This window comes from Rosa chinensis, chromosome 2 (assembly GCF_002994745.2).
Source record: "Rosa chinensis cultivar Old Blush chromosome 2, RchiOBHm-V2, whole genome shotgun sequence".
Classification (NCBI taxonomy): domain Eukaryota; kingdom Viridiplantae; phylum Streptophyta; class Magnoliopsida; order Rosales; family Rosaceae; genus Rosa; species Rosa chinensis.
Window position 1 is genome coordinate 36,942,058 of NC_037089.1, and position 56,123 is coordinate 36,998,180.

The 56,123-nt window shown below is 38.2% G+C and overlaps 3 protein-coding genes across 20 annotated transcripts; all 3 read left to right on the plus strand.

Annotated features, from left to right (window-relative positions):
- The first annotated feature begins 15,494 nt into the window (after positions 1–15,494).
- LOC112184240 lies at positions 15,495–22,218 on the plus strand. 18 transcript variants are annotated; one of them, XR_005805683.1, is made up of 12 exons: positions 15,495–16,667; positions 16,824–18,251; positions 18,403–18,493; positions 18,579–18,663; positions 18,766–18,925; positions 19,003–19,079; positions 19,158–19,211; positions 19,308–19,522; positions 19,667–19,979; positions 20,085–20,179; positions 20,421–20,542; positions 20,874–22,218. XR_005805683.1 is itself a non-coding variant. In XM_040513798.1 (4 exons), exons 1-4 carry the CDS (start codon positions 19,797–19,799, stop codon positions 20,998–21,000), a joined length of 555 nt encoding a protein of 184 aa, XP_040369732.1. In that variant the 5' UTR covers positions 19,538–19,796; the 3' UTR covers positions 21,001–22,218. The 18 variants fall into 18 exon arrangements, 1 of the variants encoding a protein (XP_040369732.1); XR_005805685.1 differs by having other exon boundaries at positions 20,085–20,164; XR_005805676.1 differs by having other exon boundaries at positions 20,085–20,207; positions 20,421–22,218.
- A 7,738-nt stretch (positions 22,219–29,956) lies between these two features.
- LOC112188018 (pentatricopeptide repeat-containing protein At3g12770) lies at positions 29,957–34,894 on the plus strand. Its single transcript, XM_024327030.2, has 7 exons — positions 29,957–31,864; positions 31,965–32,319; positions 32,537–32,686; positions 33,511–33,674; positions 33,878–33,984; positions 34,098–34,260; positions 34,762–34,894. Exon 1 carries the CDS (start codon positions 30,013–30,015, stop codon positions 31,846–31,848), a length of 1,836 nt encoding a protein of 611 aa, XP_024182798.1. The 5' UTR covers positions 29,957–30,012; the 3' UTR covers positions 31,849–31,864; positions 31,965–32,319; positions 32,537–32,686; positions 33,511–33,674; positions 33,878–33,984; positions 34,098–34,260; positions 34,762–34,894.
- Positions 34,895–35,018: 124 nt separating this feature from the next.
- LOC112188019 (protein PLASTID MOVEMENT IMPAIRED 2) lies at positions 35,019–37,543 on the plus strand. The gene is made up of 3 exons (XM_024327035.2): positions 35,019–35,238; positions 35,331–35,459; positions 35,596–37,543. Exons 2-3 carry the CDS (start codon positions 35,337–35,339, stop codon positions 37,363–37,365), a joined length of 1,893 nt encoding a protein of 630 aa, XP_024182803.1. The 5' UTR covers positions 35,019–35,238; positions 35,331–35,336; the 3' UTR covers positions 37,366–37,543.
- The last annotated feature ends 18,580 nt before the right edge of the window (positions 37,544–56,123 follow it).

Sequence of the window (56,123 nt, forward strand, 5' to 3'; positions counted from 1 at the left end):
CTTCATGTTGGGCCCAATCTTCATTGTAAACTTCCCTTGAACTATAGTGGAATGGACAAAGGCCAAATTTTTCTGTAGTGGGCCTTCAGTTCAAATCAAACCTCCAAAATCACTAAGTATGGGGGACTAAAACCCATAAACATACATTTTTCTTTCTTTTTAGCCGTACACATTTTTTCTTTTCTTTCATTTTTCACGGCTTTCACATATTTTTCTTTATTTATGGGCAAGTCTACCCCCACACTTGAACTTTCACCTCTTCTCAATTTTCATCCTTAGCACCAAACCCACGTAGTATGTCTCAAAAGATAGCTCCACTAAGTTCTTAGAACAAAGGGTAGGGTTGTAACTATACTAAGCTTCATGGTTAAGGGTTTTCAGGGTGATGAATGAAAAGGCTTAATGTAGGCTCAAAGGGGCTTATCTAGGGGGGTCCCACGACAGGCACAATTAGGGACACAAGTTTATATGGCAATGGTGGTAATTCTTAGGGTGTCTCTATCCCTTCCAGAATCAGGGCCATGTATTGATATAACGTCTCAACAAGCACAAGAGCGAATTCTAGTATTCTCTAGTCCATCAAACTTAATCTATGGCAAGTAGTCAATCAAATGAAGAATAATGAGATCATCAAAATATCGCCAAGAAAATATGAATATATTTTTCATTTATCACTCCAAGAAAAAGGGACATGGCTCAAATATCTCACATGGGCTTTTATGAATCAAAACTCATCCTAACATGCTCATATTCTGTACCAAGGTCACGAGATCCATATCCAATACACATGCACACATTTTTCATATATCTCAATTAACCAAAGAAAACCATTTTGAAAAATCATCTCAATCTTGTGATCCTCTTTTAATCATGATTTCAGAGATATAGAATCATCCTAGACAGTTGAAAGGGCATCCTAAGACTCAAAACAAGAACAAAAGCAACGAAATTTTTTTCTTTCAATTTTTGACATTTTTCAATTTTTTTGTATTTTTTCAATATATGACTCAAAATAAAAGTGTAAATCCCTTCCCCCACACTTAAATATTGCATTGTCCTCAATGTAATCAATTATAAGCATGCAATGAAACACTTAAGCATATTGGGATGAAATTTACGAAAATAACTACTAAAACAAAAAAACGAAAAATAAAAGATAAGGATAAAGAAAGCAAATCTGATTTGCATGGGTTGCCTCCCAAGTAGCGCTTGGTTTTAACGTCTTCTCAGCCTAGACGTGGTTTCCTCTTGTCCTCAGTTGGTTTGACCTTCAAAGCCTCCATTTGGGTTTGGAATTGTGTTGCTCGGAAGCTTACCACTCTCACGAAACTTGGTCATGAAGTCCACCACCTGTCCCATTTGCTTCTTGAGCTCTGCAATGTCCTTGGTGTGGTTCTGTTGTCCTTGAAGCAAAGTATGTGTGGCACTAATCAATGCCTGAGTGGAATTAGTCAATGCCTCTATCGTCTTATCATAGTGAGAGTAGGGATTCCCTACGTTTTGTTGAGGAGGCATGTAAGGTCTTTGATAAGGAGGTCCTTGAGGACGTTGGAAACTGCCACCAAGAGGGTTCTGACCATTTTCATTGTTGGTCCACTTGAAGTTGGGGTGGTCCCTCCATCCAGGGTTGTAGGTATTCGAATAAGGATCATACCTTGGACGTTGGGGACCCCCTTGGTTCCCTTGATAGCCTCCTATGGCATTCACAGACTCCCAACCACCATTCTCACTTAGTTGAGAACATTGATCCGTAGGATGTCCTTGTATAGAGCATACCCCACAAGCAGATGGTCCTCCATGGCCTTGAGTAGTCGCCACCTTGTTCACAAGAAGGGTGAGTTTGCTCAATTGATCCGCAATGGCAGGACTAGTGCTCACCTCATTTACCCTACGAGTGGGTTGTCTCACACCCTCATATTGTTGGGTGTTTAGGGCACGATTTGCTATAAGTTCCTTCCCAACCGCAGGTGACTTATCCACAAAAGCTCCTCCAGCTGCAGCATCAAGCATTTGCCTTTCCAAGGGTAAGAGTCCTTCGTAGAAACATGTGAGTAGGGTCTCATCCTTCATCTGATGTTGAGGACATTGTGCAAGTAAGGAATTGAACCTCTCATAGTAGGCAGCATAGGACTCATCATGAGCTTGCTCTATTCCACTGAGCTTCTTCCTGAGTGGGATGACCTTAGAAGCTAGAAAGTATTTCTCCAAAAAGGCCTTTCTCATTGTTTCCCATGATGTGATACGTCCAGCAGGGAGTTCATATAGCCAATCCTTGGCTCTATCAGCTAGAGAGAATGGAAATGCTCTCATCTTAAGAAGGTTCTCATCTGCCCCTTGTGGTTGCATGTTTGCACAAACAGATTGAAATTCTCGAATATGCTTGTTAGCATCCTCCATATTAAGGCCATGAAAAATAGGAAGTTTGTGCAACAGTCCACTCTTTAGCTCGAATTCTGCTTGTCTTCCGGCTGCAGGGGCAGGGTAAATGATGCCTGAAGGAGGTCCTCCTTCAACAGTTGCGGTGGAGAGTTCCCTAATAGATGCCATTCTCTCTTCCTTGACTTCTTCAGGTGGTGGTGAAGATGGTGGTGTAGAGTTGGACGAAACCACAGGTGAAGGTGATCGTGAAGGAGGAGATGGAGATGGTGTAGGTGATGTAGATTCCTCAGAACAGTAAGTCCTCTTCCCTTGCTCGTTAAATGTGTATTCTCTGTATGTTGAAGAAGAAGGACTTGTGAACTCAAGGAGTGAAGGACCCTTCAAACGAGCGAGCCTTGCTTCAATTTCCTTTATTTTGGATGGTCCAAAGGGCTCGGTCATTCATAGGAATCCTGAACATCATTAAAATTTAAAGAAATTAGTAAAGTATAAGGTAAACTAATTACAATTAGTGGTTTATACATCAACTTGACTATTCACGAGTCACTATTCACAAGTTACTATTCATGACTTTACTATTTATGATTTATACAAGTATAAAGAGAAGTATAAATTACAAAATATCCACAATCTTCACAAATATATTACATAAGAAGTTTATACAAGTATAAAATGTACAAAACACACAATTTACAAGTGAAGGTTATGTTCAAGTATCTTATTAACTTTACAAAATAAAGTTAATATCTCAATTGATTACAAGTTGTAAGTCGAGCCCAATAGAAACCACTACTATTGGTGAGATACGATCTAGGGATAGTCGCCTAGACATAAGTCACTTTCCTTTGTTTCAGAAGGCTAGATGGCCAGATTAAGAAGTAAGTGAGAGGGAGGACTCATTTTGGTGACACTACGGAGGCTACTCCCTCATTGAGGTTTAGGCCCCTATCGGCTACTCCCACATTGTGGTTTACGCACGGTCTATAGTATCTCTGAGATCCAATTTGGACCCATCACCCAGGGTCTCAACCTAAGACACCACCCATATGCCCCTTACTCAGCTTGAAAAGAACTCATGTGTTAGACAGTTCTCCAAATGCTAATAAAAGCCGCCCTCAACCTCATAAGACCTTAGAAAGGTACTAATGAAGGGTTAAGGCCAATATTAACAAAAGGGCCCTTATCTACTCATACGATTTTACACACTTATAACAATCAAGAATTTAACGATATTTATAATTAATTCTTTACATTCCTTTTGTTTAACAAGATTAGACACATTTTACGAAAACTTTCAAACAAGACAACAACCAAACGTCACAAATTTTTTCTTTTTCTTCTTTTCTCTTTTTTTTTCTTTTTTTTTTCTTTTCTTTTTCTTCTTTTTACGAAATTAATTACAAATAACTCTATTATTTCCTTTTCTTTACAATTATTTTCAACACTTAGGTACGGGAACAGGGAGTCTCGATGTGCAATGGGACTGAAACAGCTACCCTTCTCAAGACTATGTTTAATCCAATATACCTTAGTGAATCACAATATTTTCATTTGTTATATATATCATTGATTTCAAATTCAATTCCAAGCGGTAAATCAAGAGGACGTGCGGCCCAAGTATAGTCGTCTAGACACAAAGTCCCCCCTACATCCTTTGGGCAACCTTACTGAAATGGCCAGGTAGGGGAGGACGACCACAAGAGGTAGAATCCATTTTGGCATGAGCTACTCCCACATAGTGGTTTAGGCCCATTTGCATGCACTTCTGGATTCAAGAACCTGTCATGAGCGTTGTCCCCTTCCTAGACACCATCCCACACAGGCTATACTTACTTGGATGAAAAATGTCCTAAGTGTGAAGACAGTTCAATGAATGTTAATAAAGGCCGCCCTCAACCTTAAGGGACCTGGACTAGGTACCAATAAGGGGTTTAGGCCAATATTAATAAACACGACTTCACCTATTCCTTCTTTAATTTACAACCTACAATTAAAATCCGTATTCAATAATAAAAATAACAACCTAAGTAATTAATTAACTAAATTTCGACAATTACAAATAATTAACAAGTAAATTTTTTTTTTTTTTTTTTCGAACACACATATAAACAAAACAAATATTCACATATTTAACAAGTGATTTTTCAATCCCCGGCAACGGCGCCAAAAATTGATGTCGCTTTTGGGAAGCGACCAATTTAACCCTGAAATGTCATTAGTAGTATAAAGTAAATAGGGATCGTTCTATTCCGGGGATTGAGGGTACACCTGTCATTATCAAACAATTAAACAATTAAAATTAAAACAAAGTATAATATTTACAAAAATATAACAAAATATATACATATTTACGAAAAAGGGGGGTTTTTGGTTTTTGGTTTTCTTTTTCCGAAAATAAATGCTAAGCTAATAAAATAATTAAAATGCAAAAACATAAAAACACAAATGGGATGTGGGAACAAGGATCAAAGTCGAAACTCATGATTAAAATTGATTCAAGTTCATCATTGTTCATCATAGTCATGCAAGAGGAGTTGATCATGTGAAACGTTCAAAGCAAACAATTCCCCATATTTTACTTTCAATGCTAATTAATCTAAGTGAAAGCACATAGACTAATCCTATCAAACATGCATTCAAGCCCTAGAAAGCTAGTCAATCATACATGTTTAACGCAATAAGCACCTAGAAAGGCTATCAACTCAAATGTGCAACTTAGTATAAAAAAGTTCACCTAATTGCAATCTTCTTTGATTAAATTCGGTTCTTGTACAAAACCTTTACTACTTATTGATTCAAGAACACAAAACCAAAAAGTTGATTCATGTTCTCAAATTCGTAGCATCATTCACATAAAAACCCTAAATGTTTCGAACCATTCAAGATTATCATACAAAAGATTTCTATCATGCAAATTTAATCAAACACTCACACAAAAGCAACCATAAATCGCAATATATGAATCTGAAAATTAACAATTAATCATAAAATTTCAGAAAACAATACTTGTTCAAACATATGTGTCAACTAAGGCATAACCAACGAAAATTACAAAGCAAAGGTTACAAGGAGAATCGGATTACACCGTGATGAAGATGAGATGAATGAAGTGATGAATGGTCTCTTGAATTTCGAAAGCAATCTTCAAGGATGGTGATGGATGATGTGCACGGCTTGTCCTCTTCTTCCTTGGCCTTGCTTGCACTTCGTGGTTGCCCTAGAGGATGGAGAAGAACACGGCTAGGCTAGAGAGAGTTTTCTGATTTTTTTCTCAAAGTGTAAACGCCAAAGTGGGAACTAGGAACTCCAAAACGTTGAGAGTGTGTGAGAATATATAGGGGACGGCCCCTAGGTCTCCATGCCGTCCAAAACCCTAGAGAAACTCACGGCAATAGCTTGCTTCCTCCAATGATTTCTTGCCACATAAGCCCTATGAGGTGGTGCAACCAATCATAAAATTCCAGAATTAATTCCCTAAATAATCTTGCCGAAATAAAGAGATAAATTCTGATTTTAAGCTTCCCAATTCGGCCAAAATTCTTTAGGGAATGTAGGAATGTATCTAGACTTCATTTGAGCTTTTCTTGGTCTCCACCTTTTTCTCTTTCCTTAAAACTCTCTAGGGAATATCTTTGCCGTCCAAAACCCTAGGGTTTTCACGTCCTCCCTTGTTTATCTCTTCCTTTTTCACGGCAAAGCTTCTAGGGTTTATCTCCAAGTATTTTCTTTCCATAAAAATAGCCCTAGAAAATCTCCCTAGAAAATCTCCTTTTAATTTCTGATTTTTGGACGCCTCTTCCTTGTTTCTCTCTTGCAAATTCACGGCAAAACATCTTTAGGGCTAGGGTTTGCGTCACAAACCCTAGTTCCATGGGCTCTTGTGGGCTTTCATCCAATTAGCCGAAAATCCAACAAGTCTTGAGAGTTTTTGGGCCTCCATGCGTCACTTCTATGCCATGTCATCTTCCAACGTCACACACTTTATTTTTCCATTTCTTTTTCATAGTAACGTTGGAAACTTCATAGGTGGGCTTTCCTCCTTTCCGCAGGGTTTCCTGGTTGAACCAGGAAAACTTCTTTTCTTCATTTCTGCTCATTTATGTGGCTCATTGTCCTTCATCTTTGCTCCCCTTGGAGTTCGCAAGCTCCTCTCTCCATTTATGAGTTCATTTCCACTTTCTAGCTCGGAGGTCCTGAAAATAGAAACTAGTAAGAAAAATGGAAACTTTCCTAAAATGAAAATGGGAAACTTTCTAAAAATGAAAAATAGAAACTACTGAAAAATGGAAACTTACTAAAAATGATAAATAAAAACTACAAAAATAGAAACTTTCTACAAATAGGAACTTTCCCAATCAAAGAATGGAAACTTTCCTAAACAGGGTTTTATTAAGGAAATAACGCAGAAAATTTAGGGAAAAACAAGTAAAACGTCGCATTAAAATGCTCCTATCAAAAGTTCCATCAACATTTAACTTAATATAACCCACCGTAGGTTTCTTTTCTCAAATAATTCGGGGAACCTTGTACATGCTTAGAGTGATGTACTATCTATACTCCTCCCACCACCCCATTGACAAGGTTACCAAATGGTGTGATGATTTGGAAGTATTTTCCCAAACATTCTCATTCCTATTCTTCCAAACAGACCAAAGTGACATAAGAAGAAGAGAAAAAGAAGTAATGGATAACGTACTTGGCACCTCAGAAAGCCATGCTTGCACATTTAGATATGTAGGAATAATAATAAAGGGCACCAAAAGCGCTAACTGCAACACCTCCTTAGCTACCACGCAACCCTTAAGTGTATGAAATTGAGTCTTAACCTCCTCGCCACACAATAGGCACTGAGTATTTATATCAATTCTCCTTCCACTTAGGCCATCTTCAATAGTTGGGTTCAAATGACCATTTCCTAAATTGTAGTCCTATTTTGATCTCTAACAACAATCAAGAACATACATCGCCCCATCAACACTAAATTGGAGTTGATGTCTGACCTTATTGAACCTTGTCAGCATACTTGGAGTGTAGAGGCTGTGTGGTATCGTTTTAGCCCTAACATTGCTGAAAAGATTCTTGCTATCCCCTTGAGTAGGCTTCTAACATCTGACAAGATTTTTTGGAATCCAGAGTGAAGAGGTGAGTTCTCTATGAGGTCAACTTATTGGATAGCCCATCAATCTATCCTAGGTAATGCTTTGGCTTCTTATTCAAATGGTGATCCCTTTCATCCCATATGGAAGAAAATATGGAACACCAAAGTTCCTGGAAAGGTCTAAATATGTGTTTGGAGGGCTGCCAATGATTTATTACCTATAAGAGATCGTTTACGTACTAAAGGGCACTCTGGTGAAGAAAATTGCCTATTTTGTATGCACACAATGGAGGATACTTTTCATCTTTTTTGTAAATGCCCTATCGCAATTAAGCTACTATTAGACCCTTCTCTACAGGGACAACACATTCTTCTGCCTTCCACAAGTTTTAAAGAGTGGTTAGTTGATTGTGCTATACATCCTAGAAGGGAGGTTTTTGAAAAGTTGATGATGATGCTTTGGGCAATTTGGAAAAATAGAGAAAATATGTTGTGGAAATAATGTCTCTCAGATTGCTTAGTGCCTTGGCTTACATGTGCTAGCATGGCTGGCTGATTTCAAATTGGCTTGTACTAACAACAATGGTACAGTTAAGGAGCCAAGACAACACTGGCAGCCAGACTTGAACAACATACCAAATCTGAATGTGGATGGTGCCTTCGTACTGTAATAGACAAAACGTAGAGCTGGAGGTGTTCTTCGAAACTCATAGGGGCATTTCATGGTGGTTTTTGTGCATACAAAGCAACACATAGCAAAACATGTAGAGTAGTTAGCTATCATAAGAGGATTGGACTTGGTTAAGGACTTGGAATTGCAACATTTCACTATTGAAAGTGACTACCTTGAAGTAATGCAGTTGATACTTAGCAAATACCATAAATTGGAGGAGCTAGGAGCTTTACTAGACGACATTTTGATGGATATGGAGAGCATACCAGGTATGCAAATCCAACATGCATTGAGAACTTATAGCACTGTAGCACATAGGCTTGCTGCAATGGCTTTTGAATCGAACCATTGTACTCATGTATGTTATCAACGACCTCCTGATTATATCTATGATGTACTACAATACGATTTTGCTCATATTGCTATTAATGAAAGATGATGTCTTCTTCTTAAAAAAAAAAATCATTTCAACTGTTAATTCTTTAGATTCCTATGCAAAAATTTTGTCAACAACAAATCAACCAAATTCATAATCATTTGGTCATTGAAATTATGTAAACAAACATTGTCCGTTAGATAAAATTAGAACAAACATAATGCTAATCAAATAGTTAAACATTTTTCGATTTGGCTAATTTCTTTTTAAGATTTAAATATGTGTATGTAACTAGAGAACGAGTCATTTAAATTATTGAACTACATGCTAAAAATATAGATAACTTCAAATTTCAAGCTTAACGAGGTCATCTTTAGAACTACATGTGTGTTTTACATTATTAACTACATGTGTGGATAAGGTGGCATATTATTTTACCAGTGGCTCTCGTATCATTGCATATGTGACAAAACTGAACTTTTGTTTTGGGTCGACGTATAAGAGTATAAGAAGAGTGTCAAAAAAGGTCAAAGTAGGTAAATCACAAGACAAAGGCCTCAAAAAACATATATCTTTCAGCATTGTTCGTTCTTTTCACTTGTGAAGGATGTCTAGCGATACAGGTTGTATGCTAGACAAATCTTCTTTCGAGTCAAATATGTTAGATCATTGAGTATGCAAAAAATAACATACGGACTTTGCACCATAACTTAAGCATTTCGAATGAGCCAGAGCGCATGTGGTTGTAAGGATCTCGGTACAACCTTTATCTTCACCATTACTTATTATGTCAAATTAATGTATTGAGAGAAAATCGAGTAATTATTTTTTTAATTTGAGAATTTTATCCAAAAAATTCATATTTCAATTGTTCATCAGGAAATCACCATCCATAATCCATATCAAATCTAATTAGAACTTGCTGAATTACTATAAATCGATAATAAGTTCTCTTTAATAATAAGAAATATAGGTACAAAATCTTAATCCTTTCAACTAGAACTTAGGCTCTTCAAAACAAGTCTCCTCTCACTTAGCATCACCAATGTACTATCGCATCAAAACCTGCAAAAAAAGGATGAATTAGACACTATGTCGCAGAAAGTCTACTACCCGGATCTAGCTGGAGCATCCTTCTGAGAAGAGCCAATCCATATGGAGAGTCTACCAAAGGTGGTACAGTGATCGCCATATCTACGATTGGCAACTCTGGAATCTTCTCCATCCCGGCTGGCAACACTGTGTCACGTGTACCCGGCTAGTCATCTGTGGTTGGAGTCCCAAGTACACGAAAGATGGACAAAACCTATCCATGTACTGTGTCATCATCAGTGGCAAAAAGAGGAGCTCTAGTGATCATCTCAACAAATAGACAGGCGCAAGCCCAAATGTCTGCTCCATAGGAATAGGTCACCAAATTGCCATCCACTTGTTCTGTAATACCCCAGAAATTCGTTATTATTCTCCGAGGATTTTCTGGAATTAATTTACTTGTTGTTGGTACGAGTATGTGGTTCGTAGATGGAGCGGAAGTGTTTCAAACGAATTTTTATTCGAAAAGTATGGTTTTAGGGGGGGTGTAAATGTTGACTTTTTATACGTTGGGTTTCACCAAAAACTTTCTTTATGAAAGTCGTAGAGTGCGTCGGTACAAGTTTGTGGACATATGGAACGTGGAAATCGGAGTTCGTATGAGGAAGTTATGGCCGTCGGAAGAAGTTTTCATTTTAGTATATATTGGACTTTTCTGAAAATTATTTCATAATTTCTAATTTTCCTTTTTTGGAAATTTCCTTCTCTTTTTTCTCTCTTGGCTGATACCTTCAGTATCAGAGAAAACTGACTGACCCGACCAGTACCCGTCTGACCCGACCCGAGTTTTCCGGCAAACTTCGACCACCTCCGGCGACGACCAATCCTTGGTCCTCATCTTGCCTCCACCACCTTTGAAGCTTTCTTGCGTCCTTGAGATCTTCAGAAGTGTAACCATGTCATTTTCTAGTTTAATTTTGGTTTTCTTTTCTTGTAAATCAAAACAGATTTTTGTTTTGTTATTTTGGATTTTTGAATTCTTGTTAGATTAAAGTTTGGATGTTAAAGATTGATTTCCAATCACCATGAAGCATGTTTTGTTTTAGGTTTTTCAGATTATAATTTTCGATTTCAAATATGTCTTGATTGTTTGTTGATTTTGTGCTTCAACCCCACATTTTATGTGTTCATGTTCTTTGGTGCGCAACTTAGAATTATAAGCATGTAATTGCATCCAAATTAAGATATGCTAGCATTCTAGGTCTTAATTTCTTAAGTGGAAGACCTATAATTTCTTAGGTAAATCAACAATGAGCTTTTGCATGATAAGATTAGCATTCTAACTTGCTGTCTTTGCTTAAATCAATCAAACTTCCACACGTTCGTAATGAGTTAATTGTGTTTTGTTAATGAATTGATCACTCACTAGCTTTGCATGATTAATAGGGTTGATTATAGTGCGTTCATCTAGTTAATCTAAATAAGGACTTTGTATGCGTTCATATCCGTTCTTGATTGATTTCTTTCTATGACATGTTTGATTCAAAATTTATGTTTGATAATCTACTTAACGTGTTAATGGTTGTTAATTATATCTCTACTTCCACTTTTATTCAGATTTGTTTCATCACTTGTATCATATTTAGTAGTTAGATTTAACTACAAACTCTTATAAGTTCCCTTATCTTGTAATTTTTGTAATTATATATTTTGTGAATAATACTTTTTTTTTTTAATGTTTTTGACAAGAAGTATACCCCAATCCTCGGCTTAAAACGATACCTTACTTACTCTTGACTACAATCTGATGCAGGGTTTTAAATTGGCACTCACTTTTAGCATATCATGCACCTCTTATTTATATAGATTGTTGCAGAAAGGGTCAAATCAAAGTTGAGAAACCAAAACCAACACCAGCTTTTCTTGAGAAATTATTAGATCCAAAAAATGGTTCAGAAAGCAAACTTTTTCGAGAGAATTTTAGAGTTTATAATTCGATGCTTTCTTTTACATCAATGAGAGCAACAATTGATCGTAAAATAAAATTGGATCAGGTCGTTATGTTTTTAAAATTAGTGGTCAAGTACATCATTTAATAGGGTTTGTATTACCTTCTGATGGACAATGTCGTAAATATGCTCAGTTGTATATATATGATACAAAAAATAAGATTTCAAATTGTATTAATGCTATTGATCCAGCTTATGTTAATCAAAATATTAAATCAGACATTGCTGCAGGACTTATTAAAATGTTTGATGAGATTAATGGATTAGTAAAAAATTTCAAATGATGAGAGATTAATTTCAAAATCATTTAACATTCCCAAGAAGCTGAAAGAAACCTTTAACATCCTCAAGAAGAAGAAGGACCAGGATAACGATGATCAGAATGAGGAGGAGGCTGCATCTAAAGAGATCATTTTCATTAATAGCTGCTAGAAAAGGCGTATTACATAAACTCCAGGAATTGGATCATGCATGTCTCTAGACCAAGCAAAACAAAATACCTGATTAACTTCGTTCATTAGTTTCATTATGCTCGTTTATTCAAAACGAGCCTACAAAGTAAGAAAAACAACCTACATCTATGTAGGCTACCCAAAAAAAAAAAACCCTAAATTGGGCCAAGGGTTAGGCCCAAAGAGACCCAAACCCTAGCCCAATTCAATACAGCAAATTGAGAAGGCCCTAGCCCACTGAAAAACCCTGGCACTCTAGCAAACTAATCGCTGCCACCATCTTTAAGACATGCATCATCTTCCCATCCGTTGTTGGCAACCACATGTAGAACTTTGCACCACTCTTCCAAGCCTTAAAGTTTGATCCAGTGAGCATCTGGATGTTATTCAGATTCAAATAGGTGATTCCTAGATAGCAAAACAAAAGAAAAGGTAAGTTTTATTTTTTAACAGTTATCAAAACAAGTTTTGTTCAAGGTGTCCTGCATGCATGTGTAAATTCTAAAGCAGTTCAAACAAGCACACCAGCAGAAAATAAAACATCTTGTAAAACAAAACAATACCAAAAGCAAATAATGCAATTTTAACCCCAAAATCTGTAGTCAATATCAAGTATCACTTTTATAGCAGAAAACATGATATTTTGAAATTTTTCTCAATCATTATGCCACAAGCAGTGAATTCAATTTATTCTAAAAGCCATCAACATCTTTATGACAGAAAAAAAAGTCCCTAGAATCCCAAGCTGAATCCAAAATCATGCATAATACTGCTTAACATATTCAACTATACAATTCACACTTCTTTGGAAGACAATATATGCACAGTTTAAAAAGCAAGCACAAGTTCTAGGTTTTTATTAAATCAATGAATTTTAACTAACAGTTAGACAATTGCTTTGTGCAACATGTCTTCTTAATTTTTTTAAATTCTTAGACCATGATGAAGTTTCTTTCAAAATTTCTTTCTTGAAAACAATTTATTGTCAGTCGAAATTTCTATTCCATCTGCAATTTTCACATAGCAACCATGTACAAGGAGATCAACTTAATCACATGACATATCAAACAATCACAGATTATCAAGCATAGAAACTTCACAGTGTGTAAAATAAACATATCAAAACATTAAGATTTTCACACACATATCCCAAAACCATCAGAACACAAAAACAATTTCTGGAAAAATAAGTTTCATCCGGTCACCATCTACTCTAGCCTAGGTGCACGCGGGGAATGCCTCTATTGTTCTTGTACATTACGATGATTAAAACATTCCAAATTTTAAAACCAAAATTTCCAGAAATCCTAACCTTGTTCATTCTTAATTTGTTGCAAAAATTTATTGCGGAAGCTTGAATTTTTATCTAAAAATAGCAATCGATTAGTTCGGCTTCTTAATCCGCGGTGATTAGAGTCTTGAATTCCATGGAGGACATAAAACATCCTCTGCACTTTCAATCTCGGATAGAAACTCTAATCCCCAAATTCTAATATGATCGTTAGAGTATAACGGTCACCTGTAGAGGAGTTTTGAAGGAGTTTGGATCCAAGTCAGCGCCCTGCGGGTTTGGGTTGAAGGTTTTTTTTTTATATTAATTTTGGCCCATTCGTGGCCTGTTTTCTGTAGTAAGGTTTTGGTTTGAAATCTTGTAGTTTTTGCTAAAATAAAATTTTGGTTCTCCCAAAAATTGATTAATTAAAAACGATTTATGTTTGTGAAAACCTAATGCTCTGATACCATATGTTATACTGAATGAGCGAACAATCCCAAGATCAATTCACAAGATCATAAACACACTGTAAATCAATCAACACCACATGAACCAAAATACACAGTTATGAGACTAACCTTCTTCAGTGTTGGGAGCCATTGCAGTAATACCAACGATCTTGACCACGAATACAAGTTGATCTTCTCCTCAGCTCTGGGATCAAACACATTTCTATGGAGCAGGTCTTAATGCTTTGTTATAGAGAGAGCAGGGACCAAACCACCTATTTATATTGGTTAATGATCCTAAGAATCCTCCCATAAAAGTGTTTCTTAGAAAACAAGTCACCAATAATAAGAAGCCTCATGCAACATTAATTCGGATTACAATTGTAACTGAACTAATGGATTTTTAACCTATGAGATGATATAATTGTCTCAATATATAGGTTTCTAGGTATTGTACTTGACATACATCTCCTATTTATGATCAAGGTTCTAATTCAATTTGAATACTGAATAATAGATGATGATAGGTCCACATTTGTTCTAACATGAAACAATCTTATTTTGTTCCAATTGTCCTCTGTCTCGGAAGAAAAATAAATAAAACATACATAATGAAACCAAACCAGGAAACAAAACGAAAACTAAAATAGAAGAAGAAAACCAAAAAAGTTCACTCCTACACATTTTTTTTGTTTGTTTTGACTTTGGCAAGGGGAACCCAAAGGCTTCCTAGGCCCAAGATAAACCCCTTCGGCGCATGTGAAATGCTCCAACCAAATTATTCTTACCATATATTTTTTTATTAATAATTATTCTTACTATACTAAGAGTAAATTAATACATCAAAACGGCACTTTCTTATTTTGTCTTAAAAAGAACGTAGGAACCTGCACAAAAAGAAAATAAATCTTACCCAAGAATCAATTTCATTATCAACAAAAACAGAAAGAAAAAAACATGCTCAGATAGGTTTTGCAGCCTTTGGACTTGGCCATATGTACATAGATAGTCCTGATCCCCTGGTCAGCTACTGACCAGGGATGATTTGGTCACTGACTGTCCGATTGAGATCGGACGGTTGACAGCTCTCATCTAAGATTTCATCACTTAGCTGTGAACCGTCCGATATCAATCGAACGGTCAGTGAACGGTCATTGACCAAATCATCCCTGGTCAATAGCTGAACAGAGGAATAGCTGACCAGGGGAACGAGATCGTGTACATAGAACATAGTCAAATATAAAGAAGTAGAAAAATGTCTTCAGTTCGGCTTCATTAAAACGTTAAAGAAACTAATACCACAAAGTAGGGCTGGGCATTTAGCCCGAAAACCCGAAAATCGGCCCGGAACCGGCCCGGGATCGGCCCAAACTGTCCGGGCTTTAAAAAAATAATTTTATAGTTTTACAAGGCCCGGCCCGAAAACATTACTAACGGTCCGGGCTCGGTCCTTGAAAATCAAAAAAATAAAAGCCCGAAGGCCCGAACTAATTATATATGACTCTTGTCTTCTTCTCTCTCTTCACTTTCTTCTTTTAGTTTTTTATTCTTTTCTTTCTTCTTTCTGACTCTTGTCTCCTTCTTCTCTCTCTTCACTTTCTTCTTTTAGTTTTTTATTCTTTTCTTTCTTCTTTCTGACTCTTGTCTTTTTCTCTCTCTTCACTTTCTTCTTTCTGGACTCGTCTTCTTCTCTCTCTTCTCTCTTCTCTCTTCACATTCTTCTATCTTCTTTCCTTTTTATTTTCCCGTCTCTTCTTACCTCCCTCCCCTTTTTTGTCCCATATTTTTCTTCTCTCCTTATCTTCTTCTTCTTCTTCTTCTCCTCCCCAGACTCTCCACTGTCTGTTCTTTTCTTTTCTTTTCCTTTCTCTCCCTAGTCCTCCTTCCCCATCAGATCAATCGTAGATAATGAGAGGATTCCTAATTCTTCTTTGTCTGTACTCAACCCCAAAATCGGAGGACGAATCCGAGTTTGAGCTTGATTTCATGAACCCAGACTTTCAATGGTGGTGGAAAGGTGCTTTGGAGCAAGATCTGCTCTCCAGATCTGTTTTTTTTTTTTTCCCCTTTCTTTTCCTTTTTACCTTTTGGGCCCGAAAAAACCCGAGGACCGGCCCGGTTTTTTTCGGTCCGGGCCTTTCCGGTCCTTAAAACTGAAAAACTAAAGTTGAGCCCGACCCGAAATATTCAGGCTCGGTCCCAGGCCTTACAAATTACATACCGGGCAGGGACCGTGCCCAGGCCTACCACAAAGCAGGTGGTGGATTTGGGGTCCAATCAAGGTCAAGAATCAAGTCGAAAAACAAATTATACTATATACGAAAGGCCGGTTAGGTGGGTACTGTTACTACTGTTCATAATGTCTTGAAAAGTCGCTTTTGCCCTTGCTTTTAGATTCATACCCTTTTGTCAGTTTCCAAACCGTGTTTCCAGATTCTTTGAAAAATATCTGGTTTTTGTCTTCTTTATCAAGTTCTAGATCGATCTGAACTTTACCCCAATTTTCAGTTATGCGATTTGCCCTTTCTGGAAGCATCCTTCTACACCGACATCTCTACACCGACATCAACTCTTCCAGACTATAAATTGAAATCAACTCTTCTAGATCGATCTGAACTTTACCCCAATTTTCAGTTCTGCTTCTGCCCTTTCTATTCGGTTTACTTACGGTTTTGTGGTTGGAGTCCTGACCTTGATATATCACCTCCACTTGATTTCTTCTTTCTTCTACAGTCCTGTAAACCATCTTTATCAATTATCAAGAACGATCGAGGAGAGAGAGAGAGAGAGAGAGAAATCGGTTGTGTTTCTTTGCTTTGCACGAAGAGATAGAGAAATAGAGAAATGGTGTGTTTCTTTGGTTTGCACGAAGAGAGAGAGAGAGATCGGAGGCAAATTCTCACGTCATCATCATCTGATATCGGAGGTTAGTTTCTCTTCTTGAAGTTTCAACCTTTATTGCTTTGGATCGTTCGTCATATTTTCATTTATTTTCACCATATAATGAACAAATATGTTGGTGAAACTTTTTCTGATGATCGATGTGATATTTGAGACTTACTGACCAATTCATATAATCCAGGCTGAATGTTGGAGATGGCAAGGAAACAAATCTTGAGCTATGCTCGAGGACAGTTCTACAGAGCCAATGCATCAAGTACCTTGGACCGATTAATTCCAAACCTTCTCCTAACTCCATTTACCTTCATCATATTCGCTGCATAATCAAATTTATACATATATCCGATTGTGTTATCTTTGTGTTTGAATGTTTCAGAAAGAAAGAAAAGCCTATGAAGTAGTAGTCAAAGATGGCAACTTAAGCTCATACTAATTGATTTCTGAAATTCTGCAATCTATAAAAAAAAAAATAAAAAAAATAAATAAAAAATAAAACCTCTTTTCTTTCTTCCTTTTGTTAATTAAACATCATAAGAGTAAAATTCTGGATATTACTCTGGGCTCAGTTTCTCCAGAGTTTGGCAATTAGCACAACTTTTTTGTTTTCTGGAATAGAGGCTGTATCAGTTTTACCTACATTGTTTGTTTTCTTTGTTTTGTGTGTTTTACTGGTTGTTTGTTAAAAATTTGTTGGGCTACTGTCATGTATGCTAGGGACACTTAACCACAGCTTTGTACTGTTATAAGTTCCTCAACCGAATCAAATGAGAGACAGATGGTGGGGCACTTTAAAGCACCCAAAAAATTGATCCGATTAAGGACAGCCTCTATAAGATCTTAAGGCACAGCCTCTATAAAATGAGAGGCAGATTGTAAGGCTGCTATAAGTTCCTTAATTGAATCAATTTTTTTGTACTTTAAACACTCATTCCATGGTTGTGGTTTTTGTTTAGAAGTCATCACTACTAGAATAATGCTAATAGACATCATGTCTTTAAAATCAGTTAAGATTTCAACTGATGTAAATTGTGTTTATAACATCGGTTCTAAAAAATCTGATTTCTATAAAATAATTAACATCGGTTCTTATGCTGAACTGATGTCTATACTTTTCAAACCAAATTTTAAAAAAACGCGGAAATGTACTAAGTTTAAAATTAAGGAAGCGGGAGCAAAATTTTCACTCCCTCCCAACACTTAGTCAGATTTCCACGACTGATTGACTAGGTTTTCCTCTACTTTTCCCCACACCAGCCGCGATACAGAAACACCGAGACTGACTTCCTCTTTCACCCACACCGCGACCGATCGTCCTCTTTCCCCACACCGCGATACAGAGACACCGCAACCGAAGTCATCTGTCGCCCCTGTCCAGTAACCGACGACCTCTTTCGCCTTCTCTGGCTCCGATGGCTTGATTTCCTCCTCCTGGTCCGCCTCCTTCTCTCTCATCTCTCTTTTGAAATCCAGCGAATCTCCCAATTGCTGAGATCGAGAAGCCGAAGCCGGAGCTGCAGTGGCCGTCTGTCCTTTCTCTTTCCACGGGCCTCCCCTTCTCAGCCCCTCTCTTCGACCGTCGAGGCGGCGACGGCCATCGCTCTCATCGACGGTAATTTGCTTGAATCTATAGTTTTCTGGGTTTGTGATTTCGTAAATTTGATTCATGCTTGTGCTCTCTTTAATTCTGATTCAATTTTCGTTACCCATATAACGGTTGGAAATAAGATTAGACTTTTGTATTTTTCTGAATGTGATTTTAGGCACTTCTGATGCAATTACGGCTATTAAGGAGCAAGAGAAGCAAATTAACGATTTTAGACAACATTAGTGGGATTATAAGAGACCTTCAAGGTACTTATCTAAGCTTTGACTAGTACTGAGTTGCTGAATTTTCAGTCCAGTGAACTTTAATAAGATATTTGGTGCTGTGTTTCAGATTGACGTTGTTATTGGGTCCACCGAGCTCCGGCAAGACGACGCTACTATTGGCTCTCGCCGGACGCCTTGGAACTGGTCTTCAGGTAGTGGTTTATCTTGCATACTCATGAAGTTTATGATAGTTGCTGATTTTGAGACTTCAGCTTCAATTAGTACTCATTTGTTTATGTTTGATCACTTTGAAGATGTCAGGTAGCACAACATACAATGGCCATGGCTTAAACGAGTTTGTGCCGCAGAGGACGTCGGCTTATGTCATTCAACAGGACTGGTTTGCGGCGGAGATGACTGTAAGGGAGACTCTTGACTTTGCATGACGGTGTCAAGGTGTTGGATTCAAATATGGTAAGGTTTGGGAAATGTGTACTGATTTGTGCATGGTTTGTGTTTGATGAAGTGTTGACATGAATGTTTGGTGACAGATATGCTAGTAGAACTAGCAAGAAGGGAAAAGATTGCGGGGATAAAACCCGATGGTGATCTTGATATATTCATGAAGGTACTTGTTCTTGCTACAGATGTTGATTCTTTTGAATATGTACTATGTAGTGATTACTGACGCAATGTTGTTTTCCAGTCATTAGCTCTTGGAGAGAAAGAGACAAGCCTTGTGGTAGAGTACATCATGAAGGTATTTTCTCGATTCCAGTTATTGAAATTCCTACTATGTTGTATCAAGATTTCTTGTTTTCATTCTCTTTCTAGTACTAACATATTTCTGACAAAGATTTTAGGGTTGGACATATGCGCTGAGACAGGATATTCTTTTGAGTTTTCTGATGCAAGCTTTCTCTGTCTTAGACACAATGGGATGTTTCTAACTTTCTATACTGACTAATTATTTAGTTAATTAGTTCCTTTTCGTTTTCTGTTTTCAGCAGTTGTTGCAATTCGTTTTCATGACTCTTGCTATGTCAAAATGACTATATAAGTGGACCATATGTAAGTGCTAACTTCGCCATCCGTTTTCCTGTTTGTTCTGTTTATGTCCCCTTTTAAATGCATTCTGGTAGTAAATGTTTGAATTTACTTATATTTATTTCTCTGCATCCTATGTACTTTTTGGTATGGATCATCATATTATAGAAACTCAAAGTCTGTTTAACTAAGCAAACAGATGATAAGTTCTCCAAGAACAGAGAAATTCTATTGAATCAAACCATGCAGCTTAAAAGAAAACAAGACTGATTTTCCAAAAGCTAAAGGCGGTTGGTAGATGCCTAGACTTGAAGTGGCATGGCATTTAATAAATTCAAATTGTAAGTTATTGATCATTGGTCTTGCACTTGTGGTGATTCTGTTGATCATTCTCATCACCAAACACCCAAAGAATTACCTATACCCAACATGCATAACATCTGGAGCAGCAGCTTTGGTGTTTTCAGCCTTCTACATCATGGTATGATATTGTCATGGAAATATTTTGGATCTTTAAGTTTTTTGTTTACTCCTCTTTATAAAAGTTGATATCCTCTCATTCCATGTTGATATCTGGGATATAAAGTACCTGTTTCTCCCTCTGCAATGGATTGGCATGAATGCTATGCTTGTCTACGTTATGGCAGCTGAAGGCATCTTTGCAAGGTTCATCAACGGGTGGTATTACAAGGACCCCCATAATACGCTAGTACATTTACATACCTTCATTCTTTTCCTACAATTACCATGTTAGATAGATTATTATCTCACCGAAACTCATTCGATACGACTGCTCATGCAGTCATGCTTGCTATACATAGCTGACTATGATTACTCGCATTCTCTTTTCCATTGAAGTGGTTTTATAGCTTTACTTTTCAGCTAATACTGATATGAGTAATATTTTTGCTACTTGTGGCAGATATATTGGATCCAGAAGCACATTTTTGTTGGGATTTGGCATTCAAGGAGAGTAGGCATTCTACTCTATGTAATCTTCGCAGAGATCTTGTTTTGGGGCATTGTCGCTGACATTTTGCATTGGTTGGGCATATATTGGAAGCTTTAAATTCTACTTTTAGCACTTTGTATTCATTGTAGTGAATCTTGGACTCTTGAACTACTTGTTTATGCCTTTATTTCTTCTAAACTCTGTGAAGAACTGCAGTAGCTTAAACTTTTAATTTTTAATTTTTCTCTGAGAATAAATAAATATATTTATATTTAATATTTTAAGTTACTAATTAGAACCTAATTAACAGGTTAAAAAGATAGCTTTAAAGATGACACCATTAACTAAAATAATGCCATGTAACGTGGAGCATTGTAGATTTTACCACTAATTGTTATGATATGGTTGTGCTCTGCGTTTTAGGGGTCTTTACCGAGCTTATTCAGCAGATGCAAGTAAAAGGTGCGCAAGTATGGGTTTCTTTGATGCCTCTCTTTATGGTCCTTTTCATGCTAGGGATAATTTGTTGATTGTCCAATGGTACTGCTAGATCTTAGCATATTATCATTTCTAGGAATTATGTTTGCTCTTGTTGTGAGATTGGAGTTTCCAGTGCTCTATCCTGGATATAGAACTTAGGGGACTATAAAACTGGCCTCTTTCTTATATGTTTGAAGTTTTGCACCAAGTTATTGCATGTCCACTTGGTTTTGGTTTTGAAATTTGAAATTGGCCTCTTTGACAGTGCCTTGGTATTGATAACATAGAGTTGAGTTCACCAAATGTTACTTGTACCGAGTCTACTCTCTGTCAAAATTCTGATTTTTTTGAGTGACCATTAAAGTACTCTATGGGTAATATGAGCTTAGACAATGCATTTCTGGTAGTTAATTTCCTCAATGCAGCTTTAGTCCTCATAGCTTAGTTAAATGATGACTAATGTCAAGGTTGAGTCAGTGGAATTTCAAACTTTCTAGTTGATGCTCATGCAATAAGATGAATGTAAATTGTCATGAGGGAATAACTGGTACATGTGGCTTTGATTCACGAATGATTGCAGGACCTTGTTAGTTTCTGGTACCGTGATAATCAACTCAAGTAAACTAGGATAATTTTTGTGCTTAAAATGATTATTTCCATGTTTCAACTTTCAAGGTAAAGAAAGTTGGTTGTTCTGTTCTATTCCAAATGAAGTAAACTATGCAGCTGAATTTGATAATATAAGATGGAAATCCAAATGTTCTGTTCAGGCTAATTCTTGACAATGATCAGGTCTAAACTATCCTTTGGAATGTGATAACATATAAGATGAAGTGCATGTTTATGCAAGCGGCATTTCTCTTTTTGCTGACAGCCATGATTTTATATGTTAGCCAGATAAGAAGGACAAGGATTTGGATCGGGCGAGTGAGAGGCAGGATCTTGAAGGAAAAGAGCTAAAGCAAGAAGCTACTTTGCATGAACTGGAGCTGGTTGCCGTCCATGCTCTTCATGAACTTGTTTCTTTAGTTCACAGTCATGTCAATGCTGCAGGGCAATATGATTTTGAGTAAGGCTAGATTTTGCTGACTATTTTGTAGTAGATGTAGTGATATCAGGATGAATTGTGAACAAATTATACGGCATGTAGTTATTGCAGTAGCGGTATCTTCTAGACTAGCCTTAAAGTAGGTTAGGGTTTAATTTTTGAAGCTACCTCAAGCTCTAATTTTGTATAGAAATTAATGCAATTCCCCAATATTTGAATTTCATGTTATTTGTGGATCAACTTTCTAGTACCAAATACAGCACGAAAGGGTATAAATATGGACATCAAGATATAAACGAAAACTGATGTCTAAAACAATTATGGACATCGATAAAAACACAAAACCGATGTCTACAATTAATATGGACATCGATATATAAACAAAAACCGATGTCTAGAGTAACTATGGACATTGATACAAACATAAAACCGATGTCTAGAATTAATATGGACATCGATGTATAAACAAAAACCGATGTCTAGAGTAACTATGGACATCGATATAAATACAAAACCGATGTCTAGAATTTAATATGGACATCGAGATATAAACAAAAACCGATGTCTAGAGTAACTATGGACATCGATCAAAGTAGAAAACCGATGTCTAGCTTATGAACCAGATGTAAAAATTTATTAGAACTGATGTGTAAAATATTATTAGACATTGTTTCTAAATCAGAAACAATGTTAAAATGGATAATTGTGTTGTTAGACTTATATTTCATTAAGCATCTAATGCCAAAATATGAAGGCTCGACAATAGATAAACACACCAAAATGGTGATCACATAAACGTTTTTACATCGGTTCTGAACCTTAAACCGATGTCTTGTGGCAAACTAGACATCAGTTGTGAACCGATGTCTTAGTTTTGGTGATCTTTAACATCACCCACTAAGACATCGGATTTTTTTTTTTAACATCAGTTGTGAACTGATGTCTATGAACTTTATTCTAGTAGTGCATTGACTGGAAAAGTCAAAGGACAAGCCATTTCTATGGAGAGCTCTAAGAGGAGTTTCCACAGTAATATACCCAAATGTATGCAATATCTACACCTGGAACTTACTGACTTAATTTTTGTCTTCCTATATTATCACGTAAAACATGCTCCATACATTATACATAGATCCCAATTCACCAACTTTATATTGCTCTTACTTTTGATATTCTTATATTATAATTTTGCTGTGAGCATGATATTGTAATCTATATCTACTGTTGCAAAGCCATTTAGTTTCTTAGTTGTCGCACTTTTCTTGACATCATACTTATTTTGAAACTGAAACTTTAAAAATGTCTTTTGAATGTTATTTCTTTTGTCAGGATGGTTTCTCATCTAATGTTGGGACCTTGAAATGGGTAAACCATGTCATTCTCTTATCTCAGGTGCCTCTCTCTCTTCCTCTCAGTGTTAGAAACATCACCACTGTAAGAAAGGAATCGTTTTTTTTTACTGTGATTAATAAGACTAGCAGTTAAATGTTTACAAAGTTGCTGGTGGCATTCAAGCTCTCATGAAAAGCAATGAAAAAAAATTAGCCTAAGAAGATGGGTCAATACTGATGGCCTCTGAAATCCCTTACACCATCAGGGCTGGTTTGTTACAAAACTCTCCACGTGAAATTCAAGGCTTTTAACTTTAAAAAGATTAGTTGATACCAAAGTTTTCTCCTTTTTTTTTTTTTTTCCCTTGCAGCCATTAGAGAACTAACCGAATATATGTGGATCAATTATGCATAGTTTCTTCATGTCCTTTGTGAAATTCAAATCAGTTTGCTCTCTTTACATTGCTGTAATCTAATATACATGGGGAAAAAATATGTACTGTTCACATTTTGTAAAGGAGGCCTGAATTTTTTAGCAATTGTAAGCAATCCTAGACGATGTCTGAATAGATCATTATGTAAAGTTCACTCATATGATACAAAAGTGCATTGGTCGTAGGAGATTCTAGGTCTGTTGCAATGGCTCTTTTTTCAAATGAAAGAGAAACAGTCCACAAACAAGTAGCTGCTGAAACATCCCATGCAGAATGCATACTTGGTCATATTCCCAAATTTTGGATTCTTTATGATATGTTTGATAGATTTGCTTATATTTTCGATGTGATCATTGGTTTCTTATGAATTACTACAGTTTTTTTTTTTCTATTGGTTTAGGTTGATCTTTATTTCAGCAAGAGTTTATATGTAACTAAGTGAATCACTCTCTTCTGATGCTAGGCATGAATTTCAAATATTTAAATCATGGTGGTTTTGTGGCAGGTTGAAACTGAATTTGAACAACAATGGAGATGGTAAGGCGGGAGAATGGAAAAATGTGATTTACAATGGTGAACATGTTTGGGGTTAGCAGACTGTTGTTCATGTTCACTATGTTAGCACAGTAGAAGATAAAAAGCTAAAAGAGGTAATGGTGATATTGGAAACTTAAAGTAAGTTAATAACTACTTTTAAAAGCTTAAAATCAGTAACAGGTCTGAAGGTGATGAGATAATTGATTCCCTTGAACCAGAGATAGCTCATTCTTCACCAATATGTTGGTCCAAATTTGCTTATGGAATTCAAAAGTCTACAGTTTGTTACCAAATCTTTTAATTTTTACAGCTTACTCTTTTTGATGCAAATGTTCCAAACTGATAGCATCCCGCTTATCACAACCTAAAAACTTGCAGCAGTTTTCTTTTCTATTTGATCTTCAGCTTAGAAAAAAAAATTTGTTTACAGGGAACTACAATCAATAAACTTCTAGCAGAAAATGCAACTTCAGAATTCTACAGACGGATGCTTTTATTCATTCTAAACTCCTTATCTGATGTTTATACTTCTTTACTGCTTTAAACTCACAGCAGCATTGTTTTTTCTTTCATGTTCACCTTAAAAAAAAAAAATTGTTGACAGTTCAAAATTTCTTCCATGTGCTAACTTACAATAATTTGATGTGCATTTATGCTTTCTATTTTGTATTTTGTGAATGAGTTAACAGCGTGTTGTAATTGAAATCATGCTCTGTTTTAACGTGATATGTCATCATGTGTGCTCAAGCTGTTCTAACCATAATGACCTTAAGAGATTGATTGTAGTATCTTGATTTCAGGGTTGAGTGAGAAATTGCTTTTAGATAAAGAGAACAGAAGCCAATGCGACAGGAATAACTGGGGGAACCCATTCAAAGTAAGCTTTGTGGTTCGAGTTTTGGTTGCTCTGTATTTTCTTGCTTCTTATATTAAGCTAGCGTTTAATTTGAGTACATGTAGGAAAATCTTTGAATTCTATTGTGATTCATATACCAACCGAGAGCTCAACTTCTATCTTAGCAGTTTTTCTAACCACTTCTTGATGTGCATTGTTATATCAGGCATCTGAAGCATGGATAGAGTGCCTATTGAAAAAATGAAAAGCTTTTCATCAGCAAAGGTGATATGGCAATAACAGCTTGGACTGAGGACCAGCAGCATGAGATGAATATCCATGTAGATCGTGTATCATTATGCAACATCCATCAAACGCTTCTTATTATTGTATTCTGTTTATTCCTTCATTAAACTATGCATACCAAGTTTGATTTCTCCATCAGAATCAGTAATAAGTTCAAACCAAACAAAATCTGTAAATTTCAACAAAGATAATTGGTATTTCTATTATGTAATGTAACAAGATCAATCATAATCTCCACCATGTAACAATAAGTCCCGCAGCAAAGCGCATGCACCTTTTCTAGTCTAGATCTAGGGACGAGAAAGACAATAAAGTACGCCACACAAACGTCATAGGTAAGACGGAATGAAACGACGTAGATTTGCTCATAAATGTCCCAAATATAATCATTTGCTTTTCAAACTCGGGGATATATATACCAAAAAAGCAGGAACTTGTTTCTCTCATCTCAAAAGCCGAACTGGTAGTCTTGGAACTGGTGTTGGCCACCAGGGGAGCGCCAGTGGGTAGAAGCAATAGCGCTCGAGTGAAATCTTTTCAACTATTTTTGACGACTCTCCTGTATGAATGTTGTACGTGAAAATCGGTCCAATTCTTGAATTGTCACGTATATGCAAGTACAAGGTACCATCATCATTAGGGTCAAAAGGAAGAAGAAAAACTAGGTACTCATGAGCATCATCATCTTCTGGAACCATTTCCCAATCTAGTGCATAATAATCCCTCACCCTCTGATCCAAACAAAATTTGCCGGCTCCTGCAGAGATTTCTTCTTCATTCAACTCCAAAACAGACAAAACATGGTTTTCACTGTCATAATCTAACATCTGTAGACACCCTCTATTCACTCCTACACACTCAAGATCATAATTTTCGTCACGCTGATCAAATTCAATGAAACGACATCTGTAGTGATCAATACTATCATCAGGAGTACTACAACTGCTAGTGCTAGGTGAACTAGTACTGTTCCTGTCGGTGATCATGAATGGATCCACCCCAATAAGAAAGGTACAATCATGACTCATCCAATACAACACCCCATTGTACGGAAAGTTCATGTGGCTATTGATGTCACCATACCGAACAAGTGATTGGGTTGATACAATTGATTCAGTCCATTCACCGGTCTCAGAAGAGAAGATCTGTACTTTGAATTTGCAGGATATATTTCTACGATCAGTAATTAATCTCACAACCCTGTACCTAAAATCAGCATTAAGTTGGATGCATTGTCTTTTCTGGTCGTGATTGTCATCGTCTTTCCTATACTGGTAGTAAGGAAGATCGCAGATGAATCCCACTGGTGCGAACTCGCAGAGTTGAGGAGGGGGAGGAAGAGGTACCCATTGGCATGTGTATGGATTGCAGATGTAGTAATCACGTTGATAATAATTGCTGGCACAGCACAAAACCAAGTCATTATACGTACCTACCACAATTGGCTCTTCTTTCAAATGGTGAAAACTCACAAGTCTTTCGAATAACGGGGTTAGCGGCTTGCCCGACGATGATAGTCTAGCAAGGAATTCCACCCCGTCTCTGTTTATCAGAGTACGTATTATTTGTGTCCGTTTATGATCACTTTGGAGACACAGAAAGCGACCAAAAAAACTAGGATCAGACATGAGACTGCACCAACGCTTGGATACACACTTGCACTCAGAAACATATTTATAGCAAGGAAGTCGACTCAGGATTTCAACCAACACATCCTCCGGAAGATCACCAATAGTAGTATTATTCATCAATATTGATGATGGTCTTGTTGCTACTGCTATTGATGATGATCGTTTTATTGTTTTCGAGTGATGAATATGATCAGAGACGGGTACAGCTACAAGTGACGATTGGGAACTACTGCAAACTCTTTTGGTATCAATAGCGATTGTACTCTCTCTCATGGTGGTCGGCAAAACAAAGACTGCAGAAAAGAATTAAAGTTAAATCCTACAATTCAGCTTTACTTGGCTTGACAAGCAAAAAGCAAAAAGCAAAAAGACGAGTCTAGAACCCTAAATTGTCCTCTATCTCGGAAGAAAAATAAATAAAACACACATAATGAACCAAACCAGGAAACAAAACCAAACTACTTCTACGCTTGATACCGTATTGACTTGATAAACAATCAACCTAAATATTCTTTAGAAAATTACATATAAGTAACAGACTAAATTTACAAAAACAGAAACCCCATCTTGTATTAGATTTATACAATTAAGGACACAAAACCCAAGTCCAAGGATAATGGAATAGACTTAACCTCTGAAATTTTATGTGTAATTACGAATTAAGACAATTTTTCATTAAAATTACTGCAATGCCATTATCAGAAACTTCTCTCGTCTCTTTTCTCTCATCTCCCATCAGAAAGGCTTCAAGGACAGATCTCTCAATTCTTGTTCAACATCGCCTAGTCCAACTCTGGACGCTGCCACAACTCGGTTCCCGTGGTCGATCTCAGGTTAGATTTCGACGAGTCCAACTCGAAACTCTGGAAAATGCAAAACCCGCCGGAGCTGCTATTCGCTTTCCAGCTTTCGTACTCCATCCACGGTGCATGATCAGACAAAGCACAACCACAGGCGTGACGGCGACGGAGTGAAGAAACGAACTCTACAGATTTCCAGGCCGGAGCTGGTCGGAGGGAAGAATTCTAGTCGGATCTTGATTCGGGTCACGGGTCGTCAATCGGGTCGAAGAAGATTGAAGTTTCTGGTAAAATCTGGTGTGCTCGGTCCTATTCCAACCACTATATTCTTGATCTCAATGGTTGATATCAAGCTATGGAGAAAATACTTGGACCAGATTGGGCCAGAATTTTTTTTATTTTCTGAAATAATTTCTTTAATCTAAAACTGCTAAAATTCATAAAAATTAGTTCGGGTATCCGAAAAAATCCCCGAAAATTCCCACAAACTTGTTTTGTCGCGTCCTTTATTATCAAACTCTTAAATCAAGATCAGGAAGAATGCAATAGCAGAACTAGATGAGTATGTGTGCAGTAGCAGGATTAGATGATGAAGAGTGTAGTAGCATGATTAGACGATAATCAGTGCAGTAGCAGAACACGAGTACAAGTGTCGTAGAAGAACTATATGAATATGAGTGCAGCGAGTGCAATAGCGGGATTGAACGAGTGCAGTAGCAGGATTAGATGATGACAAGTGCAGTAGCAGAACACGAGTACAAGTGTAGTAGCATAACTAAATGAGTATGAGTGCTGCAGCGAGTGCAGTAGCAGGATTGAACGAGTGCAGTAGCAGAACACGAGTACAAGTGTAGTAGTAGAAATGGACGAGTATGAGTGCAGTAACAGGACTGGACGAGTGCAGTAGCAGGATTAGGCGATGACGAGTGCAATAACATAACAAGAGTAGCAAAACTGGACGAGTATGAGTGCAGTAGCAGGATTTGACGAGTGCAGTAGCAGAAAACGAGTAGCAGAACTAGAAGAGTATGAGTCCAGTAGTAGTAGATGATGAGATGAGAGTAGTACGAGAGTGAGGTTTTGTGAAGTAACATAAATGAATTATTCTCAAGGAAAAAAAAATAGTAACATAAACGGTTAATTTTCAAAAAAAAAAAATAACATAAAAGAATTATTCTATAAAAAAAAGTAACATAAAGAATTATTCTCATGAAAAAAAAAAAGTAACATAAGGGGATTAGAAGTCAAAAGAAGTAATTAAGGGTAAAAAAATAAATTAACTCATGACATGTGGCAAGTAGAGAGCATATTGTCCTTATTTGTAAGATTTGATCCTTATAAAGGGATTAGAAGTCAAAAGAAGTAGTTAAGGGTAAAAAAGTAAATTAACTCATGACATGTGGCAAGTGGAGAGCACATTGTCCTTATTTGTAAAATTTAGTCCTTATATGTTTAATTCAATCTTTAGATGATGTATTTGTTAAGTCATATTTTATCAATAACTTATATGTAATTTGTTAAATATTCTTACCATATATTTTTTTTATTAATAATTATTCTTACTATACTAAAAGTAAATTAATACATCAAAACGGCACTTTCTTAAAAATAACGTAGGAACCTATACACAAAGAAAATAAATCTAACCCAAGAATCAATTTCATTCTCAACAAAAACAGAAAGAAAGAAACATGCCCAGATAGGTTTTGCAGCCTTTGGACTTGGGCATGTAGAACATAGTCAAATATCTGTCTTCAGTTCTTCTCAAAGAAACATACGAGTTGACTAAACAAACAATGTTGTGGCAAAGAATTTCATTAAAGGTGGCCTCGATCATTCAAACCTTAAAGAAACCAATACCACAAGCAGGTGGTGGATTTGGGGTCCGATCAAGGTCAAGAATCAAGTCGAAAGACAATAATTGAGCAACAACTGCAACACACAAGATGTCAATACCAAATTTTCAGATCATATTGAATAAGGTCGCAGTTTTTACTATTCATTAATGAGAATGAAAATTACCTACAAAAGCGTTTAAAAAGTACGCCACACAAACGTCATAGGTGAGACGGAATGAAACGACGTTTGCTCATAAATGTCCCAAATATAATCAATGGCTTTTCAAACTTTGGGGCATCCCCCTCCATATACCAAAATAGCATGAACTTGTTTCTCTCATCTCAAAAGCTCAAGTCATCTCACATCTCTGCCGACTTAGCTGCTCTGCTACAAGGTCGTATCTCACACTCTCATCTCCTTCAAATCCATGCCCGAATCTTTGTTCTTGGTGCTCACCACGACGACTTGATAGCCACTCGTCTCATTGGCCACTACCCATCTCACATTGCTCTCCGTGTCTTTCATGGCCTCCGAAAACCCAATGTGTTCCCTTTCAACGCCATCATCAGGGTCTTCGCCGAACAGGGTCTCTTCTCCAGTGCCTTCTCCCTCTTCAAAACCCTGAAACAGAGCTCCCTTTCGCCCAATGACTTCACCTTCTCTTTCCTCCTCAAGTCGTGTAGCTTTCGCTGCGGGGATTCTGTTTATGTCAAGCAAATTCACACCCATGTTGTGAGGATGGGCTTTCTTCGCAACGAGTTCGTCTGTAATGGCCTGCTTGCTGTGTATGCTAAGGGACTCAAGGATCTGGGTTCTGCACGCCAGGTGTTTGATGAAATGCCTCACAAGGGTGTGGTTTGCTGTTGGACGTCTTTAATTGCTGGCTATGCTCAGTCAGGGAAGGCTGAGGAAGCTTTGCGGTTATTCGTGGTGATGGTTAAGGGAGATTTGCGGCCGGAGGATGATACAATGGTCAGTGTTTTATCCGCTTGTTCGAATCTTGACATGTCAAAGATTGAGAAATGGGTTTTGATTCTGTCCCGAGTTTTCGACAATGTGGATTCTAAGAATGTTGGTTCCGACTCCGTTAACACTGTACTGGTATATCTGTATGGGAAATGGGGGAAAATAGAGAAGAGCAGGGAAGCATTTGATGGAATTTCTGACAGTGGGAAGCCAAGTGTGCTGCCTTGGAATGCTATTATCGGTGCATACGTTCAGAATGGTTTTCCTGTGGAGTCTTTAAGTGTTTTCCGCGTAATGGTGGGAGATCCCACTCGTAAACCTAACCATGTTACTATGGTCAGTGTGCTTTCAGCCTGTGCTCAAGTTGGCGATTTAGAGCTTGGTAGATGGGTTCATGAATACTTGAAATCTAAAGGAAATAGAGGTGTGATTGGATCAAACAGAATTCTAGCCACTGCATTGATTGACATGTATTCCAAATGTGGGAGTTTGGAGAAGGCAAAAGAGGTTTTTCATCAGATGGTGTCGAAAGACATTGTTTCATTCAATGCTATGATCATGGGTCTTGCAGTTAACAGTGAAGGAGAGGAAGCCCTGAGGCTATTCTCAAAAATCCAAGATTTTGGTTTACAACCCAATGCTGGTACCTTCCTTGGTGCTTTATGTGCATGCAACCACTCAGGTTTTTCAGAGGAAGGGCATCAAATATTCAAGGATATGACCTCAGGCTTTTCCATTTCACCTAAATTAGAACATTATGCCTGCTATATTGATCTCCTTGCCCGAGTAGGCCTAGTTGAAGAAGCTCTCGAGGTTGTAACTTCCATGCCTTTTGAGCCTAACAGTATTGTGTGGGGTGCTCTGCTTGGAGGTTGCCTGCTCCACTCTAGATTAGACTATGCTGAATATGTTTCCCGTAAACTTGTTCAATCTGACCCCAACAATACCGGGGGTTATGTCATGCTGGCTAATGCATTTGCGTCTGATCATCGATGGGGTGATGTCTCTTCTCTGAGGCGGTTTATGAGGGAAAAGGGAGTGACCAAGCAGCCTGGCTGTAGTTGGATCAGCATTAATGGTGTTGTGCATGAATTTCTCGTTGGATGCTCGTCACATTCTCAAAGTGAAAGTATAAGTAGCATACTAAATGGATTGGTGAAACAAATGAAGATAGCAATTGACATACTATGAGACATTTATGTTAAAAGTATGCTTCTTCTTCTTCTTTTTCTTTTTTTTTCCGCCACTAATCGATATCACTTTGGTTGTCTATTGATCATAGTATGGTTTTTCTTCTTTTGCCACAGGTATACATCAAGGAACGCTGAATATAGGGCTTTGCCTAGAACACAGTTTTGACATTTGCAAAGAAAAATAATTGAAAAATAAACATCAAAAACATCAGATGTTGACTTACAAGGATGTCGCTTAAAAGTGCAAATATATTCAAAGTCTCCTCAAAAGATGAGTTTCATCCAAAGCTGGAGTAGTTACTGAATGCCCATTGGAGAATCTGGGGACTCAAGGCCTGGGTAAAGTGTGCCCTGAGGTTCAAAATATATTCTCCATTTCCATGCTCATTTTTCTTGTATCAAAAGGTATCCACTAGCATATATGGAATCTTCCACTGTAGGAAAAGTAGGAAGTGATGTCTAAGTGAAGGTGAGAATAAATTTACCAGAATCTTCCCTTTTGGTTGTGAAATTTTCTTCTGCATTGTTTAGAAGCTCAAAATTTCCCAATACAAACCAAACTCCTTTATTATGATTGATAGAACCTTTTGACAGATCTGAATTTCAAGCAAAAGGGTTCAAATCTGTTGTGTCATGTCCTGCTTGCCAATGATGCAATGATGGTTCATGTTTTTATGATAATGCAGGTGAAGTCTCGGAGGGTGCCTACTGAGCTGCCACATTGCTGAATTTCAATGAATGGCGGAGTCGGCTATGGCAAAGGAAGTCATAGGAGAAGAGTCCGGGAAAGACCGAGAGTTTGGGGTCAATCATTCTGAAAAATTTCTAATGATCAGGTATATCTATTGACATTGTTTTGAAACGAATTCAATCTTTTGCCTTCTGATTGATTGGATTCCTGAATTGTGTGAAATTTGAAGATTTTCATGATTGTGCCCTATTTTGTTTATATAAAATGTATAATTAACGAGAAGTCACTGTGTCCATATGTTAGATGGGACCACTGCATTACAAATAAAGTTCTTCCCTATCCGCACAGTTTGTCCCTTATCCTTCAACTTGAATGTTCATAATGTGTTTCAATACGGTTAAAATCCTTTTCAGTCTATAAGGATACATAACTGTCCTTTTTCTCTTCCATTCACGTGCAACATGAATTGTTGTCTTTCCCTAAGATGACTCTTTCCCCTAAAATGACTCTCAGTACATCTTCTTAGCTTTCACTCGCCATAACTAAGCATTCAAAACGTTCACTCTTCATATCTTCTCTGAGTTGAAATTTAAAAGGGTAATTTTAGGAAAACTTGCCACATGGTATCTAGTTTTACTATAAAATGCACTGTAATTATGACACCATTGGGTACAAGGAAGTAGGAAACCAACTGGTTGAGAGACTCTGGTTGTGTGTGACTCATGTTGTGAAACGTAACCCACCCCACTTAGTTTTCAGCAAGGATGTTGGGACTAAGGAGATTGTGATCCAAATTTGCGTATGTCTGGAAATGTGAACTGGGTAGATCTCTTTCTTTTATAATTTTTATTCTTTAGACATTTTCTTATCCCCTGGGTGGATTTTACATAAAATAAATTCTCTGTTTTTTTTTCTTTTACGTCTCTTTCAATCATTACAATCCTTGCACTGAAAGGAAGTGGTTTGCAGTTCTACAAGTTTTTCAGAAAAATGACATAAGGAAAAGTGGAAAGTAAAGGCTCTATGATGCGATAAAAGGTTCCTAAAGACTAAACGTATTACTTGGAGAAGGCAATAGGGCAACCTGCAGTGGATCTTATTCATGTAATTAATACTTTTAGTATTTGAATCAGGTTTGTGTACAATCCAATATACGATTTTTGTTGTTCTATGGTTTCTCTTTCTAGGGGTTAGGGAAAGCTTAAGCTCTTAGTGTTTTTCACTTTCAAGTTCATTTTCACGTGGCATTGACTGAGATTTTCTCCATTCTCTCAACAACAGATGCTTTGTTTGTGTTTCAAGGACGTCTCACATATTCTTTTTCCCTTTCTTGAAGAAATTCCATGATGTCAAAAGGAAAAGTGCTGCATTTCAAATGCAATACTTGTAGGGGAAGAAACGAATGATTTGCTGGACCATTTGAGATCACTACAACGAGAAAAGGTTAGGTTTCTGATGAGATGAAAGGAAAATTTTACCAAAATTGGAGTTGTGTTTTTCACTGTGGTTCACCTTCATATTTATTATTATTATTATTATTATTATTTTGAAAATAGGTATGTGGAGCTCCCGCGTATACATGTGAATTGAAAGCATACACACGAGGGACATGGTGCCTAAACCCCGTTGAAGAGTATTATAGTCCTTGAAAAGTACATCTCCAATGATATCAGGAGATTCTCCCAATCACATATACTCCTCATCAACACCACTAACAAGGTGAGCAAGTCTACGCATAACACCATTTGCTTCTCGGTACACATGACTAACATGAGCACCAGGAACCACTATTCTGATCGAGAAAGCATCTCTTCCGGTCATAATGAGATTAAAAAACGATGCTTCCTAATATCCTTCATAAATGCCTTGATATAATCATTTAGGCACACCTTCATACTTTGATTCATAGTGGTTTGGCCTTTTTTAATTTTCTATTATTTGTTGGCAACTTGGGTGGTTTGGCCGCTGAAAACGTGGCACATATGCCTCCAAATCTTGAAAATGTGTCCTTTCTCTCACTCCCTGCCAAATTTGTCGTCGTCTGTGACTTGTCTTTAGTCTTTGCCCACTTCATTTTCATTGTGTGTAATAATATTATTGTTTCATTTGATCAAAATTGAGGCTCCATTTCATTTCCTTTCTATTTTTACGGTGTTAAAACTCCAATTGAAGATAACGCAGATTCTTTTCTTTGTTTTTTTTTTTTTTTTGGCATCACAGTTAACCTTTATAACAGCTGTTCATTAGCTAAGCTTGTAAATTTGTATCGCCTAACATGTTGGAGATGGTGCGTTCTGATTCCTCTCTTAATGAAATACCAATAGCAATACCAACAAAGAAAGCCAGTAGTCAGTATTTCCAAACGACCTTTTGGATTCACTCACTCACTTCACACCAAAGAAAAAGTCATAATTTAAATGGAAAGGGATAAAATGAAAACGGACTAGATGATGGGGAATTGATATGGGGAGGAGATATGTGGCTGGCGATAGTTCCAATATAAGCCAATCATCAGTTCTTCAGACCCAGTTAATGAATGAGCTGCCCTAATTTGTTCCCTTCTCAAATGGAAACGAATAATATAACGGTCTGTATTAGAAACAAAACCAAGAACAAGAACCAGCATCAAGCCTCAGGCAAGCTCTTCCTTACAGATAACAAGCAGCTAGCTCTTCCTGAACGCATGCACATTTGCAAGTAAGGATTCAGTTTCGTGTCTGTTTCCGTCCACATTCAAATTTGAGCTAAATCTTGTAGTGGAAATTAACAGAATTGTGTTGAACTTACAGGTTAGGATGAGCAGAAGAAGATTTGGGTCAGTTCGATCTGCTAACAATCTAGTATATGGAGATAGAACACTTGAAGGTAGTCCTTGTCCTTTGCTCAAGAGACAACAGCCCCCATTTGATTCCCCAGAGGTATAATCACATTTTCATATCTAGTTTCTTTCGGACTTAATTTGAGTTGCATTCATGTACTAGTCTGTATTGTAAATGTAAGCATGCCGTATTTAATGTATGTAAAACATTTGCATTTTTTTGTCTACAACCAAAGTCCCCTTCAAGAGCAAGAGAACTCCATATGGCACGGAGGGACATAGGTCGATACAGAGAAACCAGAACTGACACAGACTGGGTCAAAGAACAGGCGCAAATTGAGTTATATGATGCAAAGAAGATAGCCAAAGATCTCTCCTCAGTAATCGAGGAATCAAACTTGATGGCCAGAGGACACACGAGAGAGATTGAAGCACTAAGGAGACCGAGAAGGCGTGGAGATAATCGAGTATTATTGCCTGTTGGGAATGATCATGTGGAGAATAACAAAAATTATGAACAAGTCATGAGAGAAGTGCAGCTTTTGAAACAGGAACTGAGCATGCTCAAGATCGATATGGCTAATGTTTTGGAAGAGAAATCGCAGGCAGAGAAGCAAGCAGAAGCCGCAAATGAAAAGATGATGTTTTATACAAGCTCGGCGGAAGCTATCAGGAAGGAGATTGAGGAAGCTGATGAAGAGCAAGTGCTAGTTGAGTTGGCTCAGATTGAAGCCTTGAAAGAATTTGGAGATATTGAAGCTCAGAGACAACAAGAAGCCAATCAACTCTCATCTGCAGTGGAGGAAACCAGGAAAAAAGTGAAAGATATTACTGAAGAGATTGATCACTCAAAACAAGTTGAAACCAAATTGTCTGTCACATTGTCTAATGTCGATGCGTTACGGAATGAACTACAGCTAGTTAAAGGAATGGACAAAAGTAGTAGTCAAATGACTGATAGCTTTCAGCTTTCGGAAACCAGTCTTCAAAGAACAGAGGACTCGGAAGCTTCACCCTTGTTACACTCAATCACAGAAGAACTAGAGGCGGCAAAGAAAGAACTGGCTGCAGTAAAGGAAGAAGGATTCCAGTACATGGCCTCCATGGATGTTATAAGAAACGAGATGAAGCATATCACAGATCAGACAGCTCGGATAAAGAAGGCAGAGGATAAAGCAGATTTAACTGTTCAAACTCTCAATTCAAAGTTTCTCAGAGCCAAAGCCAAGTTGGAAGCTTTATGTGCATCTGAAGAAAAAGCAAAATCAATTCAATCCAGTCTCTCACTCACTCTTGAACAGCTTAAGACAGATGCTGATGCCGCAAACAAAGAGAAGGAGAATGCCAGTGAAGAAGCTGCAACCATTAAGTCGGAAATACTCAAGATTGAATCGGATATAGACATAGCTGAAGAAAAATTTGAGGCTGCAATGCAAGAGCTTGAAGCAGTAAAATCTTCAGAGGCTGTAGCTCTTGAAAACCTCAAAACACTTATTGAGAATACCATGAGAGCTAGAGCTTCTGCAGCTCAGAATAGTTCTTCAATTACCATATCCAAGTTTGAATATGAGTACTTGACTGGACGTGCAGTTGGGGCTGAAGAAATTGCTGATAAAAAGGTAGCAGCTGCTCAGGCTTGGGTTGAAGCTATAAAGGCCAGTGAGAAGGAAATATTGATAAAGATAGACTTAGCTGAGAAAGAGCTGAAAGAAACGAGGGTGGAGGAGGTACAGCAAGAGGCCTCTAGACCTGAAAGACAACCTTCTGGACAGAGGATGCTGGAGGGACAAGAATTACAAATTTGGAGACAAAAGAGGGACAGAAATGCAGCATCTGGAAACCGGCGAACTAATGGAAATTTAACTCCATCAAGGCGAGCCAAGTTCCGAAAATCTGCCTCTCCTGGAGCTCGGCATATGAATAATTTCCCCATTCAGAAAAAGACGAAGGTAATGCCTAATCTGGGCAAGTTTTTTGGCGGTAAGAGAATTGCAAAAGATGTGTGAGCTGTTTCAAGTTTATGCGAAGCCTAGTCCACTTTAGTAAGTGCTCCTCAATAAAGCTTTTGGTTTCCAAAAATATGTACTCTGAATGATCTAGTAGTGTTTGAGAGAGTATCCATGTACAATAATGCCATAGCTGTGAAGGTTTCATGTCTGTAATACGAGAGTAGAGTCGTAAGCATGCGAGTCATAATCATACAGCAAGCACGCGTTCTTCAACCTCTAATTCTCCATTTGTGTAGTTATCTAGGTTTAATTAAGGGTAATTATCATAAATGGTACCTGAACTTATCATCTATCTTATCGATGGTACCTGAACTTCAATTTTGATTACAATCAGTACCTGAACTTTTCTATTTTATTTCAAATGGTACATATTGTTGTAGAGAAACTGAATTTGAGAGGAATTTGCTGTGTATTCTTATTGATAATAGGGGCCTCTTTATATAGAGGATTACAATGCATAGAATCTCAATCATACAAGAAAAGTAATCGTACATTGAATAGGAATCTAGATCCTTCTAATTTAACCCTATTACCACTAGGTCAAGTAATGTAGAGTTTGGGCCAAACACAAATTAGGGTTTACTTGAACACTCCCCCTTGTGTTGCCCAAATGCGGTGCTTCTCTCGTTGCCTCGTTAAAAACCTTGCCGAGTAACAAAAACTCAGTGGGACAAAAATAACCTCAGTCGAAGGGGAAAAAGATCACAACACACCCTGGGTGTTTCGAGGTGAACATGTAGACATCTCCCCATGATGTCTGCGTCTCCCCCTGATGACTACGATCATGGGAGTTCAGAAAATTTTCGCAAGCCAATTCTTGCCACATGTTTCTCGAACGTGTATTTGGGCAATGACTTAGTAAACAAGTTTGCCACATTATCCTAGTTCACTTTGGTATTTGAGGAGAATCTGTTGTTGCTGATTATGCTTGGTGTTGTCGCTTTTGATGTAGCCTTGCTTCATTTGTTCAAAACGAACAGCATTATGCTAAATGCTCGTAGGCTCATCTTGTGGTATACTTCAAACCACAATTATTCGAACATGCGTGATTATGGATCCAATCCATAAACATTCACGAACCACTTCGTGAAGAGTAATAATCTTTGCATGGTTCGAAGATATATCGACTACGGTCTATTCTGTAGACCTCCAAGATATCACGGTCTTTTCCCATGGTGAACACTTAACCAGTTTGGGGCGACCTTCGTGTGGGTCAGAGAGGTACCCAGTATCAGCAAAACCTTCCAAAACACTTATATCATTTTGGGATGGGGATAGAGGAAGCAGGCCAGTGTTGGCGGCGTTCCTAGTGTGTGATGGGTTCGAATCCATCATCTCTATGTAGGGATAGAGCAAGCCCATATCAATCGTACATCTCAAGTACTGAAAGATATCTTTTACACCAATCAAAATGGCGTCGCGTTGGCGCAGAGCTATACCTTAGCTAACAAGTTCACTGCAAACGAGATGTCCGATCCTGTGCATTGAGCTAAGTACAATAATGAGCCTATTGTACTCAAGTAAGGCACTTCTGCCTCTAGCACATCTTCGTCATCATCCTTCAGACGAAGAGGATCATTTTCAGGATCAAGACTACGGACGATCATGGGGGTGCTTGAAGGTTTGACCTTGTGAAAATGCCTAAGCATCTATCGACACGATGCTCAAGTTCCAAACTGAGACATAATCGTGTTCTCCCATAATCCTTCATCTCAAAATCGGATTTCAAGTGTTCAGCGGTTTCCCTTAACTCTTTAAGGGCTTCTAATGAAGTTCATGTCCAACATGAACCGCGATGGAATCTGAAACTTGTTATGGAAATGCAACGCGTGGGCATATCCCTTTCCAATCAAGTAGTCATTTTAGCGAGCGTTTCAACCTCTTTGTAAACTCGCTCCGTGGTCTAGAGCCACTTGACTTGGGTAAATAAAGTTCACCATGAACCTTCATGTATATTCCGTATCTAGATCCCTATAAAGATACGTAGTGACCACATTTGTAAGCTGTGTTCAGTTATTCGGAAACTACCAAACTGACAGGGTAGTGGAATGCAATGACATCCAATACGAGAGAATATGTCTCATCGTAGTCAATTTCAGGGCGTTTTATGAGAAGCCTTGCTCCATAAGGCGAGATTACCATCTCTTTTTCTCACTACGGTTTCTAACAAAGACCCATTAGTCAACAGGTTTTATGTTAGGAGGTGTTCGCATCACTAGCTAGAAAACCTTCATCTTCGTTAGATAATCCATCTTAACCTGGATCACATCTTTCCATTTAGGCCAAATCTCTCTACGTTGGCATTCATTCATCAACGGAGCGTGGTTCGATATCATCGGACTCAACAAACTCATGTGCAACGAAATGCACGACTACATCATCAATTATGATGGAGTTTCTATCCCACGTCTCATGTACACTAGTGTAAGTTTCATAGAGCTCTATATTCTCGGGAATAGGTTCTGACGTTGAAGTGTCCCCCAACAATAACCCTAACCCGAAAGATTCTCATGAGATGGATTTTGAGTCTTGATGATCAAAGGATTGGAATGTGCCAAAGTGTCCTTCGAACCTACGGGCCTCCCACGCATCCTAGCTGGGGCCATGGCCTGTAAAGCCAGAGTGCTACTTTCTTTGCCGTTGGCGCCATGCTTACCTCCGTGTAGGGTGGCGCTACGTCCTCTCGTAGGGACGTCCTTCCTTGTAGGCTTGTTTGCAGCATATTTGTGTGATCTCGTCACTTTAACAGGGATCGAGATGAAACATAGTGGGGTCAGGCCACGACAATTCCTGTCGTTCCTGCTGAACATCCCTGTTCTTATCTCCCCCTAACGACGGGAAGACTGTCTCATCAAAGTGACAACCCGCAAATCGAACGGTAATGAGATCCCCTTGCAAGGGCATTAAGTGGCGGACGGTTGTTGGAGACTCAAATCCAACGTAGTTGCCTATTCATCTATAAGGACCCATTATAGAGCGATGTGGCGGCGCAATTGGCACATAAATGGCTCACTCAAATATGCGTAAGTACGATACTTGTACCCAATCACTAGCTGTAACGCAGAGGTACATTGAGTGGCGGTGGGTCGTAGACGAATTAGCATAGCTGCATGCGATATTGCATCACCCCAAGCGAATATAAGGAGATTGGTGCGCATTACCAATGTCCGGACTATCATCGTAGTCATTTCTGCAAGGCCATTGGGTGTGTACATGGGAATATGATGTCCAACATCAGTCCCATTGCAATATCCATCGAAAGTCTTTCGATGTAAACTCTCTAGCATAGTCAAATCCAATTGACTGAATAGGATGATCTGGGGAGTGAGCCCGTTGTCATATGATATGTGTTAGGAGTGTAGCATAAGCAGCATTTATAGGTGGACAATGGCACAACATGTGACCAATGTGTTTGCGTGTCAACTAACATCATGAAATATTTAAGCGTCCGCAAGTTGGTTGAATCAATCCACAGAATCCCCATGGATTCTGTGTAAGAATAGAATGAGTATGTTCATTTCCTTTGCATAGGACGGTCTTAGTCCTAATTTCCCTAAGGAACAGGCTTTGTAAAATGAGCGAGAGGCTTTAGAAGCAACCAATGAGTATTTTGGTTAGGCCTGAGCGTTTGAAATGCTATTTGAAGCAAGTTGGTGATTGCAACATCACCTGGGGCGCCATCACCATGATGGACACTATCCATGGCGTTATGGATAGGGAATGCGCCAGCCCTAGGCTGGTGGTGGAAGGAGGCGGTGCCCTCGGCAGCTGCGTCAGTCACACTTAGTCTAGAAATCAACTTTTGATTCATGCTTCGTTTCGCTCGAAGGAAATGATGTCCATGTGAAGTCTTTAGTAGATGGATCATCATATCATGACCAGGATGGCCTATCCTGTCGTGACAAAACCAATATGTGTCTAAATCCAAGAGATCTTCTCTCATAACTTTATTGGATTTAATAGCTCAAATAGTGATGTAAAATCAACTAGAGAGACACATAAACTTCTCTAAGATGCGCCTTTATTTGCAATCATTAGAGGTATTGCAAAGGAACTCATTTCCGTTTTCTACATGCGTTTTCGCATGGAATCCGTCGGCTAGTCATAGTGTGATTCTCCCTAGAAGCGTAGAGAGTTTCTGTGACAGTAATTAAAGTGTCATTTGGCAAGTGGAACTTGGGCTATTCCATGTCCTTGAATTAATACTGATGGTCCAGCCATCGTAGTCGCAAAAGTCATATGCTCAGAATCAAAATGGAGTCATAAAGAACTCGAAGTTTTATTCATAAGCCAACAGAGTTACATCATTGTCTCTTTGACTAAACAAAATCTAATCCAAAATGATAGCTAATGCAAAACAGTGGTAGTCATCTAACTTCTTTCGGTAATTCCAAAATAAATGTGACCAGGTGAGTAGAGAGATGTCGGTGGAGCAAGGCTCGCTTAAGTACCACTAATCTCAGAACCTTCCTAGTCATCACATTTACTTTGAGTGAGCCTACTTTGAAGAAAAGCTAAACCATTTCCATTTACTACAAAAATATATGGCAATTGCCTATTACATCTCTTGGAAAAATAAAGACTTAAACAGAATTGGTGATCTATTGATCCCAGCCAGATTTGTAGTCTTCAACCCTTCACTCTAGATCATCTTCTTGATCTTCTGGTTCCATATAGTGAGCTTCCCTTGCTTCACAATATGCTTTGTAGGCGGTGACAATTTCTTCACGAGCTCTACAAATGTGTGCCCAATGATCAGACACTCCACAATTAGAACATACATCTCTTTGCTCAAACTCCATTGATTGAGGCACTTTGAAAGCGTCATTTAGATGGCTCTTAGTGTTGGTGGCGCCACCAACATGGCCAAAGGCGTTGCCTCCCTCTCTCTTTCCACGTTTACCTCTTCGGTTTCGTGTTCACCTATTTTGGCAATTACCTTCCCAAGTAGAGTGATTATATGGACCAGAACGTCCAAATGTATTCCTAAGATTAGGGTTTCGCTCTTGGCGCCCTCTCTTTGGGGCGTGACTATAATTGGATTCCGGAATATGCTATGTTCCCACGGATCTCGAATTATTGTTCTTCAGAAGGATGTTGTCATGCTTTTCAGCGACATTCATAGCTCCAATGAGCTCATGAAACCTTGTGATTCGTCTTGCAGTAACATCGATTCGATAGTTCTTAGCAACCATCAATGCAGAGATGGGGAAAGTAGATAGAGTCTTTTCAATCAACATCGCATTTGTGATCTCTTTACCACAGAATTCCATTAAGGATTTAATGCGAAGTGCTTCCGAGTTGTAGTCAAGAACTGACTTGAAATCACAGAAGCGGAGGCTATGCCATCTCATTTCTAGGTCAGGAAGCAGGAAGTCACAGACGTTGCCAAATCTATCTTCGAGTGAGACCCACATCCTTCTGGGATCTTCTTCATTCATACACTCGTACTAGAGTGAGTCATCCATATGACCAGTCATTAGGATGATGGCTTTCGCCTTATTTGCCTCTAAGGCTGCTCTATTTGCTTCCAAAGCTTGAGCTTGCTCAACAGTTAGCACGTCCTGGCTAGGCTCGAGAAATGTATCCAAGATTCCATCGGCCTTGAGATGTTAGCGAATATCACGAACCCACCTGTGATATTCAGAGCCAGTTGTTCCCAATGGAGCAAAGTCCAATTTGTTCAGGTTACTCATCCTGAAAGAGAACAAGAAATTAGGGTTAGTTTCGGAGCAAAAAAGGCTACCACGAAAACAAATAAAATTTATGAGCGTAGTCGCTTCCAAGAAATTAGGAATTTCCGAGCGTAGTCGCTTCCAAGAGGGGTTGGATTACATCGAAACAATGATGTTTGCGATCGTTCATTTTATCTCAACAAACTCTAAGTTTGGAGAACTCTACAAGCTCTAAGCTTAGAGTGAGAACGAACCCCCACAGTTCGGCTTAATTTAGTCTCCCCTATGATAAAGAGGGGGGGGGGGTAAGAAGAAGGGAGGCTGCGAGTCCCCGAGAAAAAGAAGCGAAAAAGAATAAAAAACTTCAAAAACGGGAACTTTTAGTAAATCATACCTCTTAGGATTGCAGAGCGTATTCGATCCTCATTGTAGGATTGCAGATGAGCTTCAGTCCTAGGCGAATCAAACTTGTTGAAATTCGGAGCAAATTCACTTCTGAACAACTCTCACTCCGATTGGTGTACAGGTCTTAAAATGACTCCAATAGGGATTAAATTTGGAGGTTATATAGAAGAGACAGACGTGAACAACTTTGATGAAGGAAGAATTTTTATCTGAAGTTTTGAACTAGGCGTTTCGGGGCTTGCAAACTGACTGATATGTACAGGAACGAGCATGCTGAACAGCTCCTACCTCGAATGGTGTACATGTCTCAAAACGACTCCAATAGGGATGAAATTTTGAGGTCAGATAGAAGAGACAGATATGAACAACTTTGATGAATAAAGTATTTTGATCAGGGGTTCCGAACAAGACGTTTCGGTGCGTGAAAGCAGCTGATCTGCACATAAACGAGCGTGCTGCTGTGTTGCAGGGGGCAGTAGGCGTGCGGCAATGCCGCAAGGGCAGTAGGCGGCACACGGGTGCGCAAGGGCTGTAGGGGCAGCATAGGGCATGGCTAACAAGGGCTAGGAGTTTGCGGCAGTTTTGGTGAGAAGAGTTTTCGGGTTTTTTGTTTTTAGGGCTAGGGTTAGGGCTCGAGCTGATACCGTGTTGTAGAGAAACTGAATTTGAGAGGAATTTGTTGTGTATTCTCAATGATAATAGGGGCCTCTTTATATAGAGGATTACAATGCATAGAATCTCAATCATACAAGGAAAGTAATCGTACATTGAATAGGAATCTAGATCCTTCTAATTAGGCCTCATCATATGGCCCTTGGGCCCTAAGCCCGCCCTGCCCGACCCTTTTTTATTTAGGGTAGGGTATGGGTCACACAAATAAAGCCCGGCCCTACCCTACGGCCCGGCCCGGCCCTAACCCGGCCCTAAAATTTATATTTTATTTTTGTTATTTTCTATTACATGTGTTATATGTATAAAAGTAATAAAACTATGGAAGTGTAGAAAATTATTTCAATCTACCATATTAGGAAATGAGCCTTTTAAATTGAGCCATATTTTGAGAAGAAAAAAATAATTTTTTTTAAAGAATTAACCGTTAATTCGGCAAAAACGCCGCCGTTTTAATATAATCTTATGGGTATTTTAATATTTACCAATAATTACTGTTAACTAATTAACTGTAATAATTACAAACCTATTATTTCAAATTGGACAATATATTCATGTAATACCAATTTTGAAATAAATCAAGTAATCAACATAACTAAAAATAATCAATTGGTCGAGTTGAAACCTTTTTACCAATGTAATGTTAACTTCTTAATGAGCAAAATGGGGGACGAAATTGAATTTTTTAAAATGAACCGCTAGATGTTGTTTGCATATGAATATATGTTAGTGGTAGAAATTTCAACAATTTCCGCATTCGGTTGGACCTCGATCTACCCGGTCAACTCAATAACCTAAATAGAACATAAAACAAATATGTTCTTAACCAGTCCTTGGCAATTCACTTTTTTCGATCTTTCAGCTCCCACACTCTCATGGGTAGGGGGTCTACTTATGGATGTCAAAATTCCGCAACGTTTGTCCGCCCATGGTGCCGCTCCCCTTAGCTAGGGAAGTTTGCTTGTGCAAAGCGTTGACCGCTCCATTAGGTGCCTTATTCACGGTGGATCGGCCTAATTTCTTTACACAATACCTATCACTATTGTATAAACATATAATAATTTTCAGATTGGTCGATTTTCATTTCAAAATTTTTGGATCGCACATAATCCTTATATGTCTTGTAATGTAGTATAACTAGTTTATTAGGCTTGTTACCCTCCATGAGCAAAATGGGGGACGAAATGGAATTTTTTAAAATGAACCGCTGGATGTTGTTTTCATATGAATATATGTTAGTGGTAGAAATTTCAACAATTTCCGCATTCGGTTGGATCTCGATCTACCCGGTCAACTCAATACCCTTAATAGAACATAAAACAAATATGCTCTTAACCGGTCCTTGGAAATTCACTTTTTTCGATCTTTTCAGCTCCCACACTCTCATGGGTAGGGGGTCTACTTATGGATGTCAAAATTCCGCAACGTTTGTCCGCGCATGGGGCCACTCCCCTTAGGGAAGTTTGCTTGTGCAAAGCGTTGACCGCTCCATTAGGTGCCTTATTCACGGCGGATCGGCCTAATTTCTTTACACAATACCTATCACTATTGTATAAACATATAATAATTTTCAGATTGGTCGATTTTCATTTCAAAATTTTTGGATCACACATAATCCTTATATGCCTTGTAATGTAGTATAACTAGTTTATTAGGCTTGTTACCCTCCATGAGCAAAATGGGGGACGAAATGGAATTTTTTAAAATGAACCGCTGGATGTTGTTTTCATATGAATATATGTTAGTGGTAGAAATTTCAGCAATTTCCGCATTCGGTTGGACCTCGATCTACCCGATCAACTCAATACCCTAAATAGAACATAAAACAAATATGCTCTTAATCGGTCCTTGGAAATTCATTTTTTTCGATCTTTCAGCTCCCACACTCTCATGGGTAGGGGGTCTACTTACAGATGTCAAAATTCCGCAACGTTTGTCCGCGCATGGTGCCTCTCTCCTTAGGGAAGTTTGCTTGTGCAAAGCGTTGACCGCTACTTTGGACGCCTTATTCACGGCGGATCGGCCTAATTTCTTTACACAATACCTATCACTATTGTATAAACATATAAGAATTTTCAGATTGGTCGATTTTCATTTCAAAATTTTTGGATCGCACATAATCCTTATATGCCTTGTAATGTAGTATAACTAGTTTATTAGGCTTGTTACCCTCCATGAGCATTGTCAGATTGATCAATTTCCATTTCGAAATTTTTGGCCCGCCCGAATAAGCCATATTTTTTTTCTATTTTTTAATTACGTTTCTCTTTTTTCTATAATATGCAATTTATCTCTTTCTTTGTAATTGATTTCATAAGTTTTGTTTTCTTTAATTTCTGTTTTCTTTGTTAGACAACAATTAATATTGGGAGATTTATATAGATAGTTAATTGAAATATTGAATATAACCACCTTAAGTAATATTAATAAATGTTATAAGTTACAAGTATTATATTAATATAAAATAGGTTCAATAAAAAACAATGAGTCTTTTATCACCAATATATACCATTAAGCCATATCTTGAGAAGAAAAAAATAATGTTTTTTTTTTGTTAAACAAAATAAGGCCCTTTTTGGCCCATTTCAGCCCTATTTGGCCCTATTTGAGGGCCAGCCCGACCTGGCCCTTTCGGCCCTAACGGATCAGGCTTTTCGGGCAGGTAAGGGTTAGCATATTTAAGCCCTGGCCCGACCCTACCCGGCCCTAAATTTTGTTGACTTTGACTAGGCCCGGCCCGACCCTAAGCCCTAAAATTTAGGGTAGGGCCGGCCCTAGCCCGGCCCATGATGACCCCTACTTCTAATTTAACCTTATTACCACTAGGTCAAGTAACCTAGAATTTGGGCTAAACACAAATTAGGGTTTACTTGAACACATATCACTAACTTCCGTTAATGTGTCGTTAAAAACTGACATGTGCCAAACATGCGACTCATTTTTCAAGGACAAATTTGTAAAATTACCCCTTTTTTTTTGTAATCTCACTTGTTTTCACTTATATTGTTACGTCCCGAACCTAGAATTAACGATTTACTCACTGTTTGGACGGTAATTGTCGAATACTTCCAACTTTTACTTTTTATGGATATTTTAGTGGCCCTAAAAGTTGACTTTTTGTTCGGGTCAAAATTTTAGAAAATGTTCTTCATGAAAGTTGTAGAGGACTTTAAACCGAGCGCGTGCATATGTGGTGCGTAAAAATTGGACTTAGTATGTGAGAGTTATGGCCAAAAATGTAGAAGTTACTGTTTATGGTAATTTATATATATATATATATATGGAAGTTACTGTTGGTAGATTTCCATTTTCGGAAATTCTACCTAGCCCCCGGTAACTCTCTCTTCTCCTTCCCCGACCCTTCCTCCCTTTCAGCCCGATTTTCTCCCTTCGATTTCTTCCTCCTCCGGCCGACCCACGACGAAATCCGGCTATCTCCAAGCTCGTCTCCTCCCCCTTGACACATATGTGGTGGTATTTTGTGGAGATTTGGTCGGAGGAGCTCGATTTTGAGCTGGGAAGGTGACTGTAGCAGTTCGCGACTTTTGCCGATTTCCTGCGATTCCGGCCATCTCCGGTCACCAAACTGGCGTCGAAGGCTCGGTTTTCGACGGAGATCTAAGGTCTTGCTTTCCAATTTGCTGTGTAGAGGCCGAATCGACAACCTAGGGTTCTTGAATTTCTGGGTTATCTTCACCGGCCGGATTCGACCATTTCCAGGTAAAATTGGGAGGTGTTGTAGTTGAGAAAATTAATCAGTGGGTTGAGTTGTTGCTGTACATGGAATTTGGTAGCCGGTGGTGGAGGTTGGTACCGGCGCGTGGGTGCCACGCGCCACCACTGTTGGTGGCGCGTGATTGGCGTGAAACAGTGTTTGGCCGGTCTTTAACTTCTGTTGTTGAGATAATTAGTCAATTATACACTTAGTTTCATAATTGCAGCTTTGGGTTAGAATTGGAGATGGAATGAGTATGGATTTTGATGTTGTTCAAAGGTGGAAATTGTTAATTGAATTACGAGGAATCCATCCATCGGATTTCCTTGATTCGGCCCTGAAGACCATACATTAAGGGAATGATATTAGTGAAGAAGATCGGGAGGTTTTGGGCAAATAAAGATAAGAGAAAAATTCAGTTACCGTCCCCAAACTATTCTGCCAAGGCCAATTTGATACCCGAACTCTCAAAAGTATCAATGTGATACCTAAAGACCTAAATTGGCATCAATGTGATACTTCCGTCCAAAATTTCTGACGGCGCCGTTTGTTTGCTGACGTGGCACTAAAAAAAAGGGCAAAATCGACTTTTTACCTCTTTTTTTTTTGTTAATTCCTCAAAAAAAGAAAATTTCAGCTACCATCCACAAACTATGCTGCCAAGGCCAATTTGATACCCGAACTCTCAAAAGTATCAATGTGATACCTAAAGACGTATTTTGACATCGAAGTGATACTTCGGTCAAAAATCTCTAACGGCGTCGTCTGTTTGTTGACACGCACAAAATGAGCGTCAATCACCGGCAACGGCCCCAAAAATTGACACGCTCGAAATGAGTGTCAATCCCTGGCAACGGCGCCAAAAATTGACACGCTCGAAATGAGTGTCAATTAATCCCCGGCAACGGCGCCAAAAATTGACACGCTCAAAATGAGCGTCAATCCCTGGCAACGGCGCCAAAAATTGACACGCACAAAATGAGCGCGTAATTTAACCCTGTAAAATGTCATCATTAGTATAGAATAAGTAGGGATCGTTCTAACCGAGGATTGAGGGTACACTTGTAATTGTGTAAACAAATAAAGAATTAAAATAATAAAGAATTATTTACAAAAATAAAATAAAGAATATAAATATATACAAGTACACACAAATAAGGGGGTTTTAAGATTTATAAAATTGAAAATTAAAATTAAATGAAATAAAGAAAATATAAAAACATATATACAAGGATGACATGTAAGAAACAAAGATCAAAACCAATTCCATATGATTAAACTCAATTCAAATCCTATAATTGATCATCTAAGTCATGAGAAAAAGTCGATCATGTGAAACATTGTGAAACATTTGAAGCAAATGATTTCCCATATTTTACTTTCCTTTACTAATTAACCTAAGTGAAAGCGCACCTAAATCAATCCTATTAAACCTTTCTTTTCATTCTTTTTCTTCTTCTTCTTCTTCTTCTTTTGGGATTTTGTTCTAGCCAAACCACCATAAGCTCCGCTCCTTCTCCTCCACCCAAGAATCAAAGAAAAATGGCTTCTGCTTCTTCTTCAAACTCAGTCCTCTTCTTCTTCTCTCTCCTCCTCCTCTCTCTCATCTCCTTCCCCTCTGCCCAAACCATCACCAACGCTGCCATCATCCTCTCCAATTCCTGCTACAAATCCATGTTCTTCGCATTCAACTCCCAACAGACTGACCCAAAACGAAAGTTGGGTGACACGATTAACAAAAAAAAAAATCAAATCTTTCTGCACCCAGAAAACTGCTCTGGGCACCCAGAGACACCCACATCTTCTTCTCCGCCAAAACCGATTTCCTTTTTCTCCGCTCAGCAGCTTTCCTCTTCCGAGGCAACCAACTGGATAATTGGTTCGTTGCACACCAAATTTTGGTGAACCTTAGCTCCACCAACCATCTTCTTTCTTCGCAGAGACCGTCACCCATTCGCTAATAGAACCTCCATTCATCAAACCCCCTCCTCCACCGCCACAACCTCAGCATCCTCCTCCTCCACTGCCGCCGTCATGTCAGTAACAACATATACCAAATACTCCAATCAAAATCACAATCATAAGGCCAAAACAACATATAACATGAATTCATGTATATAAGAACTAAAAACATACCCAGCATAAACCAAAAAAGCAAAACCAACCCAGATAGCAATTGAGCACAATTAGATCAAGAAAAAAGACTTGCCAACTGGTACTTGGTACCTTTGGCTTCTCCCACACACTGTCAATTGCTCGATTTGGGTAAATGGGTCATTTCACCTTTTTTGGGACCCACGTGCTTGCCACATCAGCAAACAAACGGCGCCGTCAGAAATTTTGAACGGAAGTATCACGTTGATGCCAATTTAGGTCTTTGGGTATCACATTGATACTTTTGAGAGTTCGGGTATCAAATTGGTCTTGGCAGAATAGTTTGGGGACGGTAGCTGAATTTTTCTCCAAAATAAAAAAGGGTAAATGGGTCATTTCACTTTTTTTTTTACCCACGTGCTTGCCACGTCAGCAAACAAACGGCGCCGTCAGAAATTTTGGACGGAAGTATCACGTTGATGCCAATTTAGGTCTTTAGGTATCACATTGATACTTTTGAGAGTTCGGGTATCAAATTGGCCTTGGCAGAATAGTTTGGGGACGGTAACTGAATTTTTCTCTAAAGATAATGTTAGGGTTTGGTTTTATTTATCGTAATTTAGTTATCCATCCTGTAATTATAGGTTTACGAACGTTATATTGTACAGGACGTGAGGAGGATTCGCTCGAGAAGGGTTCGGATCGACGGCAGGCTTAGCCGTACACTGTGAGTGGACTTTTGTTTTCAAATAAGTGATGCATGCATTTATTTTATTAAAGTATGCTCTATTTAATCAACATATTATTTTCCGAGCATATGAATTGATTTCGGAATTGGATTGCGATTTATCTCGTGGATTTGCTTTCAATAACGACTTTCATGAAGCATTTATGATTTATACCGGTTGTGAATTTCGGTTATTAAGTTGTTATGCTCGGTTTCGAATTTATAATTGATAATGGATGTTGATTTTCGACGAATTATTTCCGATGTGATTTCCGGATTTATACTATTTATATTATATTTATATTCGTCGATATGAGATTTTATTTTCGAAATGAGTTTTCGATGAAGTAAATCTTCATATTTATGCATCGACTTTCTATTTTGGCATTGGGAATGCCTTATTGATAATCTAATTATTCTTTTAGCGTGTGGGACACGCCGTTGATTTATACGACTTTTTACTAGAATTTCCGGGTACGGTTGGGAATCGTACCCGTGTTTTCTTTTTTCGTGGGACATGGGGAAGCCTTATAGATTTACTGGATTTGAATAGTTTTTACCCACTGATGCGCTCTTGGGAAGCGCATAATTTAACCCTGAAATATCGTTAGTAGTATAAGCAAATAGGGATCGTTCTATCCGGGGATTGAGGGTACACTTGTAATTGTGAAACAAATAAAGAAAAGTATTATTTACAAAAATAAAATAAAGAATATAAATATATACAATTGTATAAACAAATAAAGAATTAAAATAATAAAGTATTATTTACAAAATAAAATAAAGAATAAATATATACAAGTAACAAAATAAAAAGGGGGGGGGGTTTAAGAATTATAGAATTGAAAATTAAGATAAATAAAATAAAGAAAATGTAAAAACATATATACAAGGGTGGATCGCAAGGAACAAAGATCAAAACCACATCCATATGCAAGAAATCCAATTACAATTCCTATAGTTGATTTTAAATGTCATGAGAGAGGAGTTGATCATGTGAAACATTCGAAAGCAAATGATTTCCCATATTTTACTTTTCAATGCTAATTAACCTAAGCGAAAGCACCTAGATTAATCCTATCAAACATGCAATCAAGCCCTAGAAAGCTAGTCAATCATGACATGTTCAACGCATTAGACATAGAGAAAGGCTATCAACTCAAGTGTACAACTTAGTATGGAAAAGTCCACCTAATTGCAATCCTCTTCAATTGAATTCGATTTTTGTCCAAAACCTTTACTACTTTGATTCAAGTTTACACAAAACGAAAAGTCGATTTCATGTTCTTAAACCTAGCACCAATTACATGCAAATCCTATAAGTGTCGACCCAAATAAGATAAACATATAAAAGTTTTCTGTAAAGCAAATTTAATCGAACAAACTCACATAAGCAACTTAGAATCACAATTATAGAATTCGAAAACTTTATTTAAACATAGAAATTGGGCTTAAACTTTACCCTAAACATTATTGTTAACTAGAAACAAGTTCATACGAAATCAAACAAGGAAACCAAAAAGGTTACAAGGAAAAGGAACGAATTACACCGTGAGTGGAGATGGAGATGGAGAGCTAGATGGTTGGATCTTGAATCTTGGAAGCAAGCCTTCAAGGTGGATGATGGAGGATATGATCTTCACGGCTCCTTCTTCTTCTTCCTCTCCTTGCTTGAAAATGCAGAACTTTGCAACTAGAGAATGGAGAAGGAAAATGGAAAGGAAATGGAGAGACAAAGAAGATGAAATGGATGAAGGAATTGGTGACTAAGGAAAATGGAGAGGAAATGGTGAGACAAGAAGATGAAATGGATGAAGGAATATGTGTTAGAATGAGAGGAGAAGGTGTTTATATAGGGAAGAAAAAGAAGAGTGAAATGATGAGTGGAAGAAAAATAATGAAAGTGGAGTATGAAAGTGATTTGTAGAATATGGAAAAGAAAGAGAAATGATGAAATGAAAGCAAAGCATGAAGGTGCAGCAACATGGAAGTGATGATGATCTATTAAAGAGATTGTAGAAAAATGTATCCAAGGAAAAAGAAATGTTTTCTTCATGTGGGTGGGAAACATGAATATGTGGTGTTGAGCTGTTTTCAAGTCAGTTTCTGCCCCTTTATTCCTTCAATTATTTCTCCAACAAGACTTCATTATATGCCTTCGACTTCTTCATATGAAATTATCCACCATGAGTGTAGATTACTGTGGTAAAATTTCAGAATTTCTTGCCATGTGGTTGGGCCGGAAATGCTGCTGGACCTCTTACAGGTCCAGTTTTCCGGTTTTGCTTCTGTAGAGAATTGGGCTGATTGTTTGAAGGTCTTCCACTCATATTTTTCTCTGGCACTCTTCATAAGAAATGATCATTTGGGTGTCTAGAATGGATCTGGAAGGTTTCAGCTCATTTGAAGTTCATTTGGTCAGGCGGCCGCTCCTTCTTCTTTGCTTGGCTTGGTTTCTCCTAGCCGGAGTAGGAATATGTGTAAAATTGATCTTTTAGTACATTTCCATTTTTCTCCATCATTTCCAGGTAATTATGGACCTAACGCTCATTTCACCTTCATTTACTCCAATGTACCTAAAAATAGAAATTGAATTAAAAATCGATTCGTTAAGGAATTAACTAAGCAAAATGTGAGGAATTAACTATTAAAATACCGCATTAAAATGCTCCTATCACCCACCATACCTGGGTCATCATATTTATTGCTAGCTGGCCTATTAGTACTCCTCCCTACTTACTATGTGTTCGTGGGCGAGTAAGAGCAGAGCATGGGATGCTCCAGAGTGTGGGACACTCCGACCTGAGCCTGGGAGGCTCCATTCTTTCATATGGTGAAATTCCTTCCCATATTCTATCGTTATTGACTAGCGGGGCTAGTCCGATTTCTTTTAGTCAGCGGGGCTGGTATGTTTTTCATGAGTTATTGAATTTAAAGAAATACGTTTTATAAACGTTGCATGCATCGAGATTTTATAAATGTAAATCTGTGGGAAAGTATAAACTGTTCTTCCGTTATGCTTATTTATTTTGTCCACTCACGCTAACGTTTTTATGCACTTTCCCTTGGGCCCTTTGGTTTCAATTGCCCAGATCGCAGCGTTGCTGACCGGCTTAGGAGTGGAGGCTAGCACCACCTTTGCCATCTATCCTCAGTAGGTTATTTATTAACCTACTTTATGTATCATATGTAAATTGTGTTCTTTAGATTGCTCTGTTTACCTTGGAAGGATGGATTTATACATTTGTATAATTATGAGTGTATGGGAGTTGTGTAATATTGGAAGAAGTTTGAAGGATTTGATTTGCTGGGTTGTAATTTATATAAGTGGTTATGTTTGTGTAGTACGATGTTTATACTTGGAAATTTGCGGATTGTTGCTAGGAAGCAGGGTGGCTTCAAGCATAGAAATTTATTATACTTAGAAGTGTTTTCAGCAGGTTTAGGGTTGTCCACTTTTAGGAGAAGTTCTGTCGAATTTTCCCGAAAAGTGGGCCCCGCAGGTCCATCTTGGAGTTAGGAGGGTAATTCCGGGGTGGGTCCTGACATATATTGTGGCAATATGGCTATAAAAAATGAGACTATCAAAAGGAAAAACTTTCAACTTCAATTAAAAATAGGGTTAAATACTGTTTACTCCTTGAACTTTCAGGGAAAAAACAGTTCAGTCCCTCCCTTTTCAATTTCACACGTTTACTCCCTCAACTCTCAATTTTGGACCAATAGGTCTATTCCGTTTCTCTCCGTCCAAAAATTCTGTTAAATTGCTGACATGGCAGTCCTTCTACAGTAAAATGTCTATTCTACCCTCACTTACATTTTTTATTTTTTTTCAATTTATTCTTTTTTATTTATTTATTCTTTATCTCTTTTTTCTTCTTCTTCTGTTTATCTCCTCCCCTCGCCTCCCCATCGCCACAGCGCTTCAACCCCGTCCTCGCCACTGCCACCGCCACTTCACTTCAACCCCAATCTCTGCTTCTCTTCTCTCCTTTCCCCCCAGCAAAGGTACTCTCCCTCTACACACAATTTCTGCACATCCAAGAACATATCAAAACTCCAAGATACAAAACAGAACGTTATAGAAAAAAACTGCGAGCTTGGCAAAACCCAGATCAAAAGGAACGTCGGAGAAGCCTTCGTGCTCGCCCTCCCCTGGCCCGAGCCCTGTGGCCAGCGATCTCTCTCTCTTTCTCCCTCTCCCTCTCTCCAAATCCCCAAATTTGAAAAACTCAAAACCTCCTCTCCCTGCTTCTGCAAAATCAAGCTCACCAACTCGATCCCCCCACCAATTCTCCGCCGTCCCTCTCATCGTCGACCACGACGCCGCCGGCTCCCACTCCCACTCCCTCAACACCTGCTTCAACCTCACCAAACCCCAAATCGAAACCCAGCCTCCAAGCGCCCTAGCCTCTCCATCTCGATCTACACCGCCAGCTGCGGCCTCAACTTCGCCAAGCTCTTGGGCCGGGTCACCTGCGCCCTGTGGTGTACCAGCTGTTCATGGCCACCAAACCATCACCGATTTCCTGAGCTTGTTGCCGGTGAAGGAGAAGACGGGGAGGGTGGTGAGCTCGACATTTATGGTTAGGGGTTTGTGGGATTTGAGGGAATTGGGTCTGAGGGTGGCGGAGAGGGGTTTGTGGGAGGAGGAAGTGATGAAGATTGATGAGGGATAACTTGTGTTCGAGAAAGAGAGAGATAGAGCTGGAAGAAGAGGTAAACAGTAGGGAAAATATAAAAAAATATATATATATATATATAATTATATATATATATATATATATTAATTAAGAAAAAGAAAAAAGAAGAACTGAGGGTATGATAGACATTTTGACGCAAAATAATCGCCACGTCAACAATATAACGGAGTTTTTGAACGGAGGGTAACGGAATGGATCTATTGGTCCAAAATTGAGAGTTGAGGGAGTAAACGTGTGAAATTGAAAAGGGAGGGACTGAACTGTTTTTTCCCTGAAAGTTCAGGGAGTAAACAGTATTTAACCCTTAAAAATATATATGAATGACAGGAAAAAAAAATTACGAAAGTTTTGATAAGCTTTTGGTTTTAAATATTTTATAGTTTGTCAAAATTTTTTTTTTTATAGTTTTATTTGAAATGTTTTGTCTGTATCTATAAAACAATTAATTTTTGTTGAGATATTTTTTTAAAATTTTATTTTCATAAGAGGGTAGAGATACATTTTTAATTTTATTTTTAATTGAACTTATATTTTTATAAACATATTAATTGATCAAAGTATCTAGTAAACAAAATTATTTTAATGGGTATTTTAGTCAAACTACTCTTGAATATAGGTCATGTGTTTTGCACATGTTAGTTTTTGACGGAACATTAACGGAAGTTAGTGATAGGTACCACTTGAAATGAAGTCGAAAAGTTCAGGTACTGGTTGTGATTAAAATTGAAGTTTAGGTACCATCAATAAGATAGATGATAAGTTCAGGT

Bases quoted from the DNA above. Each gene is read 5' to 3' on its own strand.
- LOC112184240 (XM_040513798.1), top strand. From the start codon at position 19,797: ATGCCTAGACTTGAAGTGGCATGGCATTTAATAAATTCAAATTGTAAG. The intron at 20,208-20,420 runs GTACATTTACAT...TACTTGTGGCAG, and splicing joins AGGACCCCCATAATACGCTA to ATATATTGGATCCAGAAGCA. The intron at 20,543-20,873 runs GTTGGGCATATA...TCTGCGTTTTAG, and splicing joins GTCGCTGACATTTTGCATTG to GGGTCTTTACCGAGCTTATT.
- LOC112188018 (XM_024327030.2), top strand. From the start codon at position 30,013: ATGAACTTGTTTCTCTCATCTCAAAAGCTCAAGTCATCTCACATCTCT.
- LOC112188019 (XM_024327035.2), top strand. From the start codon at position 35,337: ATGAGCAGAAGAAGATTTGGGTCAGTTCGATCTGCTAACAATCTAGTA. The intron at 35,460-35,595 runs GTATAATCACAT...CTACAACCAAAG, and splicing joins CCCCATTTGATTCCCCAGAG to TCCCCTTCAAGAGCAAGAGA.